The 72089-nt window shown below is 42.9% G+C and overlaps 2 protein-coding genes across 2 annotated transcripts; both read left to right on the top strand.

Moving 5' to 3' along the window:
- The first annotated feature begins 24804 nt into the window (after positions 1–24804).
- Positions 24805–26100, top strand: LOC139830153 (uncharacterized). Its single transcript, XM_071818150.1, has one exon. The coding sequence runs from the start codon at positions 24805–24807 to the stop codon at positions 26098–26100; it is 1296 nt and encodes a 431-aa protein (XP_071674251.1).
- Positions 26101–26253: 153 nt separating this feature from the next.
- On the top strand, positions 26254–34239 carry LOC139830152 (uncharacterized). Its single transcript, XM_071818149.1, has 4 exons — positions 26254–26349; positions 26423–26643; positions 26800–26971; positions 34099–34239. Exons 1-4 carry the CDS (start codon positions 26254–26256, stop codon positions 34237–34239), a joined length of 630 nt encoding a protein of 209 aa, XP_071674250.1.
- The last annotated feature ends 37850 nt before the right edge of the window (positions 34240–72089 follow it).

Raw genomic sequence — 72089 nt, 5'->3', positions numbered from 1 at the left:
AACATCAACATTATAGGAATCACCTGAGATATAATGCTTGAGTCTTTGTCCATTCACCACTTGCGTAGCATTGCCTTGGAGAGAGCTAATTTTAATTGCTCCTGAACGATACACCTCCTCGACAACATATGGTCCTTCCCATTTCGAAAGTAATTTCCCTGCAAAGAATCTGAGACGAGACCGATACAATAGGACTTTATCCCCAATATTAAATTCTCTTTTGATAATCCTTTTATCATGCCATTTTTTTAACTTTCTCTTTAAAGAGTTTAGCATTTTCATAAGCTTCACTTCTCCATTCATCTAGAGAACTTAATTGCAACAACCTCTTATCACCGGCAAGTTTAGGATCTTTATTTAATTCTCTAACAGCCCAATAAGCTTTGTGCTCTAGTTCCAAAGGTAAATGACAGGCTTTCCCATAAACCATTTTATAAGGTGACATTCCCATGGGATTTTTATAAGCAGTTCTATAAGCCCATAGTGCATCCTTCAATTTACTAGCCCAATTCTTTCTAGTTTTATTAACGGTCTTTCCCAAAATAGACTTAATCTCTCTATTTGATAATTCTACTTGACCACTAGTTTGAGGATGATAAGCGGAAGCAATTCTATGATTAATACCATACTTAGCAAGAGTTTTTCTAAAACCTCCATGAATAAAATGAGAACCTCCATCAGTCATAATATATCTAGGCACTCCAAATCTAGGAAAAATAATATCTAAAAGCATTCTTAAAGAGGTCTCACCATCAGCACTTTTTGTAGGTATGGCTTCCACCCATTTAGTAACATAATCAACAGCAACAAGTATGTGAGTGTTACCTTCTGAAGACGGAAAAGGTCCCATGAAGTCAAATCCCCAACAATCAAACGGTTCAATAACAAGAGTATAATTCATAGGCATTTCATTACGTCTGGAGATATCACCAACCCTTTGGCATTCATCACAAGATAAAATAAACTTTCTCGCATCCTTGAAGAGAGTTGGCCAATAAAAACCTGATTGTAGAACCTTTTGCGCGGTTCTTTCTCCGGCGTGATGTCCTCCATAAGCACTACCATGACATTTACTCAATATCTCTTGTTGTTCATATTCGGGAACACATCTTCGCATAATACCATCCACTCCTTCTTTATATAAGTGTGGGTCATCCCAGAAATAATGCCTCAAGTCATAAAAGAATTTCCTCCTTTGCTGAGCTGAAAAGGTTGGAGGCAAGTACTTGGAAACAATAAAGTTAGCATAATCAGCATACCAAGGACTGTCTCGCGAGCTCACCTTTATTACAGCCAATTGTTCATTTGGAAAACTATCATTAACAGGAAAAGGATCATAAGCAATATTTTCCAATCTAGACAAATTATCAGCGACAGGATTATCAGCACCTTTCCTATCTACAATATGTAAATCAAATTCTTGCAAAAGAAGTACCCATCTAATAAGCCTCGGCTTAGCATCTTTCTTTGTCATAAGGTATCTAATTGCAGCATGATCAGTATGAATCGTAACTTTTGAATCAACAATATAAGATCTAAATTTATCACAAGCAAAGACTACAGCTAATAATTCTTTTTCAGTTGTAGCATAATTTCTTTGAGCAGCATCAAGAGTTTTACTAGCATAATGAATAACATTCAGTTTTTTATTTACCCGCTGTCCAAGAACAGCGCCTACAGCAAAATCACTAGCATCACACATAATTTCAAATGGTAAGTTCCAATCAGGAGGTTTAACTACAGGAGCAGTTGTTAAGGCTTTCTTTAGAGTTTCAAAAGCTTCCTTACAATCGTCATCAAAAACAAAAGGTACGTCTTTTTGAAGAAGATTAGTAAGAGGCTTTGAAATCTTGGAGAAATCTTTAATAAATCTCCTATAAAACCCAGCATGACCAAGAACACTACGAATACCTTTAACATCCCTAGGATAGGGCATCTTCTCAATTGCTTCAACTTTAGCTCTATCAACTTCAATACCTCTCTCAGAAATTTTATGTCCCAATACAATTCCTTCATTAACCATAAAGTGGCATTTCTCCCAATTAAGAACAAGGTTAGTTTCTTCACATCTCTGCAAAACTTTATCAAGGTTTCGCAAGCAACTATCAAAAGAATTCCCATTGACGGAAAAATCATCCATGAATACCTCTACAATACTCTCACAAAAACCATGAAAAATAGCAGACATGCATCTTTGAAAAGTAGCAGGAGCATTACATAAACCAAAAGGCATACGTCTATAAGCATAAGTTCCATAGGGACAAGTGAAAGTGGTTTTCTCTTGATCTTTAGCTTTAACAGCAATTTGTGAAAACCCAGAATAACCATCAAGAAAACAAAAATGAGTATTTTTAGACAACCTTTCTAGCATTTGATCAATAAATGGTAAAGGGTAATGATCTTTCTTAGTAACTTTATTAACTTTTCGAAAATCAATGCACATTCTATACCCTACAACTACTCTTTGAGGGATGAGCTCATCATTATCATTAGGCACAACAGTCATTCCTCCTTTCTTGGGAACGCAATGCACAGGACTAACCCATCTACTATCAGCAATAGGATATATAATACCAGCTTCAAGAAGTCTTAATACCTCATTCCTTACCACTTCCTTCATCTTCGGAATTAGACGACGCTGATGTTCAACAACAGGCTTTGCATCATCTTCCATATTAATAGCATGTTGGCAAATAGAAGGAGAAATCCCCTTCAAATCATCAAGAGTGTAGCCAATAGCTCCTCGGTGTTTCTTCAATATTTCCAATAACCTTTCTTCCTCAATCTCTGAAAGCTTAGAACTAATAATAACAGGATATATTTTCTTATCATCAATATGAGCATACTTAAGATTATCAGGCAAAGGCTTTAATTCAAAAACAGGATCTTCCTTTGGTGGCGGTGTTGTACCCAAATCTTCCACCGGTAAATCATGCTTGAGAATAGGTTGGCGGAGAAAAATTTCCTCGAGCTCATCTCTTTCTTTCCTAAAAACTTCACTCTCGCTATTCTCCAAATGTTGCTGCAAGGGATTATTAGGAACAAGAACAATAGATGCACACTGCTCCATTTTAAAATCATCACTAGGCAAATCAGCTTTATAAGGAGTTTTGGTAAATTTAGAGAAGTTAAACTCATAAGATTCACCAGCAAATTTAGTCAAAATTTTCTCTTTCTTGCAATCTATAATAGCTCCACAAGTATTTAGAAAAGGTCTACCAAAAATGATAGGACAATAATCACTAGCAGCAGAACCAAGTACCAAAAAGTCAGCAGGATATTTAATCTTACCGCATAAAACTTCCACATCTCGAACAATACCAATTGGAGAAATAGTTTCTCTATTAGCCAGCTGAATAACCACATCAATATCTTCAAGTTCACAAGAATCAATTTCGTGCATAATCTCCGTGTAAAGCTCATAAGGAATAGCACTAACGCTTGCACCAATATCACATAATCCATAATAGCAATGATCACCAATTCTAACAGATAGCATAGGAACACTAACTTGTTTGGGTTTATTAGGATGTGAAACAATATTAGAAGCATCTTCACAGAAAATAATATGACCATCCTCCACATTTTCAGTCACAAGATCTTTAACTATTGCAACAGCAGGTTCAACTTTTATTTGTTCTTCAGGTTCTACAGGTTTCTTTTCATTTTTATGAACCGCACTATTTATAACAGAGTACTCCTTCATTTTAGCAGGGAAAGGAGTTTTTTCAATATAAGCTTCAGGAATAACATGATCAGCAGTTTCAACTACAACGCATTTATTAATAGATGAATCAATTTTATCTTTATACGGTTCATGATACTTATCAAAATTCTTCTTTGGCAATTCATAATGAGAGGCAAAAGCTTTATAAAGATTTGCAGCAACTTGAGAATCAAGACCATATGTAGCACTCATATTACGAAATTTATCAGTATCCATAAAAGCTTCAATGCATTTATGATCATAAATTATACCTGTTTCTCTATCGTTGGCGTTCTCCCAACCTTCGCATTTTCTTGGATCCGATCAAGAAGGTCCCTTTTAAACTCTTCTTTGTTGCGTGTAAATGATCCAGAACAAGAAGTATCCAGCAAGGTCTTGTCTTGAAAAGAAAGTCTTGCATAGAAATTATCAATAATAACATTACCAGGAAGCTCATGAATGGGGCATTTGAGCATTAAAGACTTCAATCTCCCCCAAGCTTGGGCAATACTCTCTCCATCATGAGGCCAAAAATTATATATGCAATTCCGATCCTTGTGAATTTCACTTGGAGGATAGAACTTAGAATAAAACCGGGGCACAATATCATTCCATTCAAGAGAATCCCCATTATCCAGTAATTTATACCAATGCGCCGCTTTACCAGACAGCGATAAAGAGAATAGTTTCTTCCTCACTTCATCCATAGCAATACCTGCACACTTGAATAAACCGCATAATTCATGTAAGAACAATAAATGATCTCCAGGGTGGACAGTTCCATCCCCTTCATAGCGGTTATCCATAACACGTTCAATAATTTTCATAGGTATTTTATATGGTATCACTTCCTCACCTGGCGCCTCATCCACTACCGTTGCAGTAGTAGTAGATTTCCCAAATAAAAATTGAAGAGAAGATCTCTCCATAATGACTTATAGCAGAAAGTAAATAAAATCAGCACAAACAGTAAAGGTTTTCCTTACCAATTCCACTTACCAATAGCGCTTCACTCCCCGGCAACGGCACCAGAAAATAGTCTTGATGACCCACAAGTATAGGGGGTGTATCGTAGTATTTTCGATAAGTAAGATTGTCGATCCCAACGAGGAGCAGAAGGTGTTGACAAGCAGTTTCGATGAAGGATTCACTGTAAATGCTCACAGACAAGTATTCAGTGGGTTTTGATGTAACAGTTGAATAAAGTACGAGTAAGTAAAGTGTGAGAGTAACAATTGCAGCGAGTGGCCCAATCCTTTTTAGCACAAAGGACAAGCCGGTTTGTTTACTTATAATGACCAAACGTTCTCGAGGACACACGGGATTTTAGTCTAGTGCTTTCGCTACATACGGCTAAATAATCTTCATTGTTATGATAAGTGTTGTGTGGGTGAACCTATGCTAATGTACCGCCCTTCCTAGGACTAATACATACTTGTGATTATACCCCTTGCAAGCATCCGCAACTACAAGAAAGTAATTAAGAATAAATCTAACCACAGCCTTAAACTCTGAGATCCTGCTATCCCTCCTACATCGATATACCAACGGGGGTTTAGGTTTCTGTCACTCCGGCAACCCCGCAATTGGCAAACGAATACAAGATGCATTCCCCTAGGCCCATAAATGGTGAAGTGTCATGTAGTCGACGTTCACATGACACCACTAGAAGAATAACACCACAACTTAAATATCATACCATTGAATATTACTCAACCATAGTTCACTACTAACATTTAGACTTCACCCATGTCCTCAAGAACTAAACGAACTACTCACGAGACATCATATGGAACATGATCAGAGGTGATATGATGATGAATAACAATCTGAACATAAACTTGGTTCAATGGTTTCACTCAATAGCATCAACAACAAGTAGAGATCGATACCGGGAGAGTTTCCCCTATGAAACATTCAAGATCAAACCCAAATTGCTACGGTGGTGACGGTGTCCAGCGGTGGAGACGGCGGTGATGATGGTGGAGATGATGATGATGGTGATGGAGATGATGTCCAGCTCGATGACGGTGACGATGGCGTCGATTTCCCCCTCCCGGAGGGAATTTCCCCGGCGGATTCCTGCCCGCCGGAGAGCTCTTTTCTCTCTGGTGTTCTCCGCCCCGCAGAGGCGGCTGTAACTCTTCGCGAGGTACCCTCTGTGGCTTAGGTTTTCGGGACGAAGGATTTCGCGAAGAAAAGGAGGCGAAAGGGGCTGTGGGGCCCCCACACCACATGGTGGCGCGGCCAGGCCATGGGCCGCGCCGCCCTATGGTGTGGGCCCACCCTGGGTCCAGCTGGCTCCTCCTTCTGGCTTCCTTCGTCATCTTGAAAAATAGGATTTTTGGTAAAATTTCCTTCCACAGTTGATCTTCCGAAATATTGCGTTCTGACGGTGCTTTTTCCAGCAGAATCCTGGCTCCGGTGCTTGATCCTCCAATAATGATGAAACATGCAAAATAGATGAAATAACATAAGTATTGTGTCCCAATATGAAATATATCAATGAATAACAGCAAATTATGATATAAAATAGTGATGCAAATTGGACGTATCAATAGCTCATGGGACAAATAGCTTAAAAACTATTGTGGTATTGAATATGTACTTATGCACTTTATCTCTTATTAAGTTGCTTGTTGTGCGATAACCATGTTCCTGGGGACGCCATCAACTACTCTTTGTTGAATATCATGTGAGTTGCTATGCATGTTCGTCTTGTCTGAAGTAAGGGCGATCTACCACCTTATGGTTAGAGCGTGCATATTGTTAGAGAAGAACATTGGGCCGCTAACTAAAGCCATGATCCATGGTGGAAGTTTCAGTTTTGGACATATATCCTCAATCTCAGATGAGAAAAATAATTGTTGCTACATGCTTATGCATAAAAGAGGAGTCCACTATCTGTTGTCTATGTTGTCCCGGTATGGATGTCTAAGTTGAGAATAATCAATAGCGAGAAATCCAATGCGAGCTTTCTCCTTAGACCTTTGTACAGGCGGCATAGAGGTACCCCTTTGTGACACTTGGTTAAAACATGTGCATTGCGATAATCCCGGCAGTCCAAGCTAATTAGGACAAGGTGCGGGCACTATTAGTATACTATGCATGAGGCTTGCAACTTGTAAGATATAATTTACATGATACATATGCTTTATTACTACCGTTGACAAAATTGTTTCTTGTTTTCAAAATCAAAGCTCTAGCACAAATATAGCAATCGATGCTTTCCTCTTTGAAGGACCTTTCTTCTACTTTTATTGTTGAGTCAGTTCACCTATCTCTCCATCTCAAGAAGCAAACACTTGTGTGAACTGTGCATTGATTCCTACATATTTGCATATTGCACTTATTATATTACTCTATGTTGACAATATCCATGAGATATACATGTTACAAGTTGAAAGCAACCACTGAAACTTAATCTTCCATTGTGTTGTTTCAATACCTTTACTTTGAATTATTGCTTTATGAGTTAACTCTTATGCAAGACTTATTGATGGTTGTCTAGAAAGTACTATTCATGAAAAGTCTTTGCTATATGGTTCATTTGTTTACTCATGTCATTTACATTGTTTGGATCGCTGCATTCATTACATATGCTTACAATAGTATGATCAAGGTTATGATGGCATGTCACTCCAGAAATTATCTTTGTTTATCGTTTACCTGCTCGGGACGAGCAGGAACTAAGCTTGGGGATGCTGATACGTCTCCGACGTATCGATAATTTCTTATGTTCCATGCCACATTATTGATGATATCTACATGTTTTATGCACATTTTATGTCATATTCGTGCATTTTCTGGAACTAACCTATTAACAAGATGCCGAAGTGCCAGTTCCTGTTTTCTGCTGTTTTTGGTTTCAGAAATCCTAGTAACGAAATATTCTCGGAATTGGACGAAATCAACGCCAGTTCCTATTTTGCCCGGATGCCTGCAGAACACACGCGAACCGCCAGAGAGGGGGGACAGGCCCCCCAATCGCTAGGCCGGCGCGGCCAAGGGGGGCCCGCGCCCCCCTATAGTGTCGGCGCCCCTTCGACCTCCTGACGCCGCCTCTTCGCCTATATAAAGCCCCTGGACCTAAAACCTCGATACGAAAAAACCACGGTACGAGAAACCTTCCAGAGCCGCCGCCATCGCGAAGCCAAGATCTGGGGGACAGGAGTCTCTGTTCCGGCACGCCGCCGGGACGGGGAAGTGCCCCCGGAAGGCTCCTCCATCGACACCACCGCCATCTTCATCAACGCTGCTGTCTCCCATGAGGAGGGAGTAGTTCTCCATCGAGGCTCGGGGCTGTACCGGTAGCTATGTGGTTCATCTCTCTCCTATGTACTTCAATACAATAATCTCATGAGCTGCCTTACATGATTGAGATTCATATGATGATGCTTGTAATCTAGATGTCGTTATGCTAGTCAAGTGAATTTTACTTATGTGATCTCCGGAGACTCCTTGTCCCACGTGTGTAAAGGTGACAGTGTGTGCACCGTGTGGGTCTCTTAGGCTATATTTCACAGAATACTTATTCACTGTTATGAATGGCATAGTGAAGTGCTTATTTATATCTCTTTATGATTGCAATGTATTTTGTATCACAATTTATCTATGTGCTACTCTAGTGATGTTATTAAAGTAGTTTTATTCCTCCTGCACGGTGTAATGGTGACAGTGTGTGCATCCGTGTTAGTACTTGGCGTAGGCTATGATTGTGATCTCTTGTAGATTACGAAGTTAACTATCGCTATGATGGTATTGATGTGATCTATGCCTCCTTTCGTAGCGTGAAGGTGACAGTGTGCATGCTACATTAGTACTTGGTTTAGTTGTGTTGATCTATCATGCACTCTAAGGTTATTTAAATATGAACATTGAATATTGTGGAGCTTGTTAACTCCGGCATTGAGGGTTCGTGTAATCCTACGCAATTAGTGGTGTTCATCATCCAACAAAAGAGTGTAGAGTCTAGCATCTATCTATTTATTCTGTTATGTGATCAATGTTGAGAGTGTCCACTAGTGAAAGTCTAATCCCTAGGCCTTGTTCCTAAATACTGCTATTATCGCTGCTTGTTTACTGTTTTGCTGTATCTGTACTGCCTGCAATATTACCACCATCAACTACACGCTAGTCCTAGGCAAAGCACTTTTCTGGTGCCGTTGCTACTACTTATTTATACCACCTGTATTTCACTATCTCTTCGCCGAACTAGTGCACCTATTAGGTATGTTGGGGACACAAGAGACTTCTTGCTTTGTGGTTGCAGGGTTGCATGAGAGGGATATCTTTGACCTCTTCCTCCCTGAGTTCGATAAACCTTGGGTGATCCACTTAAGGGAAAACTTGCTGCTGTTCTACAAACCTCTGCTCTTGGAGGCCCAACACTGTCTACAGGAAAAGGAGGGGGCGTAGACATCATGTTCTTATGTAAGTTTTTCTGTACCGGTTCATACTTGTGTTTGCTTCAAACAACCTTGCTAGCCAAAGCCTTGTACTGAGAGGGAATTCTTCTCGTGCATCCAAAACCTTGAGCCAAAACCTATGCCATCTGTGTCCACCATACCTACCTACTATGTGGTATTTATCTGCCATTCTTATGACCCACAAGTATAGGGGGTGTATCGTAGTATTTTCGATAAGTAAGAGTGTCGAACCCAACGAGGAGCAGAAGGTGTTGACAAGCAGTTTCGATGAAGGATTCACTGTAAATGCTCACAGACAAGTATTCAGGGGGTTTTGATATAGCAGATGAATAAAGTACGAGTAAGTAAAGTGCGAGAGGAATAATTGCAGCGAGTGGCCCAATCCTTTTTAGCACAAAGGACAAGCCGGTTTGTTTACTTATAATGACCAAACATTCTTGAGGACACACAGGAATTTAGTCTAGTGCTTTCGCTTCATATAGCTGATTAATCTTCATTGTTTTGATAAGTGTTGTGTGGGTGAACCTATGCTAATGCACCGCCCTTCCTAGGACTAATACATACTTGTGATTATACCCCTTGCAAGCATCCGCAACTACAAGAAAGTAATTAAGATAAATCTAACCACAGCCTTAAACTCTGAGATCCTGCTATCCCTCCTGCATCGATATACCAACGGGGGTTTAGGTTTCTGTCACTCCGGCAACCCCGCAATTGGCAAACGAATACAAGATGTATTCCCCTAGGCCCATAAAGGTGAAGTATCATGTAGTCGACGTTCACATGACACCACTAGAAGAATAGCACCACAACTTAAATATCATAACATTGAATATTACTCAACCATAATTCACTACTAACATTTAGACTTCACCAATGTCCTCAAGAACTAAACGAACTACTCACGAGACATCATATGGAACATGATCAGAGGTGATATGATGATGAATAACAATCTGAACATAAACCTTGGTTCAATGGTTTCACTCAATAGCATCAATAACAAGTAGAAATCAATACCGGGAGAGTTTCCCCTATCAAACAATCAAGATCCAACCCTAATTGTTACAGCGGTGACGATGTGCAGCGGTGGAGACGGCGGTGATGATGATGGAGATGATGGTGATGATGATGGAGATGATGTCCAGCTCGATGACGGTGACGATGGCGTCGATTTCCCCCTCCGGGGGGGGAATTTCCCCGGCAGATTTCAGCCTGCCGGAGAGCTCTTTTCTCTCTGGTGTTTTCTGCCCCGCAGAGGCGGCTGTGACTCTTCGCGACTATCCTCTGGAGCTTAGGTTTCGGTACGAAGAAGTACATGAAGGAGAGGAGGCCAGAGGGGGCTGTGGGCCCCCTCCCCACATGGCGGCGCGGCCAGGGCAGGGCCCGCGCCGGCCTGTGAGGGGGGCCCATGGAGGCCCTCCTCGGCTCCTCCTTCTGGCTCTCTTCGTCTTCTGGAAAAATAGGATTTTTCATATAAATTCCGTCAATTGTTGATCTTCCGAAATATTGCATTCTGACGGCGCTTTTTCCAGCAGAATCCTGACTCCGGTGCGCGATCCTCCAATAATCATGAAACATGCAAAATAGATGAAATAACATAAGTATTACCTCTAAATATGAAATATATCAATGAATAACAGCAAATTATGATATAAAATAGTGATGCAAAATGGACGTATCAACTCCCCCCAAGCTTAGACTTCGCTTGTCCCCAAGCGAAACTGAACTCGGTAAACAGGACCACATGTTTATGGAGTGAAGAGTCGATAAATAAAATACGGACAAGAAGCATCATATTAATTGACACAAGACATTCTAGTAAACAACTTCCTCATATAATTCAACTTGAAACAAGTAGAAGGTAATCACAAATAAAGGTGCATAAGAAATCATAATTGGTGATGGCAAACTTCGTTCTTGGTCAGAGAACGATTAACATATTATACTTATCTATCGAGCAGCGCTCTCATGTTAGAGCTTATATGGCACAATTTGCATACTCAATCATAATAATTTCCTCATAATCATTGATAACTTTCAAAGCTATATTCATTCAGATAAAACTTGTACTAAACAAGGAAGAGTAAAAGACATGATGAAATAGATTTCAATATAGATGGTTTGATCACAACAACTCAAATGCTTGCTTGTGATGGAGGGAAATAGGTTTACTGACTCAACATAAAGTAAAAGACAGGCCCTTCGCAGAGGGAAGCAGGGATCAAATCATGTGCTAGAGCTTTTTCAGTTTTGAAATGATATAAAGAGAATAAAAGTAACATTTTGAGAGGTGTTTGTTATTGTCAACGAATGGTAGCGGGTTCTCTAACCCCCTTGCCAGACAAACTCTCGAAGAGCGGCTCCCATAAAGTTTTATTTTTGGTTGACACTCCTTCCAACCTTTGCTTTCACAAACCATGGCTAACCGAATCCTCGGGTGCCTGCCAACAATCTCATACCATGAAGGAGTGCCTTTTTATTTTAGTTTTATTTAGATGACACTCCTCCCCTCCTTTGCTTTCTCAAGCCATGGCTAACCGAATCTTCGGGTGCCTTCCAACAATCACATACCATGGAGGAGTGTCTATTTGTAAAATTATGAAGGTTGATTAATCGGGGCTGGGAACCCCATTGCCAGCTCTTTTTGCAAAATTATTGGATAAGCGGGTGAAGCCACTAGTCCATTAGTGAAAGTTGCCCAACAATATTGAAAGATTAAACACCACATACTTCCTCATGAGCTATAAAACATTGACACAAATAAGAGATAGTAAATTTTGAATTGTTTAAAGGTAGCACACGAAGTATTTACTTGGAATGGTATAAAATACCATGTAGTAGGTAGGTATAGTGGACACAAATGGCATAGGTTTGGGTTAAAGTTTGGATGCACGGGAAGCATTCCCTCTCAGTACAGGTTTTTGGCTAGCAAGGTTGATTAGCAAGCATAAGAGTTGAGGGAAACAAACAAGTATACATGTGATAGAAACAATCATGCATCTTCCTTGTAAGCACAAACAATTTTAACTTCAGAATAATAAGCTAAGAGCTAACAAGAAAGGAAGACAATGAAACATCTACATGTATTTCTCTTTCTACTTAAACCTCAAAGTGTTGTTGCTATTGACCAATGCTAAGTTTGCCAAAACCAAATAGATTTATTCAATGCTCCCAAAGTGATACCAATACTAATAACAAGATCAATCATATAATAGAGATTGCAAACTAAAATAAGATGTGCAATATGTAAATGATAAGACTTCTCATTAATATTCCATAACGATAACTCACACCAAGGGATACATAGACAACCGACTAAGGAGAGATACTTCCACACCGCAACCCATCTTATATGATAACTTCCCTACTCATGATATGACACTACTTGATAATAAAAAGTAAAAGATAGTGATGATGTGATACCGAGGCACTCCCCCAAGCTTGGAACAAACCAAGGGGATGCCAATACCGATGATGAATTACTCCTTCGGCGATGGTGGTGATGAATTCTTGACAAGCTTCTCAACAAGCTCCTGAAGCTCATCAATCTTGACATGAGGTTGCGGATCATCTCCGAATTGTGCTCGACGCGGTTAAGAAGTATATCCGACGGCGAGTGATACGTCCATTTTGCATCACTATTTTATATCATAATTTGCTGTTATTCATTGATATATTTCATATTTGGAGATGATACTTATGTTATTTCATCTATTTTGCATGTTTCATGATTATTGGAGGATCGCGCACCGGAGTCAGGATTCTGCTGGAAAAAGCGTCGTCAGAATGCAATATTTCGGAAGATCAACAATTGATGGAAATTATATGAAAAATCCTATTTTTCCAGAAGACGAAGGGAGCCAGAAAGGGGAGCCGAGGAGGGCCGCCATGGGCCCACCTCATAGGCCAGCGCGGGCCAAGGCCTGGCCGTGCCGCCATGTGAGGAAGGGGCCCACAGCCCCCTCTTGCCTCCTCTCCTTCGCGTACATCTTCGTCCCGAAAACCTAAGCTCCAGAGGATAGTCGCGAAGAATCACAACCGCCTCTGCGGGGCGGAAAACACCAGAGAGAAAAGAGCTCTCTGGCAGGCTGAGATCCGCCGGGGAAATTCCCTCCCGGAGGGGGAAATCGACGCCATCGTCACCGTCATCGAGCTGGACATCATCTCCATCACCATCACCATCATCTCCATCATCATCACCGCCGTCTCCACCGCTGCACCTCGTCACCGCTGTAACAATTTGGGTTGGATCTTGATTGTTTGATAGGGGAAACTCTCCCGGTATTGATTTCTACTTGTTATTGATGCTATTAAGTGAAACCATTGAACCAAGGTTTATGTTCAGATTGTTATTCATCATCATATCACCTCTGATCATGTTCCATATGATGTCTCGTGAGTAGTTCGTTTAGTTCTTGAGGACATGGGTGAAGTCTAAATGTTTGTAGTGAATTATGGTTGAGTAATATTCAATGTTATGATATTTAAGTTGTGGTGTTATTCTTCTAGTGGTGTCATGTGAATGTCGACTACATGATACTTCACCTTTATGGGCCTACGGGAATACATCTTGTACTCGTTTGCTAATTGCGGGGTTGCCGGAGTGACAGAAACCTAAACCCCCGTTGGTATATCGATGCAGGAGGGATAGCAGGATCTCAGAGTTTAAGGCTGTGGTTAGATTTATCTTAATTACTTTCTTGTAGTTGCGGATGCTTGCAAGGGATATAATTACAAGTATGTATTAGTCCTAGGAAGGGTGGTGCATTAGCATAGGTTCACCCATACAACACTTATCAAAACAATGAAGATTAATTAGCTATATGAAGCGAAAGCACTAGACTAAATTCCCGTGTGTCCTCAAGAACGTTTGGTCATTATAAGTAAACAAACCGGCTTGTCCTTTGTGCTAAAAAGGATTGGGCCACTCGCTGCAATTGTTACTCTTGCATTTTACTTACTCGTACTTTATTCATCTGCTACATCAAAACCCCCTGAATACTTGTCTGTGAGCATTTACAGTGAATCCTTCATCAAAACTGCTTGTCAACACCTTCTGCTCCTCGTTGGGATCGACATTCTTACTTATCGAAAATACTACGATACACCCCCTATACTTGTGGGTCATCAAGACTATTTTCTGGCGCCGTTGCCGGGGAGTGAAGCGCTATTGGTAAGTGGAATTGGTAAGGGAAGCTTTTACTGTTAGTGCTGATTTTATTCCTGCCTGCTGCTATAATTCATTATGGAGAGATCTTCTCTTGAATTTTTATTTGGAAAATCTACTACTACTGCAAAGGTAGTGGATGAGGCGCCAGGTGAGGAAGAAGTTCCATACAAAATACCTATGAAAATTATTGAACGTGTTGTGGATAACCATTATACAGGGGATGGAACTGTCCATCCTGGAGATCATTTACTGTTCTTACATGGATTATGCGGTTTATTCAAGTGTGCAGGTATTGCTATGGATGAAGTGAGGAAGAAGCTATTCTCTATATCGCTGTCTGGTAAAGCAGCGCATTGGTATAAATTATTGGATGATGGGGATTCTCTTGAATGGAATGATATTGTGCCCCGATTTTATTCTAAGTTCTGTCCTCCAAGTGAAATTCACAAAGACCAGAACCGCATATATAACTTTTGGCCTCATGACGGAGAGAGTATTGCCCAAGCGTGGGGGAGATTGAAGTCTTTAATGCTAAAATTCCCCATTCATGAGTTTCCTGGTAATATTATTATTGATAATTTCTATGCAAGACTTTCTTTTCAAGACAAGACCTTACTGGATACTTCTTGTTCTGGATCATTTACACGCAACAAAGAAGAGTTTAAAAGGGACCTTCTTAATCGGATCCAGGAGAATACTGAAGGATGGGAGAACGACAAAGATAGAGAGTCAGGTATAAACTATGATTATAAATGCATTGAAGCTTTTATGGATACTGATAAATTTCGTAATATTAGTGCTACTTATGGTCTTGATTCTCAAGTCGTTGTAAATCTTTATAAAGCTTTTGCCTCTCATTATGAATTGCCTAAGAAGAACTTTGATAAGTATCATGAACCGTATAAAGACAAAATTGATTCATCTATAAATAAATGTGTTGTAGTTGAAACTGTTGATCATGTTATTCCTGAAGCTTATATTGAAAAAACTCCTTTCCCTGCTAAAATGAAGGAGTACTCTGTTATAAATAGTGCGGTTAATAAAAGTGAAAAGAAACCTATAGAACCTGAAGAGCAAATAAAAGCTGAACCTGTTGTTGCAATAGTTAAAGATCTTGTGACTGAAAATGTGGAAGATGGTCATATTATTTTCTGTGAAGATGCTTCTAATATTGTTTCACATCCTAATAAGTCTAGAAGGCTAGTGTTCCTATGCTATCTGTTAGAATTGGTGATCATTGCTATTATGGTTTATGCGATATTGGTGGAAGTATTAGTGCTATTCCTTATGAGCTTTATACGGAGATTATGCACGAAATTGGTTCTTGTGAACTTGAAGATATTGATGTGGTTATTCGGCTGGCTAATAGAGAAACTATCTCTTCAATTGGTATTGTTCGAGATGTGGAAGTTCTATGCGGTAAGATTAAATATCCTGCTGACTTTTTGGTACTTGGTGATGCTGCTAGTAAGTATTGTCCTATCATTTTTGGTAGACCTTTTCTAAATACTTGTGGAGCTGTTATAGATTGCAAGAAAGAGAAAATTATGACTAAATTTGCTGGTGAATATTATGAGTTTAATTTCTCTAAATTTGCCAAAACTCCTTATAAAGCTGATTCGCTTAATAATGATTTTAGAGTTGAACAGTGTGCATCTATTGCTCTTGCTCCTAATAATCCTTTGCAGCAACATTTGGAGAATAGTGAGAGTGAAGTTTTTAGGGAAGAAAGAAATGAGCTTGATGAAATTTTCCTTCATCAACCTATTCGTAAACATGATTTACCGGTAGAAGATCTAGGTACAACGCTGCCACCAAAAGAAGATCCTGTTTTTGATTTAAAACCATTGCCTAATAATCTTAAATATGCTCATATTGATGATAAGAAAATATATCATGTTATTATTAGTTCTAAACTTTCAGAGATTGAGGAAGAAAGGTTATTGGAAATATTGAAGAAACACCGAGGAGCTATTGGCTACACTCTTGATGACTTGAAGGGGATTTCTCCCTCTATTTGTCAACATGCCATTAATATGGAAGATGGTGCAAAGCCTGTTGTTGAACATCAGCGTCGTCTAATTCCTAAGATGAAGGATGTGGTAAGGAATGAGGTATTAAAACTTCTTGAAGCTGGTATTATATATCCTATTGCTGATAGTAGATGGGTTAGTCCTGTGCATTGTGTTCCTAAGAAAGGAGGAATGACTGTTGTGCCTAATGATAATGATGAGCTCATACCTCAAAGAGTAGTTGTAGGGTATAGAATGTGCATTGATTATCGAAAAGTTAATAAGGTTACTAAGAAAGATCATTACCCTTTACCTTTTATTGATCAAATGTTAGAAAGGTTATCTAAAAATACTCATTTTTGATTTCTTTATGGTTATTCTGGGTTTTCACAAATTGCTGTTAAAACTAAGGATCAAGAGAAAACCACTTTCACTTGTCCCTATGGAACTTATGCTTATAAACGCATGCCTTTTGGTTTATGTAATGCTCCTGCTACTTTTCAAAGATGCATGTCTGCTATTTTTCATGGTTTTTGCGAGAATATTGTAGAGGTATTCATGGATGATTTTTCTGTCTATGGGAATTCTTTTGATAATTGCTTGCGGAACCTTGATAAAGTTTTGCAGAGGTGTGAAGAAACTAACCTTGTTCTTAATTGGGAGAAATGCCACTTTATGGTTAATGAAGGAATTGTATTGGGACATAAAATTTCCGAGAGAGGTATTGAAGTTGATAGAGCTAAAGTTGAAGCAATTGAGAAGATGCCCTATCCCAGGGATGTTAAAGGTATTCGTAGTGTTCTTGGTCATGCTGGGTTTTATAGGAGGTTTATTAAAGACTTTTCCAAGATTTCAAAACCTCTTACTAATCTTCTTCAAAAAGATGTACCTTTTGTTTTTGGTGATGATTGTAAGGAAGCTTTTGAAACTCTAAAGAAAGCCTTAACAACTGTTCCTATAGTTGAACCTCCTGATTGGAACTTACCTTTTGAAATTATGTGTGATGCTAGTGATTTTGCTGTAGGCGCTGTTCTTGGACAGCGAGTAGATAAAAAATTGAATGTTATTCATTATGCTAGTAAAACTCTTGATGCTGCTCAAAGAAATTATGCTACAACTGAAAAAGAATTGTTAGCTGTAGTCATTGCTTGTGATAAGTTTAGATCCCATATTGTTGATTCAAAAGTTACAATTCATACTGATCATGCTACAATTAGATACCTAATGCAAAAGAAGGATTCACTGTAAATGCTCACAGACAAGTATTCAGGGGGTTTTCATATAGCCGATGAATAAAGTACGAGTAAGTAAAGTGCGAGAGGAATAATTGCAGCGAGTGGCCCAATCCTTTTTAGCACAAAGGACAAGCCGGTTTGTTTACTTATAATGTCCAAACGTTCTTGAGGACACACGTGAATTTAGTCTAGTGCTTTCGCTTCATATAGCTGATTAATCTTCATTGTTTTGATAATTGTTGTGTGGGTGAACCTATGCTAATGCACCGCCCTTCCTAGGACTAATACATACTTGTGATATACCCCTTGCAAGCATCCGCAACTACAAGAAAGTAATTAAGATAAATCTAACCACAGCCTTAAACTCTGAGATCCTGCTATCCCTCCTGCATCGATATACCAACGGGGGTTTAGGTTTCTGTCACTCCGGCAACCCCGCAATTGGCAAACGAATACAAGATGTATTCCCCTAGGCCCATAAAGGTGAAGTATCATGTAGTCGACGTTCACATGACACCACTAGAAGAATAGCACCACAACTTAAATATCATAACATTGAATATTACTCAACCATAATTCACTACTAACATTTAGACTTCACCCATGTCCTCAAGAACTAAACGAACTACTCATGAGACATCATATGGAACATGATCAGAGGTGATATGATGATGAATAACAATCTGAACATAAACCTTGGTTCAATGGTTTCACTCAATAGCATCAATAACAAGTAGAAATCAATACCGGGAGAGTTTCCCCTATCAAACAATCAAGATCCAACCCTAATTGTTACATCGGTGACGATGTGCAGCGGTGGAGACGGCGGTGATGATGATGGAGATGATGGTGATGATGATGGAGATGATGTCCAGCTCGATGACGGTGACGATGGCGTCGATTTCCCCCTCCGGGAGGGAATTTCCCCGGCAGATTTCAGCCTGCCGGAGAGCTCTTTTCTCTCTGGTGTTTTCCGCCCCGCAGAGGCGGCTTTGACTCTTCGCGACTATCCTCTGGAGCTTAGGTTTTCAGGACGAAGAAGTACGCGAAGGAGAGGAGGCCATAGGGGGCTGTGGGCCCCCTCCCCACATGGCGGCGCGGCCAGGGCAGGGCCCGTGCTGGCCTGTGAGGGGGGCCCATGGCGGCCCTCCTCGGCTCCTCCTTCTAGCTCTCTTCGTCTTCTGGAAAAATAGGATTTTTCATATAAATTCCGTCAATTGTTGATCTTCCGAAATATTGCATTCTGACGGCGCTTTTTCCTGCAGAATCCTGACTCTGGTGCGCGATCCTCCAATAATCATGAAACATGAAAAATAGATGAAATAACATAAGTATTACCTCTAAATATGAAATATATCAATGAATAACAGCAAATTATGATATAAAATAGTGATGCAAAATGGACGTATCACATTCCAAAGCAAATTGCTTGAGTGCTACCTTTAAAATTTCATTACTTGTCTTTGCAATATATAGCTCATGGGAAAATAGCCTTAAAAACTATTGTAGTAAAGAATATGTAGCTATGTATCTTATTTCTTATAAGTTGCTTGTTGAGCAGTAACCATGTTTCTGGGAACGCCATCAACTATTACACCTTTGTTGAATATCATGTGAGTTGCTATGCATGTTCGTCTTGTCTGAAGTAAGGGTGATTTATCATGATCAAATGGTTTGAGTATGCATATTGTTAGAGAAGAACATTGGGCCGCCAACTAAAGCCATGAATCATGGTGGAAGTTTCAGTTTGGACATCAATCCTCAATCTCTTAAGAGAATATTATCTGTTGTTGAATGCTTATGCATTAAAGAGGAGTCCATTATCTGTTTTCTATGTTGTCCCGGTATGGATGTCCTTAGTTGAGATCTATCAAAAACAAGAAATCAAATGTGACCTATCTCCTTGGACCTTTGTACAGGCGGCATAAAGGTACCCCTTTGTGACACTTGGTTGAAACATATGTTATGCAATGATAATCCATGTAAATCCAAGCTAATTAGGACAAGGTGCGAGCACTATTGGTATTCTATGCATGAGGCTTGCAACTTATAGGATGTTTTATGCATAACACATATGAATTATTACTACCGTTGACAAAATTGTTTTTATGTTTTCAAAATAAAAGCTCTAGCACAAAAATAGCAATCCATGCTTCCTTCTGCGAAGGGTCTTTCTTTTACTTTATGTTGAGTTAGTTTACCTACTTCTTTCTATCTTAGAAGCAAACACTTGTGTCAACTATGTGCATTGATTCCTACATACTTGCTTATTTGCATTCATCATATTACTTTGTGTTGACAATTATCCATGAGATATACATGTTAAAGTTGAAAGCAACTGCTGAAACTTATATCTTCCTTTGTGTTGCTTCAAAACTTTCTACTAAGAATTTATTGCTTTATGAGTTAACTCCTATGCAAGTCTTATTGATGCTTGTCTTAAAAGTACTATTCATGAAAAGTCTTTGCTATATGATTCAGTTGTTTAATCATTGTCTTTACCATTGCTTCGAATCACTTCATTCACCTCATATGCTTTACAATAGTATTGATCAATATTATGATAGTATGTCACTTCAGAAATTATCCTTGTTATCGTTTACCTACTCGAGGGCCAGTAGGAACTAAGCTTGGGGATGCTTGATACGTCTCAAACGTATCTATAATTTCTTATGTTCCATGCTAGTTGTATGACAATACTCACATGTTTTATACACATTTTACATCATTTATACGCATTTTCCGGCACTAACCTATTAACAAGATGCTGAAGTGCCAGTTCCTGTTTTGTGCTGTTTTTGGTTTCAGAAATCCTACACAGGAAATATTCTCGGAATTGGACGAAACAAACGCCTAGGGTCTTATTTTTCCACGGAGCTTCCAGAAGACCGAAGAGGATACGAAGTGCGGCCACGAGGCACCCAAACCACAGGGCCGCGTGGCCAAGGGGGGGCCCGCGCCGCCCTATGGTGTGGGGCCCCCGTGCCTCCTCCGACTTTGCCCTTCCGCCTACTTATACTTTCCGTCGCGAAAACCCTATTACCGAGAGCCACTATACGGAAAAAGTTCCAGAGACACCGCCGCCGCCAATCCCATCTCGGGGGATTCAGGAGATCGCCTCCGGCACCCTGCCGGAGAGGGGAATCATCTCCCGGAGGACTCTACATCACCATGATCGCCTCCGGACTGATGTGTGAGTAGTTCATCCTTGGACTATGGGTCCATAGCAGTAGCTAGATGGTTGTCTTCTCCTCATGTGCTATCATGTTTAGATCTTGTGAGCTGCCTATCATGATCAAGATCATCTATTTGTAATGCTACATGTTGTGTTTGTTGGGATCAGATGAATATGGAATACTATGTCAAGTTGATTATTGATCTATCATATATGTGTTGTTTATGATCTTGCATGCTCTCCGTTGCTAGTAGAGGCTCTGGCCAAGTTGATACTTGTGACTCCAAGAGGGAGTATTTATGCTCGATAGTGGGTTCATGCCTCCATTGAATCTGGGACAATGACAGAAAGTTCTAAGGTTGTGGATGTGCTGTTGCCACTAGGGATAAAACATCAATGCTTTGTCTAAGGATATTTGTGTTGATTACATTACGCACCATACTTAATGCAATTGTCTGTTGTTTGCAACTTAATACTGGAAGGGGTGCGGATGCTAACCCGAAGGTGGACTTTTTAGGCATATATGCATGCTGGATAGCGGTCTATGTAATTTGTCGTAATGCCCTAAGTAAACCTCATATTAGTCATCATGATATGTATGTGCATTGTTATGCCCTCTCTATTTGTCAATTGCCCAACTGTAATTTGTTCACCCAACATGCTATTTCTTATTGGAGAGACACCACTAGTGAACTGTGGACCCCGGTCCGTTCTTTTACATCTGAATACGATCTACTGCAATCATTGTTCTCTGCTGTTCTCGCAAACAAACATCATTTTCCACACCATACATTTAATCCTTTGTTTACAGCAAGCCGGTGAGATTGACAACCTCACTGTTAAGTTGGGGCAAAGTATTTTGATTGTGTTGTGCAGGTTCCACATTGGCGCCGGAATCCCTGGTGTTGCGCCGCACTACACTCCTTCACCAACAACCTTCACGTGGCCTTCATCTCCTACTGGTTCGATAAACCTTGGTTTCTTACTGAGGGAAACTTACTGCTGTATGCATCACACCTTCCACTTGGGGTTCCCAACGGGCGTGTGCTTTACGTGTCAACAGCCTTCACTTGATCTTACTAGCACTTGACACTTTTTCTTTTTGTATTTTCTTTTTGGAACGCAGCTATGTAGCTTTTTTTTGCTTCTTTTCTATTTTCTGGGTTTTTTATGACACAACTCCTTTATGACACAACTCCTTGATAACACGGCCAACAAAGTATGCTAAGCACCAAAACCCTAATGAGCAGCCTGTCGAGCGGTAAAACTAGTCTCTTCTGGGGAAGTTCCTAGTCACTTATATCAATAGGCTATGTCTATGGTTGGGAACAAGCACACTGTACGCTATGTGGACTCGGATTAACAAAAACTGACACAAGATGATAAAACTAAATGATAGCGGAGACTCAAACCCTAACAATACTAGATGAAAGAAAAAGATACGCAAAAACAACTATGAAAAGCAACTAAAACTTGAAATTAGTGCAATCTAAAGCTATGGCAAACCCTAACCCTAATATTTTTGGCTTTTTCTGGATAGGAAAACACTCACAACTCAACTATGGGGTGGATTGTGGATGGCTTACCGAGGGAACCCGAGAATCTGATACCAAGATGATAAGGGGTAGCCCGATCTTCTTAGTAAACAACGGTGGTGATGATGATCACGGGGTGATAGCAGCGGAGGAACACGACGATGTAGTGGATGATAACTTGTATGACGCAACGAGATCTCTCGATTGGTCCCTGTCGCTAATGCAACAACTCTCAACCCTGCAAGATATTCGCAACTCCACACACTTGCGCACGTAGCCACCGACCACGAAGCGGTAAGTTGCAATCTACTAATTCCCAATGGAACAACAGATCACACAAGACTTTTCAGGGATTCCACACCAAATCAATGCAATTGGATGTAGAAATTCAATAGAGTTGCAAAGCAAACAACTATGAACTAGGGTTTATCTTAAACGTGGTCTGAAGCAACATTGGGGGCGTCCTATGGACTTATATAGGCGTACAGGACGACCTCAGGTCGAAAAAGTACGAAAATAATCGACCCAGAATAGATCTGGTCGAGACAGACTCGGACTCGGCCGGTCTGGAGTCCGGTTAACTGGGCCTGGGACCGGCCGGTCTGGTTTGGACCGGATCTGGCGCCGGGCGACGACCGGATGGGGGTTCCAGGCTTACTGGATGTGCCTCGGTTGGCACAAGCCAGAAACCCGGTTGAAACCGGATGGATCCGACGTGGGGGCCGGTCGGACCGGCCCTGGGACCGGGCGGCCAAGCAGTGCGGCCGGTTGACTGGTCCTGGCGCCGGCTGGAACATCTCCTCCTCTCGCGCATGCCTCCCGCTCCTCCCTCGCGCGTCCATGGGATGTCTTCACGTCCAGCTCCATGTCCAGCTTCTGGTCCAGCTGCTCCTCTCCTCCTCGTGCGATGCTTGCTCCCTCCTCATACCTGATCATACATAAATAATAGCACTTAGGCAGTATAAAGTTCTCATCAATCAAAGTATCGTTTAGGAACAAGTTCACCTATTGTTTAAGTAGCTTCGCACGAGCTCATGTCATTGGTCCAATCCTGACTTCATTGGACTTGAGCTTCACAGCAGGATCATCTTCTTGTAATGACGGAGGTAGTAGTGAGGTAGGGATGTCCTCATCACTCTGCCGTGAGTTCTCCTCTATCCCTCCAGTTTCCGACTCCCTCCCTGCTCCGCTCGCGCGGGCACTCGGGCTGATCAAGGGGGTAGCCTGGCTACCTGCCCGGCCTTGGTGTGTTGCACGAGTAGAGATCCGTGGGTTCTGGCTAGGCAAGGGTTTCTAGTTCTTTGGAGATGGCGGCGTCTAATGGTGCATCGAGTTCTGGGTTGAAGTCTGATGGCGATGAAGCGCTGTCGCGTGCCATGCAGCACATGGAGCTACACGGAGGTGAGCTGGATGATGTCTTCGTCGGTGAGGAGGTTTTTGCGGAGATGAAGAAGGAGGCCCGATGGCTAGCGATGGCTCGAGTTAACACAAAAAAGAACTTCAGCGCTGATGCATTGTTCCAGACATTGCGATACGTATGGAATCTAGCGATGGATCCCGAGCTACAGGAGGTGGACGACAACCTGTTTAGCTTCAAATTCTTCTGCCTCGGGGATTGGAATAAGGTGATGAACCAGGCCCCTGGCTGTTCAGAAAATTGGTGGTTGTTATTGCAGAATATGATGGCTTGGTGGATCCTGCCTCGATAGCTCGCAATCGGGTGGTGGTATGGGCTCAAATTCACTCAATCCCGGTGTTGTACCGGAAGACACATAATTGATCAGCTTGCCAGGAGAATTGGTCAGGTCAAGAGTGTGGAGATTCAGCATCCTCGGTGGTTTGAAGGGGATTATATAAGGGTAAGGGCTATAATTGATGTCAATGATCCGCTAATTCATTGGTCCCCATTGAATGTCGCAGGAACAGGGCGCACTTTGCTACATGTGAAGTATGAAAAGATTGGCTATTTCTCTGATGTCAGCGGAATCATGGGTCATGATCTTGAGGAGTGTGGAGACGGGGTGCACAAACCAGAGAATCTTCAGTATGGGAAGTGGATGTTGGCGAAGAGGAGGGAACAACCCAATTCTGTGCCGAGTTACAGGGGTTCATTTCCGGCGAGGGGTGGGGGTCGAGCCCGTGGTGGCCGTGGCAGCAACCCCTCTTCTGTACCGAGGAAACGATCATTAGGCAATGCGGACTTGGATAAAGATGATGATTTACGGGATACGGGTGCCAGCCCAATGAAAACCACTGACAATATTACTGAAGGTGGAAAGGAACCCGTGGAGGAGACCGATGATCCACTAGCACGGAAGAACCTGGGTTTCGAGCACATGGTTGAAGACACGGATGCTGGTACGAAGACAACCGAGGTAGAGGCCGTTGATCCTGAGGCGCCTCCAATGCCCCATGTTGCGCCTCCTTTGCCTGCTTCGTATATTAGAAACAAGGACAGAACCAAACTCAGGAAGACTGTCACTACTGAAAACTCTTTGGCACCATCGGCGGACTCCTTCGAGGAGGACCATCGGGCCCAATGAGTATTATAGGATGGAGCGGCCGGGGACTGGGGCAACCCGCGACCGTTCAAGAGCTGGACTGCCTTGTGCAGACCTACAGGCCCTTCCTAGTCTTCATTTGCGAAACTAGGCAATCTGAGGAGAGGGTGAAAAATTTGCGTTTCCGGATTGGTATGAAGAATTGTTTCCAGGTTAAAGGAGAGGGTTCTGGTGGTGGATTGGCCCTTTATTATCAAGATGATATTACTGTGGAGCTTCTTTCTTTCAGCATACGTCACATTGATGTGCATATCAGCGGCGGTCCGTTTGGTCTTAAATGGAGAGGAACTTTTGTCTATGGGGAACCTCGAGCTTGTGATCGTCATCGCATGTGGACTACATTGTGGCAGCTGAAACCACGTTCTTCTGAACCTTGGCTCATGATGGGGGATTTTAATGAAGCTATGTGGCAAGAGGAACACCTCTCAAGGACGAAAAGATCGGAACGGCTAATGATGGATTTTAGGGAGGTGCTCTCTCACTGCGATTTACATGATATAGGGTTTGCGGGCACGCCGTGGACATATGATAATAAGAAGAAGGGCGACCGCAATGTCAAAGTCCGTCTAGACAGAGCATTTGCGACCCCCTCTTGGTCCGCCTGCTTCCACTTAATGCGGTTGAGACATCTTACCTCGTCTAGATCGGATCACTACCCTCTTTTGTTGGCCGCTGATGTTGCGGATGGATCAAGGCCGCTGAGGCCTATTCGGCGCTATGAGATCATGTGGGAGAGGGAGCCCTCGCTCCCTGCGGCTGTTGAGGAGGCATGGTCCCGCCGAGTCCCTGTGGGCGACCTGGGGCACGTGGCTATGTCCATGCAAACGATAATGGCCAGTCCGTACAGTTGGAAGTCTAAACACTTCAAGTCGATCCCAAGAGAGATGGAGGAAAAGAGCAAAGAACTCGAGGCCCTATCTCTACTATCTGATGATGAAAGTGTCATAAAGAAAGAGGAGTTAGCGCGTGAAATGGATGAACTCTTATATATAGAAGAGATTATGTGGCTGCAGCGATCCCGTGTTGCGTGGCTTCGGGAGGGTGATCGCAATACAAAATATTTCCACCGACGCGAAACGTGGAGGAGGAAGAAGAACCGTGTATGCAAATTAAAGCGCCCTGATGGTTCTTGGACTATGGAAGCTCGTGAGATGGAGGAGTTGACGTTAGATTATTTCAAAAAGCTCTATACTAGTGAAGATGATATTGATCCAAGAATCATTACAGATTTGATGCAGCCTTGTGTGGACGCGGACGCTAATGAGAGGCTATGAAGAAAAGGAGATTAGTGATGCTTTATTTCAAATTGGTCCACTCAAAGCGCCTGGTCCTGATGGGTTTCCGGCGCATTTTATTCAACGTACCTGGGACCTTCTAAAAGAAGATGTGGTGAGGGCGGTCCAGCGTTTTTTTTCACGGACGGAGCCATGCCTGACAATGTTAATGATACAACCATTGTGTTAATCCCAAAGAAAAGTGACCTGGAGGAGCTTAAGGACTTTCGGCCAATAAGTTTGTGTAAGGTGATTTTCAAAGTGGTCTCCAAATGTCTTGTCAACAGACTGCGTCCTCTGTTACATGCGTCCTCTGTTACAGGACATCGTTTCTCCGACACAGAGTTCTTTTATTCCGGGTCGCCTCATCACAGATAATGCGTTTGTAGCTTTCGAGTGTATTCATGCTATTCAGAATGGTTCAGCTCAGAAAAAGGAATTTTGTGCGTATAAGTTGGATATGGCTAAGGCTTATGATCGTGTCGATTGGGGGTTCTTGGAAAGGGTTTTAGTGAAACTGGGCTTTCATAGTCAATGGATTCGGTGGGTTATGGCATGTGTGACCACCGTTCGATACTCGATTCGCTTTAACGGTCATATGTTGGACCCCTTCACCCCGACTCACGGTCTCCGCCAATGTGATCCACTTTCACCATATTTGTTCCTCTTTGTGGCTGATGGTTTATCTTGTTTGATTAGGAAGGAGATCGAGGATGGTGCACTACAGGAGCTGCATATTTGTCGGCGTGCCCCGGGCGTGTCACATCTTTTATTTGCCGATGACAGTCTTCTATTCTTCAAAGGGTCCATCAATCAAGCTACTGTGATAAAATCTGTTTTGGATAAATATGAGAAAGGAACGGGGCAGCTGGTAAGTTTGGGAAAGTGCTCCATCCTTTATGGTGATAGGTGCTCTGTAGAGGTTCAAGCCGAGATAAAGAGTATCCTGAGATATGATACATAATGCTTTGAAGAGAAATATCTTGGGCTCCCTGTGCCGGAAGGTCAAATGAAAAAAGGGAAGCTTCGTTCTGTTAAGGAGAAATTTGCAAAGCGAGCTGATGATTGGTGTGAGAAATACATGTCTGGAGCTGCAAAAGAAATACTAGTGAAAGCAATTTTGCAATCCTTGCCAACGTACGCTATGGGAGTCTTCAAATTCCCGATCGGTTTACTAGATGATTTATTCCAAATTGTGCGGAATTTTTTGTGGGGCGATAAACATGACCGAAGATGCATGCATTGGATGTCGTGGGAGAAGATGACACGTCCTAAATCTCAGGGTGGAATTGGCTTTCGAGACCTACGTATTTTTAACCAGGCTCTGCTCTCCCGGCAAGCTTGGAGGATAGTAGGGATTTCTATTTTCGTGCCCCTGCTTCGTTAGTTGTACTCAGTTTTCCCCAGCTCGTTAGTTTTTCCTCAGCTTTCCCCTCCCTCTAGTTTGAAACCCCTCGAAGACACGGGTTGCCGTCAGGTCAGAGGCCTTACCGTTACCGTTAATCTGACGGGTGGGGCTGCACAGAGGTGGGGCTGCATAGAGGACAGTTCCTCTCTGACCGTCTCGTGCTGACGGGTAGCCATCCATCTACCGCTGACGCGTGGGCCGTTTTATTTCCTGATTGTATACGCGGTGCTGCCAATGACAAATGGGGCCGCTCTATGGGGCTGCCGCAGCCAATGACCAGTGGGTCGTCTATTTATTTATAGAAAATTATATTGCCGCTCTGTGGGGCCTCCGCAGCCAATGACCGCTGTGGCAGGTGACTATTTTCGTAGCTTAATCCAAAGTGACTCTTATGCTAAACATTGTGCATCCCGACGTTGACCTAGCAGTGGCGGCGAGCATAGCCGTTCTGACCATGCCGATATCGGCATCGGCATCGGCATCGTTTGGAGGATGTGGTGCTCGAATAATAGTGGAAATGCGATATTATCTTTTACATGCATAATATATAGAAAATAGTTAGATCTCTAAATCGATGCATATGAAGCTACATATATATTCTTGGTCATAATCCCCTTATCTAAAGGGGATGGATGCATGGCTTCACGTCGTTGTCGCTTTCATCGTCAGTATCTTCGTCGTCCGAGTAGTAGTACTTCCTGCAAATTGTTCCGTCGAACACCTTCACTGTGAGCACATCATCGCCTTCATATTTGAAGTGTACGAAGCAGCCGAAATCCACACCGTGCGCGATGGCAAAATTCTCCCAGCCCTTGTCGAGGTACATCCGGCCTTGACCGTCAAATAGGACCTCCACGGTCCAGAGACGAGGACCACAGTCAGCTGCTCGCAGATACACCTTAGCTGGCTCCTGGCCGTCAAGATAGTCCGCAAACTTTTTTGGGAGAGCCTGCAAAGAGATCGAGCGCCGATCATTTGAAATTAAAGGTTTTTTAGAACATGCCCATAATTAATCACATGCATCATATATGTGGGAACGCGTACATACCTTCTTGACCAAATGGTCTTCATAGACGACGATGAAGAACTCCTCTATGATCAATGGCAGTGTTGACGGTGGTGGTGGCAATGATGATGATCCACTTCCCCTTCCCCTTCCCCTTCCCCTTCCCCTTCCCCTTCCCCTTCCGGTCCGCGTCCGAGACGTGGAAGCCATGGCAATGGATCAAGTGTATGTGAACGAAGAAGAGAGAGGCAGAACCTATTGACACAAGGGATGGCCGTGTGGGTGTTTATAAGGGAGAGATGACCGTTGTAGGGGTTTACACAATAAAATAAGGAGGAGGTGAACGTTGGTGGGGGTTTACACAATAAATTAAGGAGGAGATGACCGTTGTGGGGGTTTGCACAATAAATTAAGGAGGAGACGGCCGTTGTGGGGGTATATATCTCAACAAAAAAGTAATGCGGACTATCTTGACGGAAATGGAACTTCGTGATATAGTTTATCATTTTACCGTGAAAAGTAATGCCTAAAAGAAATGGTAATTCGTGATAGTTTATCATTTACCGTAATGGCTACAACAAATCGTTGATGGTTTATCATTTTTTGCGTGAAAAGTAATGGCTACAAGAAATGGGTGATGGTGTATCATTTTTTGCGTGAAAAGTAATGGCTACAACAAAATCGGTGATGGTTTATCGTTTTTTGCGTGAAAAGTAATGGCTACAAGAAATGGGTGATGGTGTATCATTTTTTGCGTGAAAAGTAATGGCTACAACAAAATCGGTGATGGTTTATCTTTTTTTGCGTGAAAAGTAATGGCTACAAGAAATGGGTGATGGTGTATCATTTTTTGCGTGAAAAGTAATGGCTACAACAAAATCGGTGATGATTTATCGTTTTTTGCATGAAAAGTAATGGCTACAACAAATCGGTGATGATGTATCATTTTTTTGCGTGAAAAGTAATGGCTACAACAAATCGGTGATGGTTTATCATTTTTTGCGTGAAAAGTAATGCCTAAAAAGAGTTTATAATTTAGCTCGTGAAAAATAATGCAGAAAACCAAACTTTGCGTGAAGCTAACCGACGACAGAGAGAGAGAGGGTGGTGGCCCCGACCAGAGAGAGAGATAGGGGTTATCCTGCCCGTTAGATCATACGATCAACGGTCGGCGGGCACGATCCGCGTGACATGGGCTGGACCAATCAGGGCAATGTTGGGCGTCTGTGAGAGTTTGTGAAGGGAGAGGGCAAAACTGAGTAGTATCAAGAAACCAAGGGCAAGTGAGTAGTAAACAGACTAAGGGATTCAAATATGAGATTTAAAAAATGGAAAATGCGTATTTTGTACAATGAAACCCATCTTGGCCTACCTCAAACTATTTGCAATACAAATCTACATGAGTGTGAAAATTATGGCCTCATTCAGACAAAGTATGTTTTGGGGAAAGCTGTTTTGGGTAGGGCTTATTATGGAAAACCATGCACCTTCATAGCTACTAGGTGATATGAGAAGTGGCAATTTGTGGTGAAACTTGATTTATCTATGATTTGAGAAGTGGCAATTTGTGGTAAAGACTCAATGAGTAAGTGCCACTCTTTTTCGGAATTTTTTGCACATTAAATAACTCATTTAACTAGTTAATCCCATTTTTTGACTCTCCGTTGACCAGCCACTTGAGGGTAAAACTGAGTATATTGCACTAGCCAGTATTAGCACTCAAGGCAAAAACTGAGCACACAAAAAATGCTAGTATATGACTCGAGGGTATACCTCAGTATATCTAAATTTCCAGGGTTAGACCCGAGGACGCGTGTTGCGGTGCAGAAGTGGAAGACGTGCCATTGTTGACTCGTGTCGCGGTGCAGACGTGCAAATAGTGGACGCGTAGGACGCGGGTCGCATTTAGGACGCGTAAGCCCCTCCTTCCCTCCCTCCGCACACAGTCGTCTCATTCTCGCTCACGCACGAAACCACCCCTCTCACGTCCCATCAACTTCTCCAAATCGGAAAAACCCCAACCGCCCTACGCACGCTACCCTGCCGGCGATGGAGAAGAAGAATGCGCCGGTAGCCGTCGCCTCCGCGCCCGTCGCCTCCAAGCCCGTCGCCGCTGAGCCCGTCGCCGCCGAGCCCGTCGCCGCCGAGGGCGGCGCATCCAAGCGCGGCGCCTCCGTGAACTGGGCCTCTCTCTCGGCTGATGGACCACTGATACGCGTACAGCACGCGTCCGTTGGGAACCCCAAGAGGAAGGTGTGATGCGTACAGCGGCAAGTTTTCCCTCAGTAAGAAACCAAGGTTTATCGAACCAGTAGGAGTCAAGAAGCACGTTGAAGGTTGATGGCGGCGAGATGTAGTGCGGCGCAACACCAGGGATTCCGGCGCCAACGTGGAACCTGCACAACACAACCAAATTACTTTGCCCCAACGTGACAGTGAGGTTGTCAATCTCACCGGCTTGCTGTAACAAAGGATTAGATGTATAGTGTGGATGATGATTGTTTGCAGAAAACAGTAGAACAAGTATTGCAGTAGATTGTATTCGATGTAAAAGAATGGACCGGGGTCCACAGTTCACTAGTGGTGTCTCTCCCATAAGATAAATAGCATGTTGGGTGAACAAATTACAGTTGGGCAATTGACAAATAGAGAGGGCATGACAATGCACATACATGATATGATGAATATTGTGAGATTTAATTGGGCATTACGACAAAGTACATAGACCGCTATCCAGCATGCATCTATGCCTAAAAAGTCCACCTTCAGGTTATCATCCGAACCCCTTCCAGTATTAAGTTGAAAACAACAGACAATTGCATTAAGTATTGCGCGTAATGTAATCAATAACTACATCCTCGGACATAGCATCAATGTTTTATCCCTAGTGGCAACAGCACATCCACAACCTTAGGGGTTTCTGTCACTCCCCCAGATTTAATGGAGACATGAACCCACTATCGAGCATAAATACTCCCTCTTGGAGTTACAAGTATTAACTTGGCCAGAGCCTCTACTAGTAACGGAGAGCATGCAAGATCATAAACAACACATAGATAATAGATTGATAACTGTGGTGACCCTGCATACCACTGCATGTTGTAGTATGCCAGTCGTTGATATAACATTCACGAAGTACCATTCCGCAAATATTACATCCCTCAGAGTAGTACAACAGAACATAGCAGGTCCATAACTCATTCATTTAATATTACAATAATCATACACATATCGTCTCGGAGCTCCTCTTGGGTCCTAAGAGGAATACTCCTGGTTTCGAGGTGAACCCAACTTAGCTTACAATATAGATGTCTCATTAAGTTGTACATTTATTCTCTCGAGCAGCTAAGTATTAAGAGTTCACACTGCTCGGCTACTACCACTACTAGATGATTCTAGGCTTGCTCTCCTCCGGAAGCCTCCCCGGTTCCGTAGACTATGAGATAGTCTACGCCTTCGATACCTCCAGAGAGGTCTGGTTCTTCATAGCCGATGATCTCGTCTCCTTCATTGTTGTCGTAGTCCTCCTCCAGATGATTAAAACAATCTAAGCAAGGGATTTAAGATTGGGATGAGTACGAGCGTACTCAACAAGTTCATTATAGATAAGAGGTGTTTAATGCACTAGCTACGATATTAGACCAAAAAGTCTAATACCAATGCAAGTTTTGATAAACATTTCTTCAAGAGGTTGCTTTTATTTCCAAAGAGCTATGTCCGTCAGCCTTCACCGGTTTACTAGAACTTCATGGAACTCCTTTCCGGCCGCGTTCGCAGTTCCATATCCCGGAACAGGGAGTGACATGTCACAGTTCTTTACACTCTGCAGAGGTGTGTTGCTTTACCCATAAGAGATCTTAACCTTGGTGCCAACCGGGCAGCTTTCCCGTCCACACTTCCTTCGGTGTGAGGCCCGGTATAAGGTCTAGCCAATCATGTTCCTCCGCTACCTCGAACACCCACCCTTTGTTGCATGCCCCGACCCTGGGTCCACGCCGGTCCCATTATTCCTGTAGATTTCAAGGTGGACCCCGACCACGATGACAGTGCTGGGCTCTACCATACACTCCTACGCCGATAGCTGCAACCCATCATAGACCGCAATACCGTGGGGACTTAGGACTCCCCAGCCTCACCGCTTGCTCCTTCGGGCGACAAGTGTACTACGGACTATGCCGTGGGGACTTAGGACTCCCCAGCCTCACTGCTTGCCCCCTTGGATTACAAGTGTACTACGGTAAAGCGCATCCGTTGATGAACGAGAGGTGGAAACACTTTTGACTATTCCGTCCCACTCCGGATCTTATGGTTAACACGGGTATTACGGCACAAGAATCATCAAGACATTTGTTGTTTAATCCTAGATGGATATAAACCCTTGCAATGGAACCTCCACCATATCAACACAATCCATGGTTCCATTGCCCACCACATAGTCATATTCATAGTTATGAAAGTAGTGGTTTTAGTTTTTATGCAATAGTGATAACCATAGTACTTTGCAAGTAATTTGATAGAAATACTCAAATGACATGTGCAAGTGATGAACTTGCCTGAACACTGCAAAGTTTTGCAGTTGGAAGGTGTGGACTGACCCTTGTCCTCTGTCTCTGAAAAATAGCATCATTGTCCGATAAGGGCAATGGTTAAAGAAGCAGTTATGCATGATTCCAGTTTTAGGGTTTGTTCCCCCCTTCCGATGTCGTTGTTATTTCATGTGAGAGGTTAATACTAAGAACAACTTGGAGATTCTCTATTTAGGGTAAATACAACCTTGAAATATTGTCAAGGTGTTTTTATAGTCCAATAACATTAATGGACTTATTTTCTTTATTGAAAATAATATGTGTGATTTAAATCATTATTTAAATCATCAAATTAAGACTTATTCTTAATTATCTTCAAAAATTCTCTTTGATATTTTATTTGGATAGATAATTTTATGCTGATTGATTTTCATATTTTTAATTATTTTTTTAGAGCCATATACTATTTTATAAAATTCTTTGAAATCCTCACTTAAATGGTATTTTGGAAATGCCCAAATTGCCCTCGGGCCCACCTGTCAGGGTGAACCCGAGTGGGTTGGGCTCAACTAAGTTGGCCTGGTCCGGCCCACTTGGTCGCCCTCACTTCCTCTCTCTCTCTCCCTCGCGAACCCTAATCCTCGAGCTCTGGCGACGCGCGCGTCGCCGCCCCTTCGCCGAATTTCTCCGGCCAACTCCGGCCATAGCCGCCGACGAGATGGGGTGCGTCTAAACCGCCGTTCGATGGCGCTTCAGATCCACCGCACCGATTTGCTCTTCGTCGCCTCTTCGTGTCGCCCCCAACCTATCTGCTCGTCTGGCCGTGGAGATCCACGGCGATCTCGTCGCCGCCGACGTTCCTGGAGCCGTGGCGCCGCCGTGGCTTCGCCATCGTGTGCGCGAGCTGCCGCGGCACCGCCATGGCCTGGCGTGGCCTGGCGCCGCCGTGCTTCGGCGCGTGCCGCCGTGGCCGCCATGGCGCCACCGTTCTGCTCGACTCCAAGTAAGTGCGTCCCCCTTCTGCTCCTCTTCTGTGCCTGTTCTTCTTCCTCTGCTAGCTCGACTGCTATGCTGTGCTTGCCTGCACAAGAGCTGTTGTGCTCTTCTGCAGCGCCATGGTGCCTGCTCCTGCTGTGCTAAGCTGCTGCGCTATGCCTGTGCTGCTGCTGTGTGAAATTGCTAAGCTATGTGCCTGTTAAAGCTTGCATTTCTTGCTAGAATTCTTCCCTGTGCCTCTGTTCTTGTTTCTATGCTTTCCTGACACTCATGTGTATTCATATATGCTTCAATGGCTTAATTGCAGTATGCAATTCTTGCAAATTTGCAAGTGCCTGAGCTTCTTTGGCTAGTTCTTGTGCTCAAATTCATGAGCATGCTCATCTGAGCATTGCTGTTGGCTTAATGGTATGCTTCAGTGATGAGCACTAAGTGCTTTACTTGTTTATCATGATCCAGGGGTTCATCAAGTCTTTGATGTGCTTCTGGATACAATTATAAATCATCCATTTGATTATCTATGAAGCAACTGTTGATTATGTGTGGCTATTTAATTATCTGGTTCATACTTTGCTGCTCAGTGATGCTCTAACATGTATTGGCATGCTATAGCAAGCCCTGATGATCATATGATCATTTCTTGTTTGTGAATTAGTGGGTGCCCCTCTCTGTGACTCACTGGTACTCATTCAGTGCTATTTGTGCTTCCTACAGACTTAGTCTGGGTGTGCTGGTGCTTGCCCAAGCATCAGTGACTGTGTGCAATGATCCTTTGGATCATCTGCAAGACCCTGTGCATCAGTAGCTTATCTGTTTCATTTATCTGCTTAATTTGCCTTGTTATTTGGATAAATGATGTGAACTGTGACACAGTGATGATCATATCAATTGATTTGCTTGGGCTAGAGGGATGCCAACAATTGTTGGGGACCCTAGCCCACTCTGAACCCACTTGGGTGATGATGCATGTGTAAGGCTTAACTGTTTGGGTTGGTTGTGTGGTTGAGGTAACCCTGACAGTAAATCCTTGCTGTTAGGGTGGCTCCCACCAGTGTTGGCTTACTGTGGCTTACTAGATGCTTTCTGGTTGATCCTTTTATTGGATTGCCAGTAGCTTTTGATGTTGAAATCAAATAGACAATGATTTGTCTAATGTCTGATGGCTTTAGCTAGCTGTAGGTGCTAAGTAATTCTGGCTAGCTATGTAGGATCCTTACCTTGCTGGATATCTTTGGTTATGCCATTGTTTTGGCATAATCAATGTTCCCAGGTGACTTCCTATTGGTTTCTCTCTGTCTTTACTTGCACCAATTGGCTGTTAGCCATATGATGACTCACACATAGGGTTTCTACCCTCTTTTGCTTCTGTGACATATGCATATGCTTATTTATGAGCAAAACCATTGTTTGCTCATGCTTTTCTGGTATACCTCACTCCAGCTCCAAGGTTTGTGGTTTATGTAGAGGGTTTGCTTCTGTTTTGATCTTTTGGTTGATTTGCTTGCCTGCTCCTCCCGGTGAGCTTGTGAAGCTTGATTTAATTCAGTGGTGTGATGGAGCAGGTTGAACAGTGAAGCTGTTCTTCCTGTTCAAGCTGTTCTTGGTGTTCTTGGTGGCTTACCAGTGCAGTTCTGTCGATGGATGAATCAAGTGACTAGGGTTTTGGCTGTGAAAAGCTTTTATATGGCCAGCCATGGCTTCTCTGGTCGACAGCACCACATCTTACCCTGGTGACTCACTGTGTGTTGTTACACATGCAGCAGGCCTTGTGTGCTGCCTGTGTGTGTGTGACTTGGGACTTGAGCTGGTGGGATGGATCAGCTCGGCAGCTTGGTCATATCCACTCTATGTAATATTTGCTAACCTGCCAAGTGGCTTTGCCACTTGGCTTAATGTTCTGATTGTTATTTGTGTGTGCAGGGATCAAGAAGATGATCAAGATGCAACTCAAGATCCACTTGATCAAAGAATTCATGAAGATCACAATGTAGTTTAGGTCATTTAAATTTCCTTGTAATTTTCCTTTTTCTTTTTGCATTTATTCATTTCATGTAATGTGTTGTAAATTCATAATTCCATTCTGAATATTGTAAAGACAATGTATTATGTGTGTGGTTATCAATAAAGCTCAAGTTTTCCTTAATGAGCTTTATGTAATTGTTGTATTACTTATATTCTTGCTTAATAATAATTGTTTGTTAAATTATCTCAAATTTGAATTATGTGATAACCATTTGATGTTTGTATTTGAAATTCAAATTCAAATTTGGTTTGAATTCATTCAAACAACTTAACTTGTAATTCAATCATGCAACTTATGATTTCAATGCAATTCCACTTCTCTCTTCTCAAAACCCTAATTTAGACAAGTAGGAACAAGTTCATCGCACTCTCGAAACCCTAACCCTGTAGGATGTCGAGAGAGAAACCTGTCCCCCTTTGATGCAGTTTTGTTTTAAAAGCGTGAAATTTCCCCGGAATTTACAATGCAATGCACATCCCTTTCTAAAATCTACCCCTCGATAGTCTCTAAACCTGGGACATTACAGCCTTTCTCCCTTAAAGAAAACTTCGTCCCGAAGTTGTGGTTATAATACCTGAAGAGTTCGGGGTATGTTTTCCTCAGGTCTTCCTCCTTTTCCCAGGTGGCTTCCCTCTCGGGATGATGCTTCCATTGTATCTTGCAGTACTTTATAGCTCTATTCCTGAGCTGTTTCCAGTTCTCCTCGAGAATCTTTGCTGGCTTCTCGATGTAAGTCAAATCTGGTTGCAACTCGAGCTCTTCATGTGATACTGGTTCATCTGGGGTCTTCAAGCATTTTCTGAGTTGCGACACATGGAATACGTTGTGAACCTGAGATAACCTTCCCGGTAGTTCCAATTCAAAGGCTAACCCTCGGTTTTGACTCAGAATCTTGAAAGGTCCGATGTACCTAGGGCTTAGCTTTCCTTTTACTCCAAACCTCCGAAGTCCTTTCATTGGGCTCACCTTAAGATATACCATGTCTCCAACTTGTGGCTCCCATGTTCTCCTCTTTTGATCGGCATAACTCTTCTGTCGGCTCTGGGCTATCTTGATCCTATCCCTGATAATGTCAATGATTTGTTGCTTTTCCTTGACATAATCAGGGTTGAACTCTTTGCTTGCTCCGGTTTCATACCAACATATCGGTGATCTACACTTCCTTCCATACAGAGCTTCGAACGGTGCCATCTTGATGCTGCTTTGATAGCTGTTATTGTATGAAAACTCTGCTAGTGGTAAGTGCTCCTCCCATGATCCTCCGAAGTCTAGGGCACAAGCCCTAAGCATATCCTCTAGAATCTGGTTAGTTCTCTCCGTTTGTCCACCTGTCTGAGGATGATAGGCGGTGCTATAGTCCAACTTGGATCCTAAAGCTTCGTGTAGTTGCTTCCAAAATGCTGACGTGAACACGGATCCTCGATCCGACACGATCTTCTTGGGTACTCCATGTTTACTCACGATCTCTTTGATGTAAAGATCGATGAGTTTCTCTCCTTTATCTTGCTGGTTCACCGCTAAGAAATGTGCACTTTTCATCAACCGGTCCACGATTACCCATATCATGTCCTTCTTTTTATTGGTCATGGGTAGTCCGGTGATGAAATCCATCCCTATCTCCTCCCATTTCCATTCTGGAATAGGTAAAGGTTGTAATTTCCCTGCCGGACTCTGATGTTCAGCCTTTACTCTTTGGCAGGTATGGCATTCCGCCACGTATTGTGCGATTTCTCTCTTCATGTTATTCCACCAGAATAGCTCCTTTAGGTCCATGTACATCTTTGTACTACCCGGATGTATGGAGTATGGTGTTTTTATGGGCTTCCCGGAGTATTACTTCCTTAATTTCAGCAATATCCGGAACACAAATTCTCTTCTGGAACCATAATGATCCTGATTCTCCGCGGTGAAATTCTGATGGTCTTCCCTCATCTATTCTTCTCATCTCCTCCACGATGAATGGATCGTCTAGCTGACCCATCATTATCTCATTCTTCAGGTTAACATTCAGCTCATCGGCTACTTGCAAAGCCGATAGTCCTTCATGAGCTTCCTTCTCCCAAAGTTGTATTTGGGCTTGACTTATTTCCTTCCTCAACTCCGGTGATATCTCTTGTTCCACTCCTCCGGTACTCTTCCTACTCAAGGCATCTGCTACAACATTGGCCTTTCCTGGAGTGTAATTGATGGTCAAATCATAATCCTTGATTAATTCTAGCCATCTTTTCTGCCTCATGTTGAGTTCCTTCTGAGTAAAGAAGTATTTGAGACTCTTATGATCTGTATAGAGCTCACACTTGGCTCCATAGAGAAAATGTCTCCATGTTTTAAGTGCAAATACAACTGCTGCTAATTCTAGATCATGTGTTGGATAGTTCACTTCATGAGGTCTGAGTTGCCTCGATCCATAGGATATTACCTTCCGATCTTGCATGAGTACGCAACCCAATCCATGCTTGGATGCGTCACAGTACACGGTGTAATCCTTGCCAACTTCCGGAACTGCTAACACCGGTGCCGTGGTGAGTTTCTCCTTCAGAGTTTGAAAACTCTTCTCACACTCCTCTGACCACACGAATGGTGTGTTCTTTCTTAACAGCTTCGTCATTGGTCCTGCTATCATGGAGAATCCTTCAATGAATCTCCGATAGTATCCTGCCATTCCTAGGAATCCTCGGATTTCCTTGATAGTCTTGGGTGCTTCCCATTCTAGAACTGCTGCTACCTTGCTCGGGTTAACAGCTATTCCATCTTTACTAATGACATGACCAAGAAATTCCACTTGATCTAGCCAAAATTCACACTTGCTAAACTTGGCATAGAGTTGATGTTCCCTTAGTGTTTGCAACACTAACCTCAGATGTTTAGCATGTTCGGCTTTGTCTTTGGAATAGATCAAGATATCATCAATGAATACGATGACAAACTTGTCTAGATATGGCATGAAAATCTTATTCATGAGATTCATGAAAATTGCTGGGGCATTGGTTAATCCTAAAGGCACTACAAGTATTCATGATGTCCATACCTTGAGACAAAGGCAGTTTTCGGAACGTCTTCCTTCTTGATCTTTATCTGGTGATAACCGGATCTTAGATCAATTTTGGAAAAGACTCCCGCGCCTCTAACTTGATCGAATAGATCTTGTATTCTTGGAAGTGGATACTTGTTCTTGATTGTCACATTGTTCAAATTCCTGTAATCTCCGCACATCCTTCTTCCTCCATCTCTTTTATCCACGAAAATCACAGGTGATCCCCATGGTGAAACACTCTCTTGAATGAATCCTTTTTGTTCCAAGTCATCCAATTGCTCCTTAAGTTCTTTCAACTCCTTAGGCCCCATCTTATATGGTGCTTTAGCAATCGGAGCTGTTCCTGGAATTAGGTCGATAGTGAATTCTATCTCCCTATCTGGTGGCATACCAGGTAATTCCGTAGGAAATACATCCTGGAATTCATTCACCACAGGTATATCCTCTAATTTCACCTCCTTCATGCTGTTCAGCTGTAGCTCAACTTCTATCTGTGTATGTTTGTCGCCTTGTAGATCATTCTACTTCCATCAGGGCTTTTCAAAGATACCATCTTGTTCACACAGTCGATCAATGCTCCATTAGCTTCTAACCAGTTCATACCAAGAATGACATCAATGTCCTTCATCGGTAAAATGAACAGGTCTGCGTCAAACGCACACTTATTGATCATGATGACTTGTTTTTGTTTGGTATGGGTTACTACTATCGTTCCCCCCGCAGAAAGTATAGTTATGGGTGTTTCTAACTTAGTGCAACTAATCCCATGTTTGATGATGAATTGTTGAGAAATGAATGATGTAGTTGCACCAGTATCAAAAAGTACTTTGCCAGGGTGAGTGAGTATCTGGAGCGTACCTATCACCGCCTGATCGGAGTTGACCACCTCCTCCAGACTAGTGCAGTTCAGCTTGCCGAAGGGCTTCTTATTCTTCCAATTCCCTCCGTTATTTCCTCCTCGGCTTCCTCCTCCTCCAGACTGACCTCCTCCCGTATTTCTCTTGGGGCAGTCCTTCGGCATGTGCCCCTCTTGGCGACAACCAAAGCATATAATCCTTGGTTTCTTGCAATCCTTGGCAAAATGCCCTGTGAGTCCACAGCTTCTGCAAACTATTTGATTTGCAGTCTGAAATGCTTGGTTCTTCCTGCTACCGTAGTAGTTGCTGTTGTTGTTGTTGTTGTTGTTGTTGTTGTTGTTGTTGTTGTTGTTGTTGTTGTTGTTGTTGTTGTTGTTGTTGTTGTTGTTGTTGTTGTTGTTGTTGTTGTACCTTGGCTTGAAACTCAAGCTGGTGTTGGGCTTGTTACTAACAAACCTCTTAGGCTCAAACTTGGCCTTTTTTCCTCTTCTCCTCCTGCAGTTGTTTAAAATCATCTTCCAGAGTGATGGCAGCATCCACCAACTCTTGAAATTCCATCGCTCTCATCATCCGGAGCTGTACCTTGAACTGGGGACTTAACCCCCTCAAAAACCTCTTCTTTTTCTTGTCCTCGGTGTTGACTTCATCAACAGCGTACCGGGACAGCTTTGAGAATTCCCTGACATAAGTCAGGATGGCCTTGTCCTTCTGCTCGAGACTTTCAAATTCTCGACGCTTCAGTTCCACAATACTTTCAGGGACATTGGATTCCCTGAACTTCCTCGCGAACTCCTCCCAGGTGAATACTTTTCCAGCCGGATAAACGGCTACAATGTTATCCCACCATGATGCGGCGGGTCCACACAACAGATGTGTAGCATAACGGACCTTCTCCTGGTCGTTGCAACCAACAGTATTGAGCTTTTGCTCAGTATCCATAAGCCAATCTTCCGCGTCCATTGGCTCGGGCGCGTATGCGAAAGATGTAGGCTTGGTGTTCTGGAAGTCTGCTAAAGTGACTCCCTGATTCTCGGGTCTCTCCACCCTGTTCTGTTGAAGCAACTCCTGGAAGAATTTATTCTGCTGCTCCAACGTTACACGTTGTCTCTCCTCTACCAGCTGCATGTACTGGACGAAATTCTGCTGCGTCATGGGTGGTGGTGGTGGTGGAAACTGATTCCTGGCTGCTTCATCAGCCTCTTCCTTTTGCTTCGCTTCGCGCTCCATGCGCTGCGCTTCGGTCTCCTCTCCTAACGCTCCCGACATAACCCCCTAGTTCTGCAACACAAGATGATACTCATAATTACTCCATGCGCAAGTTTTCTGAGCTCAACTTTGTGCACAGAACTAGTCACGCAATGGAAATCAAGAAGCAAATCCAAATCATACAAAACATATACCATGTATATACATACTTAAGTGGTCTTATTACAATACTCAAGTCGATGTGAGTATGCAAACTCACTTATTAAAGTATATGTACAAATTTCTACAAATATTACACACTACAATACACGTGGTACTTGTGTATTGTAGTCCCGCCTTCCTTGGTGGACTCTAGTCGATCTTCACTCCCGGTACATCCCAGGCTTCCATCCGGTCGAACGTGTCGTCCTCCTGATAGACCCTGGAACATAAGGTCTCCCCGTCGGCTGGTAGTCAGAATCAGATGATGATCCTAGGGAGAAATCAGTGTTCACAAACTGGTCGTTAAGTGCATCATAGTCCACCCATCGGGTGTACTCCCCTGTAGCTCCACCATAGGTATTTCCAACATTCGTATCCGACTCAACCTGTGTCGGATACCCTCCATCAACTCCTCCATTACTAGGATAACTCTGGTTCTGGGTCGTGGCATCCTCATTCATCTCTCCGTCATAATACACTGAAGTACTATGAGTTCCCGTATCAGATCCCCAACGCCAACCCGTGGAGTTTTCTATAGGAGTCTCGGAACGCTGATTGTTTCCGGATTCCTCTCCACCCTCATATCCCCCATAGGAACTACCCAGATAGTTCCCAGGTGTAACGGGTGTAGTTTCACGCTCAAGAGGATCAATACTAATGTAGTCACCAGCTGAGTAAACTGGTGTGTGAACCACATTCTCCATGGGTTCTTTCCCCCTAGTCTCCTCCTTGGGTTCAGTAAACTCCTCTAGCATCGTATCAATTGCTCCCGTCAAATGATGATTCAACTGGAAGAGCAATGATAGTAAATTGCGGCTGTTATCCATGTATTTTGCAGCTGCTATTGGTTTGCGTTTTGCGTATTTGTAGTGGTTGAGCATGGGATCCTCTTCCTCCTGCTTATGAGGAATGTGGGTGAATTCGGAACCCATAAGCTCTTTCGTCTTATGCTCCCGAATATCGGTTATGGCTCTCATAACGGCTATATGGTAGGCTGTGTTGATAGTTCTGGCTTCACCTGCTGGCATTACTACGCTCATTCCCAATGATTCGGGAAGTCGCAGTCCTACCCTACACTTTGCCAATACAGTACCATTGTAGTACATGTATTTCTTTACTTGGATCTGGGGATCACACCCAAATTCAAGTAACATGGCACGTAGAATATCTGCAAGTCCTCCTTCATATTCACTCAGTGTGGAATCCATCACTTTCACGTTTCGTCCCGGACGTGAACTTGCCATGTTGGCTGTAGAAATAGAAAGAATATAAGATTAGTAATAATGCATCATAATAGAGATAATAAAGAATTATCGCACTAAAAGATATGATTGTTGTATTCTCAATTGAATATACACCATATTTTTAGAGAATTCTTTACTAGTCCTATTTGACTCCTAACGTATGGTCCCATTTACTAGGTTCCAACCTAAGGTCAAAGCTTTTGCTCTGATACCAACTGTGGTGACCCTGCATACCACTGCATGTTGTAGTATGCCAGTCGTTGATATAACATTCACGAAGTACCATTCCGCAAATATTACATCCCTCAGAGTAGTACAACAGAACATAGCAGGTCCATAACTCATTCATTTAATATTACAATAATCATACACATATCGTCTCGGAGCTCCTCTTGGGTCCTAAGAGGAATACTCCTGGTTTCGAGGTGAACCCAACTTAGCTTACAATATAGATGTCTCATTAAGTTGTACATTTATTCTCTCGAGCAGCTAAGTATTAAGAGTTCACACTGCTCGGCTACTACCACTACTAGATGATTCTAGGCTTGCTCTCCTCCGGAAGCCTCCCCGGTTCCGTAGACTATGAGATAGTCTACGCCTTCGATACCTCCAGAGAGGTCTGGTTCTTCATAGCCGATGATCTCGGCTCCTTCATTGTTGTCGTAGTCCTCCTCCAGACGATTAAAACAATCTAAGCAAGGGATTTAAGATTGGGATGAGTACGAGCGTACTCAACAAGTTCATTATAGATAAGAGGTGTTTAATGCACTAGCTACGATATTAGACCAAAAAGTCTAATACCAATGCAAGTTTTGATAAACATTTCTTCAAGAGGTTGCTTTTATTTCCAAAGAGCTATGTCCGTCAGCCTTCACCGGTTTACTAGAACTTCATGGAGCTCCTTTCCGGCCGCGTTTGCAGTTCCATATCCCGGAACAGGGAGTGACAGGTCACAGTTCTTTACACTCTGCAGAGGTGTGTTGCTTTACCCATAAGAGATCTTAACCTTGGTGCCAACCGGGCAGCTTTCCCGTCCACACTTCCTTCGGTGTGAGGCCCGGTATAAGGTCTAGCCAATCATGTTCCTCCGCTACCTCGAACACCCACCCTTTGTTGCATGCCCCGACCCTGGGTCCACGCCGGTCCCATTATTCCTGTAGATTTCAAGGTGGACCCCGACCACGACGACATTGCTGGGCTCTACCATACACTCCTACGCCGGTAGCTGCAACCCATCATAGACCGCAATACCGTGGGGACTTAGGACTCCCCAGCCTCATCGCTTGCTCCTTCGGGCGACAAGTGTACTACGGACTATGCCGTGGGGACTTAGGACTCCCCAGCCTCACCCCTTGCCCCCTTGGATTACAAGTGTACTACGGTAAAGCGCATCCGTTGATGAACGAGAGGTGGAAACACTTTTGACTATTTCGTCCCACTCCGGATCTTATGGTTAACACGGGTATTACGGCACAAGAATCACTGGCGACATTTGTTGTTTAATCCTAGATGGATATAAACCCTTGCAATGGAACCTCCACCATATCAACACAATCCATGGTTCCATTGCCCACCACATAGTCATATTCATAGTTATGAAAGTAGTGGTTTTGGTTTTTATGCAATAGTGATAACCATAGTACTTTGCAAGTAATTTGATAGAAATACTCAAATGATGAACTTGCCTGAACACTGCAAAGTTTTGCAGTTGGAAGGTGTGGACTGACCCTTGTCCTCTGTCTTTGAAAAATAGCATCATTGTCCGATAAGGGCAATGGTTAAAGAAGCAGTTATGCATGATTCCAGTTTTAGGGTTTGTTCCCCCCTTCCGATGTCGTTGTTATTTCATGTGAGAGGTTAATACTAAGAACAACTTGGAGATTCTCTATTTAGGGTAAATACAACCTTGAAATATTGTCAAGGTGTTTTTATAGTCCAATAACATTAATGGACTTATTTTCTTTATTGAAAATAATATGTGTGATTTAAATCATTATTTAAATCATCAAATTAAGACTTATTCTTAATTATCTTCAAAAATTCTCTTTGATATTTTATTTGGATAGAGAATTTTATGCTGATTGATTTTCATATTTTTAATTATTTTTTTAGAGCCATATACTATTTTATAAAATTCTTTGAAATCCTCACTTAAATGGTATTTTGGAAATGCCCAAATTGCCCTCGGGCCCACCTGTCAGGGTGAACCCGAGTGGGTTGGGCTCAACCCAGTTGGCCTGGTCCGGCCCACTCGGTCGCCCTCACTTCCTCTCTCTCTCTCCCTCGCGAACCCTAATCCTCGAGCTCTGGCGACGCGCGCGTCGCCGCCCCTTCGCCGAATTTCTCCGGCCAACTCCGGCCATAGCCGCCGGCGAGATGGGGTGCATCTGAACTGCCATTCGACGGCGCTTCAGATCCACCGCGCCGGTTTGCTCCTCGTCGCCTCTTCGTGTCGCCCCCAACCTATCTGCTCGTCTGGCCGTGGAGATCCACGACGATCTCGTCGCCGCCACGTTCCTGGAGCCGTGGCACCGCCGTGGCTTCGCCATCGTGTGCGCGAGCTGCCGCGGCTCTGCCATGGCCTGGCTTGGCCTGGCGCCGCCGTGCTTCGGCGCGTGCCGCCGTGGCCGCCATGGTGCCACCGTTCTACTTGACTCCAAGTAAGTGCGCCCCCCTTCTGCTCCTCTTCTGTGCCTGTTCTTCTTCCTCTGCTAGCTCGACTGCTGTGCTGTGCTTGCCTGCACAAGAGCTGTTGTGCTCTTCTGTCCGCCATGGTGCACGCTTCCTGCTGTGCTAAGCTGCTGCGCTATGCCTGTGCTGCTGCTGTGTGAAATTGCTAAGCTATGTGCCTGTTAAAGCTTGCATTTCTTGCTAGAATTCTTCCCTGTGCCTCTGTTCTTGTTTCTATGCTTGCCTGACACTCATGTGTATTCATATATGCTTCAATGGCTTAATTGCAGTATGCAATTCTTGCAAATTTGCAAGTGCCTGAGCTTCTGTGGCTAGTTCTTGTGCTCAAATTCATGAGCATGCTCATCTGAGCATTGCTGTTGGCTTAATGGTATGCTTCAGTGATGAGCACTAAGTGATTTACTTGTTTATCATGATCCAGGGGTTCATCAAGTCTTTGATGTGCTTCTGGATACAATTATAAATCATCCATTTGATTATCTGTGAAGCAACTGTTGATTATGTGTGGCTATTTAATTATCTGGTTCATACTTTGCTGCTCAGTGATGCTCTAACATGTATTGGCATGCTATAGCAAGCCCTGATGATCATATGATCATTTCTTGTTTGTGAATTAGTGGGTGCCCCTCTCTGTGACTCACTGGTACTCATTCAGTGCTATTTGTGCTTCCTACAGACTTAGTCTGGGTGTGCTGGTGCTTGCCCAAGCATCAGTGACTGTGTGCAATGATCCTTTGGATCATCTGCAAGACCCTGTGCATCAGTAGCTTATCTGTTTCATTTATTTGCTTAATTTGCCTTGTTATTTGGATAAATGATGTGAACTGTGACACAGTGATGATCATATCAATTGATTTGCTTGGGCTAGAGGGATGCCAACAATTGTTGGGGACCCTAGCCCACTCTGAACCCACTTGGGTGATGATGCATGTGTAAGGCTTAACTGTTTGGGTTGGTTGTGTGGTTGAGGTGACCCTGACAGTAAATCCTTGCTGTTAGGGTGGCTCCCACAAGTGTTGGATTACTGTGGCTTACTAGATGCTTTCTGGTTGATCCTTTTATTGGATTGCCAGTAGCTTTTGATGTTGAAATCAAATAGACAATGATTTGTCTAATGTCTGATGGCTTTAGCTAGCTGTAGGTGCTAAGTAATTCTGGCTAGCTATGTAGGATCCTTACCTTGCTGGATATCTTTGGTTATGCCATTGTTTTGGCATAATCAATGTTCCCAGGTGACTTCCTATTGGTTTCTCTCTGTCTTTACTTGCACCAATTGGCTGTTAGCCATATGATGACTCACACATAGGGTTTCTACCCTCTTTTGCTTCTGTGACATATGCATATGCTTATTTATGAGCAAAACCATTGTTTGCTCATGCTTTTCTGGTATACCTCACTCCAGCTCCAAGGTTTGTGGTTGATGTAGAGGGTTTGCTTCTGTTTTGATCTTTTGGTTGATTTGCTTGCCCTGCTCCTCCTAGTGAGCTTGTGAAGCTTGATTTAATTCAGTGGTGTGATGGAGCAGGTTGAACAGTGAAGCTGTTCTTCCTGTTCAAGCTGTTCTTGGTGTTCTTGGTGGCTTACCAGTGCAGTTCTGTCGATGGATGAATCAAGTGACTAGGGTTTTGGCTGTGAAAAGCTTTTATATGGCCAGCCATGGCTTCTCTGATCGACATCACCACATCTTACCCTGGTGACTCACTGTGTGTTGTTACACATGCAGCAGGCCTTGTGTGCTGCTTGTGTGTGTGTGACTTGGGACTTGAGCTGGTGGGATGGATCAGCTCGGCAGCTTGGTCATATCCACTCTATGTAATATTTGCTAACCTGCCACACTTGGCTTAATGTTCTGATTGTTATTTGTGTGTGCAGGGATCAAGAAGATGATCAAGATGCAACTCAAGATCCACTTGATCAAAGAATTCATGAAGATCACAATGTAGTTTAGGTCATTTAAATTTCCTTGTAATTTTCCTTTTTCTTTTTGCATTTATTCATTTCATGTAATGTGTTGTAAATTCATAATTCCATTCTGAATATTGTAAAGACAATGTATTATGTGTGTGGTTATCAATAAAGCTCAAGTTTTCCTTAATGAGCTTTATGTAATTGTTGTATTACTTATATTCTTGCTTAATAATAATTGTTTGTTAAATTATCTCAAATTTGAATTATGTGATAACCATTTGATGTTTGTATTTGAAATTCAAATTCAAATTTGGTTTGAATTCGTTCAAACAACTTAACTTGTAATTCAATCATGCAACTTATGATTTCAATGCAATTCCACTTCTTTCTTCTCAAAACCCTAATTTAGACAAGTAGGAACAAGTTCACTCTCGAAACCCTAACCCTGTAGGATGTCGAGAGAGAAACCTGTCCCCCTTTGATGCAGTTTTGTTTTAAAAGCGCGAAATTTCCCCGGAATTTACAATGCAATGCACATCCCTTTCTAAAATCTACCCCTCGATCGTCTCTAAACCTGGGACATTACAATAATCAACATAACATAGTATTCTCTATCCATCGGATCCCAACAAACACAACATATAGCATTACAGATAGATGATCTTGATCATGTTAGGCAGCTCACAAGACCCGACAATGAAGCATAATGAGGAGAAGACGACCATCTAGCTACTGCTATGGACCCATAGTCCAGGGGTGAACTACTCACTCATCACTCCGGAGGCGACCATGGCGGTGAAGAGTCCTCCGGGAGATGATTCCCCTCTCCGGCAGGGTGCCGGAGGTGATCTCCTGAATCCCCCGAGATGGGATTGGCGGCGGCGGCGTCTCTGGAAGGTTTTCCGTATCGTGGCTCTCGGTACTGGGGGTTTCGCGATGAAGGCTATAAGTAGGCGGAGGAGATAGGTCAGGGGGCCACACGAGGGCCCCACACGCTAGGCCGGCGCGGCCAGGGCTTGGGCCGCGCCGCCCTAGTGTTTGGCCACCTCGTGGCCCCACTTCGTATCATCTTCGGTCTTCTGGAAGCTTCGTGTGAAAATAGGCCCCTGGGCGTTGATTTCGTCCAATTCCGAGAATATTTCCTTACTAGGATTTCTGAAACCAAAAACAGCAGAAACAAGAATCGGCTCTTCGGCATCTCGTTAATAGGTTAGTGCCGGAAAATGCATAAATATGACATAAAGTATGCATAAAACATGTAGATATCATCAATAATGTGGCCTGGAACATAAGAAATTATCGATACGTCGGAGACGTATCAGCATCCCCAAGCTTAGTTTCTGCTCGTCCCGAGCAGGTAAACGATAACAAAGATAATTTCTGGAGTGACATGCCATCATAACCTTGATCATACTATTGTAAAGCACATGAGCTGAGATCAAATCATTCAAAGCAAGTATCTATATTGATATAAGAGATGATAATGCAAGAGTTAGACAAACTAGAAGTTTTCATGAACTATTATTTTAAAGACATGAAACCGTACAAAGTTCATTAAGGATGTGTTAAGTATTCAGCGTAGAAGTTCTATCCTTCATTCCAAGCATCAAGTAAATTTTCACAACATAAGAAGGATTCAGTCAAATAAACATAAACATGAACATCATGAATCAACTATTTCGAAGTCTACTCAACCGGTGAGCGCAAGCATTTGGTATTAGCACCAGGATGTTATGGCATAAAGAACGTTAATGGGGGTTTGGAAGGCCAAATGGAAGAAAGGCTTACAAAGCTGTAAATGACCATTAGACAAGAGGAAGCCTTATGATCGAAGCTATGCAAGAAGTAGTGATTGCCATGCAACGGATGCACATAGAGCTATATGTGTATGAAAGCTCTCCAATGGAACTAGTGGGGGTACATCCAACTTGGTTGCTCACGAAGACCTAGAGCACTTTTGAGGAGGCTCATCATTGGAATATACAACAATTCTATAGTGTAAATTCCCCACATAGTTATACTAGTAAAACATGAAAACTCTCTCATATGAAGTGTAGGTGCTAAACATGAGCACAAATGATGACTAATAATGCGGGTGCTAAAACATGAGCACAAGTGTGGATAAAAGATAGTAATGCTGCCCCCTTTTTCTTTATTCTCTTTTTTTTTCTTTTTTTTTTCTTTTTTTTTCTTTTTCATTCCTTTTTTCTTTCTTTTCATCATTTTTTTTTCTTTTTTTTTTCTTTTTGATGGCCTCCATGGCTCTTTTCATTTTTAGGGGCAACATCCTAATATGACAACACACTTTTTGGTACAAATAACTCATAATGAATGAAACATGATGTATGAAACTGTATGCCTCTGCCAGTGTAGCAGGATGTGCAATGATCTAGCGTAACATGGGTAAACCACACATCAGTTGTATATGATCATGCAAAGCAATATATAAATAATAAATGACAACATGGCATGTAATGTAAAATGGATGTTGCATGGCAATATATCTCGGAACAGCTATGGAAATGCTGTGGTAGGTAGGTATGGTGGCTGTTTTGAGGAGATGTATGGGCTTATGTGTAGGAGAACAAGAGAAAGTCCTCCCACGGGTTTGGATGTACCGGCGAAGTATGCACAATCCTCAATGTGAGCAAAAGGCAATGCACAGTACCGAAGAGGCTAGCAAATTTAGATGGTGGAAGTGCCAAAAACCGTAGCTTAACATTAGTCAAAAAGAACTCACAAGCTTATTGCAAACATCTAGCAGGTTCAACATTAAGAGCATGATTAAAATTTACTCCAAGGAGGGCCGTTCACGGTGGCACAAGTACCCCGCTAGCTCCCTCGACCTTCAGCACAACTTAGTTATTACGATGAACTCTCAGACATGGAAAGCTATCAAGTCCAACTACACCTCCAACTATTTAAATAGAGTTTGTAGTACGGCACAAGCTTAAAGACAACAATCCACTACTAATTTTAACTTATTTATCCAGCAAGCCTTACCATCTAAATACCTCAAAACATTTCCAAAGAATCAAGTTATCAAAGCTCAATGTTCTACAAGTATTTTATTATACACTACCACATGCAACATTTCCCGTTTCCAACCATACAACAATTTAACGAAGAAGATTCAACCTTCGCCATGAATATTATGAGTAAAGTCTAAGGACATATTTGTCCATATGCAACAGCGGAGCGTGTCTCTCTCCCACACAATGAATGCTAGGATCCATTTTATTCAAACAAAACAAAAACAAAAACAAACCGACGCTCCAAGCAAAGTGCATAAGATGTGATGGAATAAAAATATAGTTTCACTGGAGGAACCTGATAATGTTGTCGATGAAGAAGGGGATGCCTTGGGCATCCCCAAGCTTAGACGCTTGAGTCTTCTTGAAATATGCAGGGGTGAACCACCGGGGCATCCCCAAGCTTAGAGCTTTCACTCTCCTTGATCATATTGTATCATCTCCCTCTCTTGATCCTTGAAAACTTCCTCCACACCAAACTCAAAACAACTCATTAGAGGGTTAGTGCACAATCAAAAGTTACATGTTCAGAGGTGAAACAATCATTATTTACACTTCTGGACATTGCACAAAGCTACTGAAAGTTAATGGAATCGAAAAATCCATCAAGCATAGCAAAACAGGCAATGCGAAATAAAAGGCAGAATCTGTCAAAACAGAACAGTTCGTAAAGATGAATTTCTAAGAGGCACCAGACTTGCTCAAATGAAAATGCTCAAATTGAATGAAAGTTGCGTAAATATCTGAGGATCACTCACGTAAATTGGCATAATTTTCTGAGTTACCTACAGATAATTAGGCCCAGATTCGTGACAACAAAGAAATCTGTTTCTGCGCAGTAATCCAAATCTAGTATGAACCTTACTATCAAAGACTTTACTTGGCACAACAATGCAACAAAACTAACATAAGGAGAGGTTGCTACAGTAGTAACAACTTCCAAGACTCAAATTTAAAACAAAAGTGCAGTAGTAAAATCATGGGTTGTCTCCCATAAGCGCTTTTCTTTAATTAACGCCTTTCAGCTAGGCGCAGAAAGTGTGTATCAAGTATTATCAAGAGACGAAGTGTCAACATAATAATTTGTTCTAATAATAGAATCAAAAGGTAACTTCATTCTCTTTCTAGGGAAGTGTTCCATACCTTTCTTGAGAGGAAATTGATATTTAATATTACCTTCCTTCATATCAATGATAGCACCAACAGTTCGAAGAAAAGGTCTTTCCAATATAATGGGACAAGATGCATTGCATTCAATATCCAAGACAACAAAATCAACGGGGACAAGGTTATTGTTAACGGTAATGCGAACATTATCAACTCTCCCCAAAGGTTTCTTTGTAGAATTATCAGCAAGATTAACATCCAAATAACAATTTTTCAATGGTGGCAAGTCAAGCATATTATAGATCTTTCTAGGCATAACGGAAATACTTGCACCAAGATCACATAAGGCATTACAATCAAAGTCATTGACCTTCATCTTAATGATGGGCTCCCAACCATCCTCTAACTTTCTAGGAATAGAAGTTTCGCGATTTAGTTTCTCTTCTATAGCTTTTATGAGAGCATTTGTAATATGTTTCGTGAAAGCCAAATTTATAGCACTAGCATTAGGATTCTTAGCAAGTTTTTGTAAGAACTTTATAACTTCAGAGATGTGACAATCGTCAAAATCCAAACCATTATAATCTAAAGCAATGGGATCATTATCCCCAATGTTGAAAAAAAATTCAGCAATTTTATCACAGGCAGTTTCAGCAGTTTTAGCAGTTTCAGGCAGTTTTTCATGCTTTGCATTAGAAGTGGAAACATTGCCAACACCAATTATTTTACCATTAATAGTAGGAGGTGCAGCAACATGTGGAGCATTAGCATTACTAGTGGTGGTAATTGAAGAAGATATGCCCTAGAGGCAATAATAAAGTGGTTATTATTTATATCTTTATGTTTATGATAAATGTTTATATATCATGCTATAATTGTATTAACCGAAACATTAGTACATGTGTGATATGTAGACAACAAGAAGTCCCTAGTATGCCTCTTAAACTAGCTTGTTGATTAATGGATGATTAGTTTCATAATCATGGACATTGGATGTTATTAATAACAAGGTTATATCATTATATGAATGATGTAATGGACACACCCAATTAAGCGTAGCATAAGATCTCGTCATTAAGTTATTTGCTATAAGCTTTCGATACATAGTTACCTAGTCCTTATGACCATGAGATCATGTAAATCACTTATACCGGAAAGGTACTTTGATTACATCAAACGCCACTGCGTAAATGGGTGGTTATAAGGATGGGATTAAGTATCCGGAAAGTATGAGTTGAGGCATATGGATCAACAGTGGGATTTGTCCATCCCGATGACGGATAGATATACTCTGGGCCCTCTCGGTGGAATGTCGTCTAATGTCTTGCAAGCATATGAATAAGTTCATAAGAGACCACATACCACGGTACGAGTAAAGAGTACTTGTCAGGAGACGAGGTTGAACAAGGTATAGAGTGATACCGAAGATCAAACCTCGGACAAGTAAAATATCGCGTGACAAAGGGAATTGGTATTGTATGTGAATGGTTCATTCGATCACTAAAGTCATCGTTGAATATGTGGGAGCCATTATGGATCTCCAGATCCCGCTATTGGTTATTGGTCGGAGTGAGTACTCAACCATGTCCGCATAGTTCGCGAACCGTAGGGTGACACACTTAAGGTTGGATGTTGAAATGGTAGAACTTGAATATGGAATGGAGTTCGAATATTTGTTCGGAGTCCCGGATGAGATCCCGGACATCACGAGGAGTTCCGGAATGGTCCGGAGAATAAGATTCATATATAGGATGTCATTTTATGTGAATTAAAATGATGCGGAAGGTTCTATGGAAGGTTCTAGAAGGTTCTAGAAAAGTCCGGAAGAAACCACCAAGGAAGGTGGAGTACCGGAGGGACTCCACCTCCATGGCCGGCCAACCCTAGTGGGGGAGGAGTCCCAAGTGGACTCCCCCAAGGGGGCAGCCACCACCCTCCATGGAAGGTGGAACTCCCACCTCTAGTGGGAGTCCTAGCTTGGGTAGGTTTCCCTATCTTATGGAAGGTTTTGGGTTCGGGTCTTATTCGGAGACTTGTAGTCCAACCCTTGGGGCTTCCACCTATATAATGAGGGACAAGGGGAGGGGGCCGGCCACCTCAAGACCACCACCTGGCCGCACCCCCATAGTGGCCGGCCACCCCCTCCCAAACCCTAGCCGCCCCCCTCTCCTCCATAGCTCCCGCGTGCTTTAGCGAAGCTCCGCCGGAGTTCTCCATCGCCACCGACACCACGCCGTCGTGCTGTCGGATTCAAGAGGAACTACTACTTCCACTGCCCGCTGGAACGGGAGGTGGACGTCGTCTTCATCAACAACCGAACATGTGACCGAGTACGGAGGTGCTGCCCGTTCGTGGCGCCGGAGGGATCGTGATCAAGATCTTCTACGCGCTTTTGCAAGCGGCAAGTGAACATCTACCGCAGCAACAAGAGCCTCCTCTTGTAGGCTTTGGAATCTCTTCAAGGGTGAGACTCGATAAACCCCTCGTTGCTACCGTCTTCTAGATTGCATCTTGGCTTGGATTGCGTGTTCGCGGTAGGAAAATTTTTGTTTTCTATGCAACGTTATCCTACAGTGGTATCAGAGCCGTGTCTATGCATAGATGGTTGCACGAGTAGAACACAATGGTTTTGTGGGCGTTGATGCTCTTGTTATCTTTAGTTTGAGTACTTTGCATCTTTGTGGCATAGTGGGATGAAGCGGCTCGGACTAACTTTACATGACCGCGTTCATGAGACTTGTTCCTCGTTCGACATGCAACTTGTATTGCATAAGAGGCTTTGCGGGTGTCTGTCTCTCCTACTATAGTGAAGATTCAATTTACTCTTCTATTGAAAACATTAGTATCAACGTTGTGGTTCATGTTCGTAGGTAGATTAGATCTCTCTCGAAAACCCTAAACCACGTAAAATATGCAAACCAAATTAGAGACGTCTAACTTGTTTTTGCAGGGTTTGGTGATGTGATATGGCCATAATGTGATGATGAATATGTATGAGATGATCATTATTGTATTGTGGCAACCGGCAGGAGCCTTATGGTTGTCTTTAAATTTCATGTTGAGTAGTATTTCAAAGTAGTTGTAATAGTTCCTACATGGAGGAAAATCATGAAGACGGCGCCATTGACCTTGACGCTACGCCGACGATGATGGAGATCATGTCCGTGCTTTGGAGATGAAGATCAAAGGCGCAAAGACAAAAGGGCCATATCATATCACATATGAACTGCATGTGATGTTAATCCTTTTATGCATCTTATTTTGCTTAGATCGCGACGGTAGCATTATAAGATGATCCCTCACTAAAATCTCAAGATAATAAAGTGTTCATCCTTAGTAGCACCGTTACCAAGTCTTGTCGGTTCGAAGCATCTCGTGATGATCGGGTGTGATAGAATCAACAAGTACATACAACGGGTGCAAGACAGTTTTGCACATGCGGATACTAAGGTGGCCTTGACGAGCCTAGCATGTACAGACATGGTCTCGGAACACGTGATACCGAAAGGTAGAGCATGAATCATATGGTTGATATGATGAACACTTTGAGTGTTCGCCATTGAAATCACACCTTGTCTCGTGAAGATCGGACTTAGGTGCGGTGGATTTGGTTCATGTGATCACTAAGACAATGCGAGGGATAAGTTCACCTAGATTTTTAATTATGTTGAATTAAAATTTGAACTCAATTTGTCATAAACTTAGTCTAAACTTTTGCAAATATATGTTGTAGAGATGGCGTCCCCAATCAATTTTAACCAGTTCCTAGAGAAAGAAAAACTTAAGAGCAACTGTAGCAACTTCACCGACTGGTTCCGTCATGTGAGGATCTTCCTCTCTGGCGGAAATCTGCAATATGTGCTTGATGCACCGCTAGATGACCCTCCTGCAGAAACTGAAACCGATGAACTAAAAGATGTTTACAAGACTCGGAAAATTCGGTACTCTCAAGTTCAGTGTGCCATCCTGTGCAGTCTGGAATCCGATCTTCAAAAACGTTTTGAGCACCACGATCCTCATGAGTTGATGAAAGAGCTGAAAGCTATTTTTGAGACTCATGCGGCCGTGGAATGCTATGAAGCATCGAAACAATTCTTCAGCTGCATGATGGAAGAAGGCAGCTCCGTTAGTGAGCACATGCTCGCCATGACCGGGCATGCGAAGAAACTCAGTGACTTGGGAATAGTGATTCCTAACAGACTGGGGATTAATCGTGTTCTTCAATCACTGCCACCAAGTTACAAGAACTTTGTGATGAATTACAATATGCAGAACATGAACAAGGAGTTACCTGAACTCTTTGGCATGCTAAAAGCTGCTGAGATTGAGATCAAGAAAGAGCACCAAGTGTTGATGGTCAACAAGACCACCAGTTTCAAGAAACAGGGCAAGTCTAAGGGAAAATTCAAGAAGGGTGGCAAGAAAGCTGCCACGCCTCCTATGAAACCTAAGAACGGCTCCTAAGCACTGATCTTTGAGTGCTATTATCGCAGAGGCGAAGGGACACTGGAAGCGTAATTGCTCCAAGTATCTGGCTGATCTGAAGAGCGGCCTTGTCAAGAAGAAGAAAGAAGGTATATCTGATATACATGTTATAGATGTTTATCTCACTGGTCCTCGTTCTAGTACCTGGGTATTTGATACTGGTTCGGTTGCTCATATTTGTAACTCGACACAGGAACTAAAGAATAAACGGAGACTACTGAAAGATGAAGTGACGATGCGCGTTGGAAACGGATCCAATGTCAATGTGATCGCAGTCGGCACACTTCCTCTACATCTACCTTCGGGATTAGTTTTAAGCCTAAATAATTGTTATTTTGTACCTGCGTTGAGCATGAACATTATATCTGGATCTTGTTTAATGCAAGACGGTTATTCATTCAAGTCTGAGAATAAAGGTTGTTCTATTTTTATGAATAATATCTTTTATGGTCGAGCACCAGAAAAGAATGGCTTATTTCTGTTAGATCTCGATAGTAGTAATACGCATATACATAACGTTGATGCTAAGCGAATTAAATTAAATGATAATTCTACTTATATGTGGCACTGTCATCTTGGTCATATTGGAGTGAAACGCATGAAGAAACTCCATAAAGATGGATTACTTGAATCACTTGACTTTGAGTCACTTGATAGATGCGAAGCATGTCTAATGGGAAAAATGACTAAGACTCCATTTTCTGGTATGATGGAGCGAGCTACTGACTTATTGGAAATCATACATACCGATGTGTGTGGACCAATGAGCGTAGCATCGCGCGGTGGTTATCGTCATGTTCTAACCTTCACAGATGATCTGAGTAGATATGGGTATATCTATTTCATGAAACATAAATCCGAAACTTTCGAGAAGTTTAAGGAATTCCAAAGTGAAGTAGAAAATCAACGTAACAAGAAGATTAAATTTCTACGATCTGATCGTGGAGGTGAATATCTGAGTTATGAGTTTGGCATGCATTTAAAGAAATGCGGAATACTTTCACAATTGACACCGCCGGGAACACCACAACGAAACGGTGTGTCCGAACGTCGTAATCGAACTCTCTTAGATATGGTTCATTCTATGATGTCTCTTACTGATTTGTCGTTATCATTTTGGAGTTATGCATTAGAGACAGCCACATTCACTTTAAATAGAGCACCATCAAAATCCGTAGAAATGACACCGTATGAATTATGGTTTAATAAGAAACCTAAGCTGTCGTTCCTGAAAGTTTGGGGTTGCGAAGCCTATGTAGAGAAGTTACAACCGGACAAGCTAGAACCCAAAGCGGAGAAATGCGTCTTCATAGGATACCCTAAGGAAATTATAGGGTACACTTTCTATCACAGATCCGAAGCCAAAATCTTTGTTGCTAAGAACGGAACCTTTCTTGAGAAAGAATTTCTCAGTAAAGAAGTGACTGGAAGAAAAGTAGAACTCGATGAGATTGATGAATCTATACTCGTTGATCAGAGTAGCGCAGTACCGGAAGTTGTACCTGTACTGCTTACACCGGCAACAGAGGAAGCTAATGATAATGATCATGAAACTTCGAACGAGGAAACTACTGAACCTCGTAGATCGACAAGGGAACGTGCCACTCCTGATTGGTATGATCCTTGTCTAAATGTCATGATTGTGGATAACAATGATGAGGACCCTGCGACGTATGAAGAAGCGATGATGAGCCCAGATCCCAACAAATAGCAAGAAGCCATGAAATCCGAAACGGGATCCATGTATGATAACAAAGTATGGACTTTGGTAGACTTACCAGATAGCCGAAAGGCTGTCGAGAATAAATGGATCTTCAAGAGAAAAACAGATGCTGATGGTAATATTACTGTCTATAAAGCTCGACTTATCGCAAAGGGTTTCCGACAAATTCAAGGAGTTGACTATGATGAGACTTTCTCACCTGTAGCGAAGCTAAAATCTGTGATGATTTTGTTAACAATAGCTGCATTTTTCGATTATGAGATTTGGCAGATGGATGTCAAAACGGCGTTCCTTAATGGAGACATTGAGGAAGAGTTGTATATGGTACAACCTAAAGGTTTTGTCGATCCTAAAAATGCTGACAAAGTATGCAAACTTCAGCGTTCAATCTATGGACTGAAGCAAGCATCAAGAAGTTGGAACCGACGCTTTGATAAGGTGATCAAAGACTTCGGGTTTATACAGTGTCATGGAGAGGCCTGTATTTACAAGAAAGTGAGTGGGAGCTCTGTAGCATTCCTGATATTATATGTAGATGACATATTATTGATTGGGAATGATATAGAACTATTAAGCAGTATTAAAGGTTATTTGAATAATAGTTTTTCAATGAAAGACCTTGGTGAAGCATCGTATATATTAGGCATCAAGATTTATAGAGATAGATCAAGACGCCTAATAGGGCTATCAGAGAGTACATATCTGGACAAGATTCTAAAGAAGTTTAGAATGGACGAAAATAAGAAAGGGTTCTTACCTATGTTACCAGGCAAGGTCTTGAGTAAGACTCAAGGACCACTACGAGCGAGAAAGAAAGAGAAAGGATGAGTAATATCCCCTATGCCTCGGCAGTAGGATCTATCATGTATGCCATGCTATGTACTAGACCGGATATAGCACATGCTGTTAGTTTGACTAGCAGATATCAAAGTGATCCAGGAATGGAACACTGGACAACGGTCAAGAATATCCTGAAGTACTTAAAAAGAACTAAGGATATGTTTCTTTGTTATGGAGGTGACCAAGAGCTCGTTGTAAGTGGTTACACCGATGCAAGTTGGAACACTGATCCTGATGACTCTAAGTCACAGTCTGGGTACGTTTTTATATTGAATGGTGCTGCAGTAAGCTGGGCAAGCTCGAAGCAGTGCACGGTGGCGAAGTCTTCAACAGAATCACAGTACATAGCGGCTTCAGAGGCTTCATCAGAAGCGGTATGGATGAAGAGGTTCATTGTAGAGCTCGGTGTGGTTCCTAGTGCTTTGGACCCATTAATCATTTACTGTGATAACATGGGTGCCATCGCCAATGCACAAGAGCCAAGGTCACACAAGAGGCTGAAGCATATCAAGCTGCGTTACCACTCGATTCGCGAGTACATCGAAGATGGAGAAGTAAAGATTTGCAAAGTACACACTGATGTGAATGTAGCAGATCCGTTGACTAAAGCTATCCCTAGGGCAAAGCATGACTAACACCAGAATGCCATGGGTGTTAGGTATATTACAATGTAATCTAGATTATTGACTCTAGTGCAAGTGGGAGAGTGAAGGAGATATGCCCTAGAGGCAATAATAAAGTGGTTATTATTTATATCTTTATGTTTATGATAAATGTTTATATATCATGCTATAATTGTATTAACCGAAACATTAGTACATGTGTGATATGTAGACAACAAGAAGTCCCTAGTATGCCTCTTAAACTAGCTTGTTGATTAATGGATGATTAGTTTCATAATCATGAACATTGGATGTTATTAATAACAAGGTTATATCATTATATGAATGATGTAATGGACACACCCAATTAAGCGTAGCATAAGATCTCGTCATTAAGTTATTTGCTATAAGCTTTCGATACATAGTTACCTAGTCCTTATGACCATGAGATCATGTAAATCACTTATACCAGAAAGGTACTTTGATTACATCAAACGCCACTGCGTAAATGGGTGGTTATAAAGATGGGATTAAGTATCCGGAAAGTATGAGTTGAGGCATATGGATCAACAGTGGGATTTGTCCATCCCGATGACGGATAGATATACTCTGGGCCCTCTCGGTGGAATGTCGTCTAATGTCTTGCAAGCATATGAATAAGTTCATAAGAGACCACATACCACGGTACGAGTAAAGAGTACTTGTCAGGAGACGAGGTTGAACAAGGTATAGAGTGATACCGAAGATCAAACCTCGGACAAGTAAAATATCGCGTGACAAAGGGAATTGGTATTGTATGTGAATGGTTCATTCGATCACTAAAGTCATCATTGAATATGTGGGAGCCATTATGGATCTCCAGATCCCGCTATTGGTTATTGGTCGGAGTGAGTACTCAACCATGTCCGCATAGTTCGCGAACCGTAGGGTGACACACTTAAGGTTGGATGTTGAAATGGTAGAACTTGAATATGGAATGGAGTTCGAATATTTGTTCGGAGTCCCGGATGAGATCCCGGACATCACGAGGAGTTCCGGAATGGTCCGGAGAATAAGATTCGTATATAGGATGTCATTTTATGTGAATTAAAATGATGCGGAAGGTTCTATGGAAGGTTCTAGAAGGTTCTAGAAAAGTCCGGAAGAAACCACCAAGGAAGGTGGAGTCCCGGAGGGACTCCACCTCCATGGCCGGCCAACCCTAGTGGGGGAGGAGTCCCAAGTGGACTCCCCCAAGGGGGGCCGGCCACCCCCTCCATGGAAGGTGGAACTCCCACCTCTAGTGGGAGTCCTAGCTTGGGTAGGTTTCCCTATCTTATGGAAGGTTTTGGGTTCGGGTCTTATTCGGAGACTTGTAGTCCAACCCTTGGGGCTTCCACCTATATAATGAGGGACAAGGGGAGGGGGCCGGCCACCTCAAGACCACCACCTGGCCGCACCCCCCATAGTGGCCGGCCACCCCCTCCCAAACCCTAGCCGCCCCCCTCTCCTCCATAGCTCCCGCGTGCTTTAGCGAAGCTCCGCCGGAGTTCTCCACCGCCACCGACACCACGCCGTCGTGCTGTCGGATTCAAGAGGAGCTACTACTTACGCTGCCCGCTGGAACGGGAGGTGGACGTCGTCTTCATCAACAACCGAACGTGTGACCGAGTACGGAGGTGCTGCCCGTTCGTGGCGCCGGAGGGATCGTGATCAAGATCTTCTACGCGCTTTTGCAAGTGGCAAGTGAACGTCTACCACAGCAACAAGAGCCTCCTCTTGTAGGCTTTGGAATCTCTTCAAGGGTGAGACTCGATAAACCCCTCGTTGCTACCGTCTTCTAGATTGCATCTTGGCTTTGATTGCGTGTTCGCGGTAGGAATTTTTTTGTTTTCTATGCATCGTTATCCTACAGTAATAGTCCAAACTTTAGCTATATTATCTTCTTTCTCATTTTCTTCTTTTTCCCACCTAGCACGCAATTCGGCCATCAATCTTATATTCTCATTAATTCTAACTTGGATGGCATTTGCTGTAGTAACAATCTTATTATTATGATTTTCATTAGGCATAACTTTCGATTTCAAGAGATCAACATCAGCAGCAAGACTATCGACTTTAGAAGCAAGTATATCAATTTTCCCAAGCTTTTCTTCAACAGATTTGTTAAAAGCAGTTTGTGTACTAATAAATTCTTTAAGCATGGATTCAAGTCCAGGGGGTGTATTCCTATTATTTTTGTAAGAATTCCCACAAGAATTACCATAGCCGTTACCATTATTATAAGGATATGGCCTATAGTTGTTACTAGAATTGTTCCGGTAAGCATTGTTGTTGAAATTATTATTTTTAATGTAGTTTACATCAACATGTTCTTCTTGAGCAACCAATGAAGCTAACGGAACATTATTAGGATCAACATTAGTCCTATCATTCACAAGCATAGACATAATAGCATCAATCTTATCACTCAAGGAAGAGGTTTCTTCGACAGAATTTACCTTCTTACCTTGTGGAGCTCTTTCCGTGTGCCATTCAGAGTAATTAATCATCATATTATCAAGAAGCTTTGTTGCTTCGCCAAGAGTGATGGACATAAAGGTACCTCCAGCAGCTGAATCCAATAGGTTCCGCGAAGAAAAATTCAGTCCTGCATAAAAGGTTTGGATGATCATCCAAGTAGTCAGTCCATGGGTTGGGCAATTTTTAACCAAAGATTTCATTCTTTCCCATGTTTGTGCAACATGCTCATTATCCAATTGTTTAAAATTCATTATGCTACTCCTCAAAGATATAATTTTATCAGGTGGATAATATCTACCAATAAAAGCATCCTTGCATTTAGTCCATGAATCAATACTATTCTTAGGCAGAGATAGCAACCAATCTTTAGCTCTTCCTCTTAATGAGAAAGGAAACAATTTTAATTTTATAATGTCACCATCTACATCCTTATACTTTTGCATTTCACATAATTCAACGAAATTATTAAGATGGGCGACATCATCCAACTAACACCAGAAAATTGCTCTCGCATAACAAGATTCAGTAAAGCAGGTTTAATTTCAAAGAATTCCGCTGTAGTAGCAGGTGGAGCAATAGGTGTGCATAAGAAATCATTATTATTTGTGGTTGTGAAGTCACACAACTTAGTATTTTAAGGAGTACCCATTTTAGCAACAGTAAATAAAGCAAACTAGATAAAGTAAATGCAAGTAACTAATTTTTTTGTGTTTTTAATATGGCAAACAAGACAACAAGTAAAGTAAAACTAGCAACTAATTTTTTTGTATTTTGATATAGTGCAGCAAACAAAGTAGTAAATAAAATAAAAGCAAGACAAAAACAAAGTAAAGAGATTGGGATGTCCCCGGCAACGGCGCCAGAAAAAGAGCTTGATACGCGTACAGCACGCGTCCGTTGGGAACCCCAAGAGGAAGGTGTGATGCGTACAGCGGCAAGTTTTCCCTCAGTAAGAAACCAAGGTTTATCGAACCAGTAGGAGTCAAGAAGCACGTTGAAGGTTGATGGCGGCGAGATGTAGTGCGTCGCAACACCAGGAATTCCGGCGCCAACGTGGAACCTGCACAACACAACCAAATTACTTTGCCCCAACGTGACAGTGAGGTTGTCAATCTCACCGGCTTGCTGTAACAAAGGATTAGATGTATAGTGTGGATGATGATTGTTTGCAGAAAACAGTAGAACAAGTATTGCAGTGGATTGTATTCGAAGTAAAAGAATGGACCGGGGTCCACAGTTCACTAGTGGTGTCTCTCCCATAAGATAAATAGCATGTTGGGTGAACAAATTACAGTTGGGCAATTGACAAATAGAGAGGGCATGACAATGCACATACATGATATGATGAATATTGTGAGATTTAATTGGGCATTACGATAAAGTACATAGACCGCTATCCAGCATGCATCTATGCCTAAAAAGTCCACAATCATGTTATCATCCGAACCCATTCCAGTATTAAGTTGAAAACAACAGACAATTGCATTAAGTATTGCGCGTAATGTAATCAATAACTACATCCTCGGACATAGCATCAATGTTTTATCCCTAGTGGCAACAGCACATCCACAACCTTAGGGGTTTCTGTCACTCCCCCAGATTTAATGGAGACATGAACCCACTATCGAGCATAAATACTCCCTTTTGGAGTTACAAGTATTAACTTGGCCAGAGCCTCTACTAGTAACGGAGAGCATGCAAGATCATAAACAACACATAGATAATAGATTGATAATCAACATAACATAGTATTCTCTATCCATCGGATCCCAACAAACACAACATATATCATTACAGATAGATGATCTTGATCATGTTAGGCACCTCACAAGACCCGACAATGAAGCATAATGAGGAGAAGACGACCATCTAGCTACTGCTATGGACCCATAGTCCAGGGGTGAACTACTCACTCATCACTCCGGAGGCGACCATGGCGGTGAAGAGTCCTCCGGGAGATGATTCCCCTCTCCGGCAGGGTGCCGGAGGTGATCTCCTGAATCCCCCGAGATGGGATTGGCGGCGGCGTCTCTGGAAAGTTTTCCGTATCGTGGCTCTCGGTGCTAGGGGTTTCGCGACGAAGGCTATAAGTAGGCGGAGGAGATAGGTCAGGGGGCCACACGAGGGCCCCACACGCTAGGCCGGCGCGGCCAGGGCTTGGGCCGCGCCGCCCTAGTGTTTGGCCACCTCGTGGCCCCACTTCGTATCATTTTCGGTCTTCTGGAAGCTTCGTGTGAAAATAGGCCCCTGGGCGTTGATTTCGTCCAATTCCGTGAATATTTCCTTACTAGGATTTCTGAAACCAAAAATAGCAGAAAACAACAACTGGCTCTTCGGCATCTCGTTAATAGGTTAGTGCCGGAAAATGCATAAATATGACATAAAGTATGCATAAAACCTGTAGATATCATCAATAATGTGGCATGGAACATAAGAAATTATCGATACGTCGGAGACGTATCAACCACTTCACAAGATCGGCGAATGCTTACTGGCGAACGAGGAGTACGCCGACACCTACTCTGTTATGAGGCAAGTCTGTAGAAATTGGCGCTCAGGTTTGCCTGAGCCCGACGTGCACCTGGACGAATGGATCATGCTAGACCACGCCCTTCCACGCGTCGCTGAGTTCACCTTCCTCCAACTCGGCACATCACGCTCCGTCACCATAGATCTATCGGAAGTTCATACAAGGTTCAAATTCCTCCATATCTACCTTTTTATTTTCAATCTTAAACATCTTAGTGCTGAATGTTATCTTCATCTATATATTTTAGATACTACTTCATCGGCTTTTGCCGTGGCGTCATCGTGCTTGCCCAGAAGAACCCGCCGCACAAGATACGGCTTCTGAACCCACTCACAAAGGCATCGAACACTATGTTTGAGGCGCAGATGCCATCTGTTTTTCTGAATTCAGCCGCTGTAATCAAATCCCCGACTATGGTCTTCGTTGCCGCACATTACCCGCCGGAAATTGGTTGGGTCGATGAGAGCACTCCAACTAAGGATATATATGAAGATTGGGGAGAAGAAATATTTTCGATCGAGAACCATTGTCTGCGTTGCATTACCCCATTCAATGGTGAACTGTATGCAATAGCTGCGGACAATTTTGAGTCCAGAAGAATAGTGTGCACCAATGTACAGTTGCAGCAGCGTGCGAGAACTGTCAAGATAGAGACACTAATTTCATTTCCAGAACTTGGAAATGAGAAGTTCTACCTTGTGAAGTCGAATGGTGATCTGCTGCTTGTGTTGTTGGTCAACCGGGCTTTGGCGGGCAAACCATTGGTGTACCATGTGGACACTCAGAGCCGCTCTCTCCATCCGGTCAGTAACATTGGCAGAAATGCCTTCTTCGTGAATTATATCCGGTGTATCTCCATCGACACTAGAGTGCACCCGACACTTCGACCTGGCTGCATCTACTACACGGATTTGGGTTATATCAGAGAGTACTCTCATGATACAAAGGCATGGGATGAGTGGCCACTACGTGTGGATATAATAGGAAACTACGGTATGAAAAATGAACACAGGCCATACCGTCTGGAGGATGTATTGGCCGCACACTGCAGACGCAACGAGTTCAATGAATATTTCCTTGGGGTAATGCACGAATGGAGCGACGAAGAAATATATGAGGAATGAGGAATCTTCTAGTTGGCCATATATTGCGTGCGTCTTGTATTTTTTTCAGCTTAGTTTGTCGTGAACATTAACAACGTTATTGGCTGCTTTTGGCTGCTGTATGTATTATACGTAGTTTTTCGATTATCTTCTTTGTGAATTTATCATATACTAGCTTATAGATTTGCTGCCATATTGGGCAAAAACGAGGGCCAAAAGGCAGAAATAGAAGCTTCTCTAGATTTGATACTAATTTGGTGAAAAAGACAGAGAGAGAAAGAGGGGAAAATGTGCTCTTAAAAGGGAAAATGCCAAGTTGAGCCGAGAGAGACAAAACTCAGCTCCTGCTCACGTGCAACCAAACACTATCTCGTCCTGTCCCACGCAGTCCCTTTCTACCAGCCCCACGCGACGCGGGCCCACACGACGCGGGCCCACATGACGCGGCCCCACACATCAGCACGGAACGGTCAACTAAACGGAATCCTGCCGTCTGAGCTGCTTCTGCGCGTTTCAAACAAGGACTTGGGGAAAACTGAGGAAAAACTAAGGAGCTGGGGAAAACTGAGCACAACTAAGGAACCGAGGGCACGAAAATACAAATCCCTACTCTATTACCCTGATACGTTGTGTGCTCGGCTTCTCAAGGCCAGGTACTATCCTTCGGCAAGCCTACTTGATATTGCCTTCATCCAGAATACGTCGGCCTCATGGCAAGGAGTCATGCATGGGCTAGAGTTATTAAAGAAAGGTGTTATATGGCGCACTGGTTCCGGCTCCCAAGTGAAAATCTTTTGTGATAATTGGATACCCCGTCCGGGTGAGTTGAGCTTCATTGCTCGTAGGGGAAATTCAAGAAGAAAATGGGTTAGCGAACTCATTGACCACAGCACACACACATGGGACGAAGGGGCGGTCAGATCTTGTTGTTCTGTGTACGATGCTAATGCCATTCTATCCATCAAACTTCCTCCTAGGCAATGTGAGGATTTTGTGGCTTGGTTTCCGGAGAGTAATGGTCTTTTGTTCGTTCGTTCGGCATACAGACTGGGGATGGAGCCTACTTATGAAGCACTGAGCAGGGGTCAGTCGCGTTCAGAACCATCGGGGGACCGCCGCATATGGGACCTTGTGTGGAAGGCTAAAGTTCCGAAAAAATTTGTGTCTTTGCTTGGAAGGTGGCGACCTCCTCGCTGGCGGTGAAGGAGGGCCTCCACAGGAGAATTCCAACTATAGACCCGGTCTGCTCTATTTGTGGCCGAGAGGACGAGGATGACCACCATGCTCTAATTTGATGCACACTAGCTCGAGCTCTGAGAGAAGAAATGCGTAATGTCTGGTAATTACCTACGGAGGAAGATCTCCAGGTCACGGGCCCGGAGTGGTTACTCACGCTGCTGCATGGGATGTCCGTCGACATGCGATCACGGACACTTTTTCTCCTTTGGAGAGTTTGGCACCACCGCAACAATATTGTACATGGGGACAGGAAGGCCTCGGTTGCTGCATCAGCAACCTTCATCAGGAATTACTTGATCTCCTTCTCGGTTGTGGCATCTATCAGTTCTAACTCGAAGGGGAAGGAGAACGTTACTAGCAACAATCACCTGGTCGTGCCAATTCCTATACAATCTACTTGGACGCCACCAGATGAAGGGATTGTGAAAGTAAACGTGGACGCAGGTTGGGATTTCCTTACTAAGAGGGCCGGCCTTGGTATAATAATTAGAAACCATCTCGGTCGACCTCTTTTCTCGGAATGGAGATTTGTACCGAGCTGCACTAGTGCCGAAGAGGCTGAGGTTCTGGCCTCCCTTGAAGGTATGAAGTGCCTATCTCTTTACTTTGCTGGTCCAGCTTTGTTGGAATCTGATTGCGCGCGTGTCGTGCATACACTCAATGGTCCAAGTGGAGATCGCTCTGATTGCTAGAGCTTGTATCGTCAAGCGAAGGAGATCCTGAGGAATTATGAAGGATTTATGATTGCCAAAGTGGATCGGTCTAGCAATGTAGTTGCTCATGCTTTGGCTCAACTAGGTAAATCAGGAATTAGTGGTAGCTCTTGGGGATCACCATTGCGTCTCTGGTTGATCGCGATTGTTATGTAATCCTCGGAGCAGCAAGTTTTTGACGCACTCTTTTCCTTACCAGGGTACTTAAAGAGACTGTAAGGTTTTTAATGAGACGGCTTGCTGCTCATATTAATTTAAGTGTTCCTACTTAAATAAAATATTTTGGTTCTTGTGTGCACATTTCCCACCAGGAACAGTTCTGATTTATTACCTTGCCGACGAGACAGACGGTGGGTTAAAAGGAGAGGTTGTGGATAAGATTCTCATCTCACCCACGCGGTTGTACTGCCATCACGCGACGTGTCTCCACTCTCCAGTGCCCACAACATTCGTACAGCTACAGCACCCATGCTTTAACTTTTCTTTTCTCCTTTTTCTGATTTCCGCACGTACTCGTCGTCTCGTTCGCTTCGGCACACCTGCTGCGATCTGCAAACATCATTCATGATAACTTTTCTTTAGTTTACTTCAAATCCATGTTACGTGTTCATTGTTCTGGATGGGGAACGCCACCACACACACACGGCCATCCGAGAAACGGGGAAAGTGAGCTTCGGTGGAGGCGGGATTGCAGGAAAGTCCTAGCTGCTTCTCGCGGCTCAACGATTTCCGAAACTATTCCCGTCACATTTTCTACCGTCAAACTCAGGCAGAGCCTCTTGTCATTTCAAACATCAAATGCCAAAGTATACACCACTTGGCCAAATTTCAAACACCAAAACTCGAAATTCACCGATGCCAGAGCCAGTTGGAGCAATAACATTTTCTGCCTTAAAAGGCGCTCCTACTATGATCAAAAGAATAAATAGAACTGCGCCGTTTCGGCCTATGAACTCACTTTACACTCTTAAGTGGAGTTGGTGCAACTGCTTGTTCTTGACATGTCGTTAGCCGCCTGTCACCTAATCCCTCCGTGCAAAATTGCACATATATAAGATGTGTTATATGTTTTTAAACAAATTAAATATAAACTAAAAGGAGTAAACCTACACACTAAAAATAAACTAAATATAATAACAGTGAGTGAATCTATAAAATAGCTAAAACCTCCTACATTTGTGAACAGAGGGAGTAACGCTTAAATGTGTAGACCAACTCTAGCAGATACCACATTTTTGATACTGCAAAAGCCCTTTGCGGCAAACCCAGAATGTATTTTACGGTTTTCTGCGTGCACAACCAAAACAGATTCCGCATGCTCGTACCGTAAACCGGAATATTCGATTTTACATCACGAGCTTACATAATCTATTCTGCCGTTTTAACCTCCACTTGCCGCAGAATGAATCAATTTTGATATTTTAGGTTTGGATAACCATAACTAGATAAATGATGAAATTAAATGCGTGAAATAAACTAGAATAGTACAAGTTGTTGCCATCGGCACTGCCACGACTACAACTTGAAAGAACATCTCTCACAATATGTTTTGTTTTGTTGATGTCAATGTATGTGATATACTAATGTTTGATGAAATGGTGCAGAGATTATATAGATACATGTATATGAGTGACTTGTGTGGAAAAACGAGTCAAAAGGAAGCTGAAAAAGTATTACCAGGCCGGATATTTGCAAAATATCCGGCCCCCAAAATTTGGCTAAGGACCAGAGGCGACGCGGCTCAGTACTTCCCTGGCATGGGCCTGGACTTTTGGCCGGACATTTGGCCGGTTTTTCTCCAGGGCCGCATTTTTTTGGGGGGGGGGGGGGGGGGGGGATTAACCGGCCCCAACTTAGGCCGAATTATCCGGCCCTCGAAAGTCACCAACGGATGGATTTTGAGAGGGGGTATTTATACCCCTCTTCTTCTACCTTCCTCCTTGCTCAATCATTGCACAAATTCTGCCAAGCCTCACCACCATTAGAGCCACCTCAAGAACACAAGATTTGCAAGATCTCCTCCCTCACCCAACCAAAGCTCTTGATCTTTGGAGAATTTGAAGGAGAAGACACCGATCTACATCCTCACCGAAGCGATTTACATTTCCCCCTCATATGCTTGAGGGCTCTCTTGCTAGTGTTCCTCTTTGGATCCCTAGTTGTTTGTTGTTGATGTATTTTTGTTGATTGTTGTGTTGTTACAGATTTGGGAGCCTCCAATTTGGTTGTGGATGTGTGCCCCAAGAACCTTGTAAAGGCCCGGTTTCCGCCTCAAGGAAATCCCTTAGTGGAAGTGGGCTAGGCCTTTGTGGCGTTGCTCACATGAGACCTGAGTGAAGCCTTTGTGGCTGTTGATCTGGCTTTCGTAGCGACCACAGTCCTCCGAACGTAGACGTACCTTCTTGCAAAGGAAGGGAACTACGGGAATCAACTCCATGTCTCCGTGTGCTCCACTCTCGGTTACCTCTATCCTTTATCTCCTCTATATATTGTGTAGCCATATCTTGCTTAGTCGTTGACCTTGTCATATAGGTAAATTCACATAGTTGCATATCTAGAGAATTTACCTTTGTGTCAAGCCTAAATTGAAAAAGAACTAAAAATTGGTTAGCACCTATTCACCCCCCCTCTAGGTGCGGCATACGATCCTTTCAATTGGTATCAGAGCCAGGTTCTTATTTCGGGCTTAACCGCCTAAGAGTATACCAGATGACGGACCTTCGGAAGGGGCCGCAAAGCCGGTCTCCATGGATGATCTGAAGTCGGTGGAAGCATCCTTGAGATCCGCCATGGAAACCCAAATGGAAACCTTGATGAAAATGTTTTCCGACCGGTTTCCCGCGGCTCCCCCCATCATCCCCACCGTAGAGGTAAAGGACAAGGGTGAGTTAGAAGAGGGAGATGCTTCGGCATTACCCTCCTCTACCAAACCCTTGAATGGTGATAATTTCACCACTATTAAAACTCCCATTGCATCTCCTAGGGGAACTAGTGGAGGTGATAGCTACAATCGAGTGGCTCCTCCTTTCCTATCTCCCGATATACCGGTTCCCCATCCTTATATAAACATTCGGGGCGACCCACCTAAGTTTAATGATAAAGATTTCGATACATGGCAATTTGATTTTCGCTCTCATGTTCGCAGTGCCTCCAATGAACTTTGGAGAATCATCGTGGAAGGCTTCAAGCCTTACAACCCCGACAAGTTGACTAGAAGAGAAGCGGTTGATAACCAACTCAATGACATTGCCTTGCACATGATTCAAACTAGTGTGGGGACAAAGGACTTGTCTCGTGTTCGGAATTTCACCACCGCCAAGGAAGCTTGGGATGGTTTGGGCGCTAGTTGCATGGGAAGTGATAGCATGAGAAGGAACAAGTACAATACCCTTCGGAATCAAGCCGAGGGATTCATGAGGCTACCGGATGAAGATCATGAAGTCATGTATAGAAGACTTATCACCGTAGCCGATGCTTTCCGGAATGTGGGTGCCACCCACATCAATGACTCTTGGATCAAAGATAAGTACATCGATTGCATGGTGCCGTTTGAACACATTGATGTCAAGACTCTAGTTGGGAGACAGTGCTTTTCCTCTCTCACTTCTCAACAAGCGGTGCACGAGATGCAAGCTCTCAAGGTGCTCGAGCAAAACTCTCATGATTCTCGCAAACGTGCCATTGGAATGTCAAGAGGGAACAATCTTGCCTTGACGGTCAATTCCGTAGAAGAAGTGAACCCTCAAGAACCATATAGGACATCTTGGAGTATGTCCTATCCGGAAGATTTGGAACTCCACTACAATGATCACATGGCCTTCCATGCAAAATCTTTTTGGCTTGATCCATCCAAGGCCAAGGAAGACAACATCAAGAGAAATAAATCAAGTGGGTCCACTAGCTTGGGTCCAAGATCAAGATCATGCTACAATTGTGGTGACAAGCGCCATTTCATCGCTCAATGCCCCTATGAGCATAGGGAAACTAATGGTGGAAGGCTCATTCCCAAGGACAACAGCAAAGATTCAAAGGGCAAAGATTCAAAGACCCCCAACAAGAAATTCTACAACAAGAGCAAGAAGGGCAAGAGGCCCTCAAGGATTGTGCTAGTGACTAAGGAAGAATATTCTTCCGATGAAGTTGAAAGTTTTAGTGATGATGAAGAAGAAGAAAGCTCAAAGGAAGTGGCCGCCATTGTCACTACCAACATTCCCTCTTCATCTCTCTTTGAATCCCCCAATGAGAATCCTCATATCAAGAATGTACATTGCTTCATGACAAGGTCCACCTTGGACACATCTATTGTGCTATCAACTCAAGAAGAATATACCTCCGGAGATGATGATGTTGATGATGAAGAAGATGCAACCTCAAATGGATTGGTTGCTCTTGCCTCCCTCTCCACTAACTCTTCATCACCAAGTGAATCCCCCAATGAAGTCATTCATGTGGAGGAAGAAAGTTGCCTCATGGCTAAATCTTCCGAGGTATCATCTCCTAACCCCTCTATGCTTAACATATCAAATGATCTAGGGGTTGATCATGCTAGCTTAAAGATGAAACAAGAAATGCTTGATTTTGATGACTTCATCCTTAACTTAAAAGGTGACTAAAGCTAGAGATCTTGCTAGGGCTAAGACTAAAGTGCTTAAAAAGGAAAAGGCCAAATTTGGTGTTGATCACGAGAAACTTGTGAAGGATCTAGATGAACTAGAAAAGGCTCACAAAGCCTTGAAGAGTAAATACTCTCTCCTCTCCAAGTCTAATGAGCAACTTCAAATTAGGCTTGCTTCATATGACATACCTAGTACCTCTACCCCTTCATGTGATCATGCAAATATTATTGAGGAAAATGCTAGGTTGAAGGATGAACTTGCTAAGGCCTCCTCTCCCTAAAGCAAACTTTCCTTGGATGATCTTTTGAGTAAGCAACAGTCAAACAATGGGAAGGAGGGTCTTGGTTATAATGCCAAGGCAAAGAAGGCAAACAAGCAAAAGGCCAAGCCCGCACAA

This window comes from Lolium perenne, chromosome 4 (genome assembly GCF_019359855.2).
Source record: "Lolium perenne isolate Kyuss_39 chromosome 4, Kyuss_2.0, whole genome shotgun sequence".
NCBI classification, from domain to species: domain Eukaryota; kingdom Viridiplantae; phylum Streptophyta; class Magnoliopsida; order Poales; family Poaceae; genus Lolium; species Lolium perenne.
This window is presented reverse-complemented; position numbering and strand designations above follow the sequence as displayed.

Excerpts from the sequence above, each read along its gene's own strand:
- LOC139830153 (XM_071818150.1), top strand. The coding sequence starts at position 24,805 with ATGAGTATTATAGGATGGAGCGGCCGGGGACTGGGGCAACCCGCGACC.
- LOC139830152 (XM_071818149.1), top strand. The coding sequence starts at position 26,254 with ATGCCTGACAATGTTAATGATACAACCATTGTGTTAATCCCAAAGAAA. Across the intron at positions 26,644-26,799 it reads TTTCATAGTCAATGGATTCG|GAAGGAGATCGAGGATGGTG; the intron begins GTGGGTTATGGC and ends TTGTTTGATTAG. Across the intron at positions 26,972-34,098 it reads AGAAAGGAACGGGGCAGCTG|CTCGACTGCTATGCTGTGCT; the intron begins GTAAGTTTGGGA and ends TTCCTCTGCTAG.